At 36.0% G+C, this 72,089-nt stretch overlaps 1 protein-coding gene across 1 annotated transcript; it reads right to left on the bottom strand.

Annotated features, from left to right (window-relative positions):
• Positions 1–18,758: 18,758 nt before the first annotated feature.
• On the bottom strand, positions 18,759–64,349 carry LOC144255061 (pro-neuregulin-3, membrane-bound isoform-like). The gene is given in 8 exon segments (XM_077799097.1): positions 18,759–19,266; positions 19,494–19,565; positions 24,637–24,703; positions 24,706–24,803; positions 28,953–29,080; positions 47,296–47,422; positions 53,524–53,739; positions 64,264–64,349. Coding segments are annotated over 8 exon segments (1,302 nt in total).
• Positions 64,350–72,089: the final 7,740 nt, after the last annotated feature.

Here is a 72,089-nt window from a genome sequence, read left to right as displayed (position 1 = left end):
GCAGGCATAGACCCAGAGGAAGGAGACCACTAGAGGGTTATCCACCCACTATCTCTGCTCAGGACACTGACTGACAACACCTCTGCCACATTTATCCCTAGCAACCAAAACAGCAATCTTGTTGGGGACCTGTTAATACTGTCAGAGGAAATCATAAAATTAATATTGTCTCAGTAGGTATAAGCATCAGCAGATTTTAATCATTTTAAGCTAATAATTTTCTACCCTTCCAGTTCTCATCAATGAAAATAATAACTTAAAATTGACTAGGGATTAAGTTTTCATATTCCAGAAGATTGATGGCTTCTTAAAAATTGAGATGAATTGGTGATGCACAAATATTTATGAGGCCAACTTATGTAAATATCTGAGTATTAAAGTTTATATATACTACTTCTTAAAATGTAAATCTCACTATACCAGTCCTCATATTTTAATGCCTTCATGTTGCTTAGGAGATAGTAGAGATCCCTCATATGGCCAACATGTAGAGCTATCTGTGTTCATCACATGGGTCATATGATCTGAATTAAGATTGTGACTTATTAGTATTGGTAATGGGGATTAATCCTAGGAGCATTTATCTACTGAGCCATGTCCCCAGACCTTTCTCATAATTTGTTTTGAGACAGGGTCTTGCTAAGTTGAACAGGGCCTCACTAAGTTTCTGAGGCTGGTTTTGAACTTGTGATCCTCCTGCTGCAGTCTCCAGAGTCACTGGGATTATAGGCATGCACCTTCATGCCCAGCTATAACTGTCTGCCCTAGCTCCTCTAAAACAGATGTTGCTAAGCCTTTCTAAGTTTAGGTTTTCTTATAAAATAGGAAGAAAAAAAATAGTACCCATTTCACAGTATTGTGAGATTAAATGAGATCAATTAAAATGTGACAAATAGATAAACACTAGAGGGTCTCCCAAACATTTTCAGCTTTTCCGGGAACATGATTGGATTGCCCTTTCTCAGCCACTTCTTGTTAGGTAAGGTCATGTGTTTTATTGCCCAGACCAATAAAACATGAGTGAAGACATATTGTTAACTTCATGTCAGAGGCTTTAGGACAAGGATGCACTTTGTCACATACTTTTTTTTCTGTGATGACTGGCAGTTCCCCACTTGATGGCTTCTCAATCATCACTGGGAAGACCAATGCAAAATAAAGCACTCAACTTACCAGAAACAATGAATCATGAGTGAGAAATGTACCAACTATGCTTGAAACTGTTGAAAATTTGGATACACATTACTATTGTACAACCTGGCCTGTGCACTAGTGCAGAGTGGTTAAAAAGTATCTGTGGTTGTCACAGTTCCCGTCACCATTGCCTCTGTGACCCTCTTCCGCCTGCCTTCTCTTTAACCTCCTTACACTTTTCAGTCTCCCTGATTTCCTCTCCCTGCCTCAGTCATAGTGGTGTTTTCCATTTTCTGGAAAATGATGGTGTTCTATATTTAGGGTTCTGGTGTTAGATTTTTTTCCTTTCATTTTTAACTGCCTAAATGGAACCCAGTTCTCACCCTCTTTTGCCAACACCAACATATTGTTTAGCTTAACACTCTCTTCATGCCCCTTAAGTATTTTCTGACACTTAGGAATTACTGATCTGATGCCTTGTGCAATAAATCATTGCTGATTTTTCCTGGAAAACCATTTCTCTCCGTCTTCCTTTTCTGTTAAAGTGGCACTTACTCCACCATTACTAAAGTTGGGATCCAAGGAGTTATTCATTCTTTCTCTTTCTCACCTCATATCAAACCAGCCTAATGTCTTTAATTCTGTCTCCTGAATGCATCTTTGTCAACTTCTCCCATGTATTCCATGTCCAGATAAGTCAGGCAGGTGTCGTTTCTTTCCCAAATATGAAATAACCCCCTAATTAGTCTATACTTTTCTAACTCTTACCTTTTCTATTCTTTGTGTAAAATTCATAGTAATTTTTTTGTGTGGGGGGTGGGATGGCGGGGTGGCTAACTACATCTGAATGTTTTTCTCCTCAGGCCCTCTTGTGTCTTTCATATGCTCTTGAACTTACTGTTTCTTCAGAACTCTACCATGCTTTCAATCTTGTCTGTTCTTCAGGTTCACTTACCCATTTGCTTGCAGCCTCATTGTCTTCCTCTCTCTTCCCTGAATGGCTGAAGATGTTTTCTAAACTACAAAATTCTGTGTTTGATTATTCCATTACCTGCATTGCCGGCCTGCTCTCATTCTCAACACCACCATGTATGGGATTAAACATGTCCCCCTGAGGAAGGTCTTACTAATCCATCTTAATAAGGGCAAAGCATACTGCCCCTGCTATCATTGCAACCTGTAACTATCCTTCATCACACTTATTAACATACATGTATACACACACAGAGATGTGCTTATTGCTGTATTCATTTTATCTTAGAAACTTACTGTAAGCCATGCAGGTTGGGACCACTTCTATTTTATTAATTTCAAAAATCATCAAGTTTTTGCCAAACACAATTGCTTTGAACAATAGGTGAATAATTATTAAATTCTATTTTTCAATATTACCTTTATTACCCATATCACAACATATCAGCTGTCTTACATGTATTATCATCTCATCCTGTCTGAGAAGCCACCCATGCATTCCAGCACAAAGACTATGACATTAAAAGCATAATTTGAATTTTTATTATAAAGAGAGAATTCCAATTAAAACTTAATCTGAGCATCTGAAACAGAAAAAAAAATATGTAAGCTGCCTTGAGTCATTCTGTGAAATTTAAATTCTGAAAGCCTTTAAAAAGTCCCGTATACTAGAAAAGATATAGATGGTGCAATATCACTGTCAAATGTGTTATGATTTTGGAAAATTAAAGTTATTGTTGAGACCCCTAGGGTCATAAATTATTAACCACAAGATTTTTATAATTGGAAGGGACCCTTAAGATGATTTGAGATAAAGCATGAGAAGACTTCACTGTAAAATGCTAAGGGAATCATTTTCTTTTCCTTACGTGTAACTGTTTGCATATGTCCAGTTCAACAAGCCATCTTGCCTGTTCTTCCAACAGCTTTTCCTTCATCAGGTCTTACCACCCTGACGCTATCTTCTACACTGAAAACAGTCATGTTTTTAAAGAAACCCTGAGCAGAAACTTCTTTTCCTTAAAACCCTCCAATGATGCTTCATTTCACTTAATATCCATCCTTCATATCATCTCTAAGCCCCTACATTACATTGTTTGCCCATTCAGCCTGTACATTTCTCCCACTTTGAGGCTTCATGCTTCTACTTTGATTGTCTCTACCTGGTCTCTGACTGTGTGACTCATTTTCATTATTTGGTCCTAGGTCGGTGTCTCCTCAGAACTGGCTTTTCCACTCAGTCTAAAATAGCTCTCCCGACTTCAGTGACAAACCACATACTCTGTGTTTCCTTAGGTTTTTCAATCACAAGCCAAAATGGCAATAGTTGATTGCTGATTCATTGTCTCCTCTACAGATACATAGCCCATGACAACAAGGACCTTGTCTGTTTTATTTGCTATTGTGTATCCAGCTCTTAAAACATGATCTCACACAAAGGAAACACTTAATATATGACTATGGAAAAAAGTGAAGAGAGGAAGCAAGCATAAGAACATGTTTACATATGGGGGCATATATATGTACAGAGAATTACTTTACACCCTCAGTCAATCTAGCTACTCTGTACAGGAAAAAACTTGATCCTCTCAGGTTTGAGGACATGTCCATGAGCTATCAAGGTGAAGCCACTGCTCTGTCACCACACTAAAAGCATCATGGTTGTTGAGCAGCACAAATTGTTTCCATCATGTCCTATGGGCTCTGATACTTGATGGCTGGCTGCTTTACTCCCTGTGTTCTCTGTAATCAGACTTCACCCAGTCAAAGGGCAGGAATACACATGGCAGCTTCATTTTGGAGAACAGCACTAATTAATGTCTTTTAATTAATGACAAATAGAATTCTAGGAACCAGCTCAGTATCCCATGTGATTTCTTTTTCCAGAAAATTTGAACCTCCTCAAATCCATTCTGGGCTCCTAGGATGTTGAAATTATATAGTTCTGCAGTTTGCCGGAGGCCAAGAGTTTTCATGGATGGTTTGATTCTGGGAATTATCTGTCAAGTATTAAATAAGGGACGGAGGATGCATCAGCTTTCTGAGTTGGAGAGTGACAGCAAAGTTGCCACTTGCCCCTGGGTGTAAAGGAAATGAGAGGGAAATTGTTACAGCAACATGGTGCTACTGAGAAAATATGTCTAATCTCTGGAAAATAGGAGGCCTCAAGGGAGGATATAATAACATCATCCTGCTTCTTGTAGCCTCCTCCACAACAAATAACTGCAATTCAGAGAAGCAGAACAGAAGCTTCAGTTAATGAAACCAAAGAGGCATGCCCAAGACTAAAGGGCAAATCCCCTCAAAGGAACACTATAAAACATCACACTAATTAGTATTGTGAGGATAGGAAGCAGTTATTACTTCCCCAGGAATATTGAAATGAGTTCCCCAAGTTGGACTGTTAAAAATTATATATAACACATTTTCTGAATATAAAAAGTAAAAAAAGCCCATTATAAAAAGTAGAACATATCAAAATTATATAAAATCCTCAACATCTTACTAGGGAGAAATAACCATTGTTAATAGTTTGATGTTTCATTCCAATGGTTTACATGAAGAACTTTTTTCTAAAGCAATCAATTTATTTTAAAGAATGATATTTAATAGTTTGATGCTAGTGCATACTACACTTTGTTCATAATTTGTTTATCTTTGCTGCACTTTTAGTCATCTTTCCATTGTTACTATATTTGTCTTTCTCACTCACAGAGAAAAGATGGGAAAAACATGATATATAAATTTATTTTTACATTACAAAATTATCAGTGTCATTGTGTATCTTTAATTCAATATAAACTAAGAACAATATCCAAAACTGATTCTACCTTATAATGAGAGAACTTTCTATGAAACCCTGTAAAGTATTATGATTTAACCACTTTGACTTACGAAAAACAATACTCACATTCACATTGTGCAGATAATTTTCCTGCTCAAGTCATTTGGCCATAATTCCTCTAATACAAGATCCTCATTGAGGCTTCACATTTTGTCATTTTGTTCTTTGCTACATCCCCAGCTTCTAGAATGACACAAAGCACATACTATACAAGAATTTATACTTGTCAAAATAACTAATTAATATTTGGGTGTTCATTGTTTCATCTGTTGAAACTTTTTGTTTGGGATAGTCTATTTTCTCATTAATGTTGTAAACATTACTCCAATTTCATCATTAACCTTAGGTTTTTAAAAAATATCAATTTTGACACTTATTCCTACCAGTTGGGTTCATTTTGGAGTTTTCCCTTGCTTTGCTTCCATTCCTAGAATGTTCTTGCCTTATTTATATTTCCTCTAGGTTTTCTTTGCTTTGTGTGTGGCTTTATTTAACTTTTACTCTTTTCTGTAACAATTCAATACACCGATATCATAATATATATTATGAGATAGAGACCAAGGTGGCCAATACGATAGTAACATTTTTTGAGGGAGGCAGGTACTGGGGATTGAACTCCAGGGCACTCAACCACTGAGGTAAATCCCCAGCCCTATTTTGTATTTTAGAGACAGGATCTCACAGAGCTGCTTAATGAGGCTGGCTTCTAATTTTCAGTCCTCCTGTCTCAGCCTCTTGAGCTGCTGGGATTACAGGTGTGTGCCATCACACCCTGGCATAGTAATGTTTTTAACAAGAAAATTAAATTTTATTTAAAAATGCTTTTAATTTCTGATTTTTTTCGTTTATAAGTGTATTTCTGAGCTGTTTGATTTCTTTTTATATCTGACCCAATTACCTATAATAAATGCAGCATATCTTGGGTTACATCGTAATTTATTCCTCATTCTCTTCATATGGCTTTATTTTTCCAAAACGGTCCTGACTCTTCTATTTTGCAAAACTATTCCTAGTATGTCTTTTATTTAATGGCATAATATGTATGAATGAAACTGGGGATGTGACAAGTTTAATATGTGGATTTTCCATTAGGAGAAATATTATTTAAATTTTCAGTGATGGTCTTCCATCCTTTGAATGAAGCAGTTGAACAAGGACATGAGCTTTCTTTGCTGAAGCATTTTTGGAAGTTGGAAAACCCATACCTGACAGAGCCGACACCTCTTCAGCCTCTATCTCCTCTAGCATCCTCTCTAGCCCTGGATCACCACCCAGCCTCTCTCTTCCAAGTCACCCTTCTTGCCTCAGATGCCCCCAGGGGAAGGGGCTTACACATCCTGACTGTAAGACAAGCACAGCACATAATACCTCTACCCAATTCTGTCTTTTCAATCTGTGTTTCAGGCATGTACCTGTGGGAGTTTTTGATGTTTTATTGTTCCCAGGTTTGAACTTCTTAAGGATAGATGCCATGGGATCTATGAAAGTTTCTCTGAATTCACTGTCACATGTGTCTCAATGTGAAAAGACATCATCCCTTCTTCATCTGAGAAATGGAACACAGAATTCTGGCAATTCTCTTAAAAGGAACTGCAAAGTTCACATTTTTAGAGGTAGGATGTAACTGCTAATGCTTAAAGAAATGGCTTTAACAATTTTCAGCATGTTCCTTTAGGTGATTTAAGGCTGGTCATAGAAAGTGAAGGCACAAAACAGTTTTCTCAATCTTTTGGCCTTTGTCAAAATTTGGAGAAAGTCTGATGCATTCAAGTCCACGTACATGTATGGATATAGTAATCATCTCTTTCACCATCATTACATAACTGTAAAGTGTATCTATTAATTTCATAATATTATGCATTAAATATGTACTATCATACACATACCATATTGGCATACATTGGTATATGTGTAGTTGTATTTTTAATGTACAAACATGTTTTATGTACAAAACTATTTAGACTATAAAGTCACTTATAATAAGTAATTCTTGGAAAAGAAGTGTTTTGTTATATTCTTATGAATAGTCCCATAACTCAAATTTTCTATTTTAAAGCCATTTTGCTTCCTTTTGTTTTTCCTGAAGTCACATTCCATTCAATTTGTATAGTAATAAGCAAAAAAATTATTGAGAAAGTATTTCCATATTTGTGATTTACATGCTACTTGTTTTTATTCCTCATTTTTATTTCCTAAATTTGCATTTTTATGTTATCTTTTCAGAGAGCTATTAATTCCACTATTTTTCTTATTCCAAATATATCTCTTTTTTTAACATCCTTTATTTGTAAAGTGGGCTATACTACTTTCTCACTTTTTCACTCGAGTTCTTAACACTTTTTATATTCTTAATGTTTTTTTGATTTAAGACTGAGGATATTTCCAATTACATCTTTGGGTGTTTTAAATACTTTGTTGTTTTTTTGTTTTTCAAATTTCCTTTAACTGGATCTTTAATTTCAGATTTTACACTTGTTATTTATAAAAGAATTTTTTTGTTTTTAAATATTAAACACTTTTCTATTTTAAAATTTTGAAATAGATTATATTTTAGGGTATACATAATTGCTGCTTTTTAAAAAAATTATGATAGCAGAATGCATTACAATTCTTATTACACATATAAAGCATAATTTTTCATATCTTTGTATATAGAGTATGTTCATACCAATTCATGCCTTTATACATGCACTTTTTTGCATTACAATTCTTATTACACATATATACCATAATTTTTTATATCTATTTATATATAAAGTATGTTGACACCCAATTTGGGTCTTTATACATGTACTTTGGATAATGATGTCCATCACATTCCACTGCCCTTACTAATCCCCTGCCCTTCCCTTTTCCTCCCACCCCTCTTCCCTATCTAGAATTCATCTAATCCTCCCATGCTCCCCCTACCTACCCCACTATGAATCAGCCTCCTTATATCAGAGAAAACATTCAGCATTTGTTTTTCTGGGATTGGCTAACTTCACTTAGCATTATCTTCTCCAACACCATCCATTTAGCTGCAAATGCCATGATTTTAGTCTCTTTTAATGCTGAGTAAAATTCCATTGTGTATATATGCCACGTTTCTTTTATCCATTCATCCACTTAAGGGCATCTAGGTTGGCTCCACAGTTTAGCTGTTGTGAATTGTGCTGCTATAAACATTGATGTGGCTGTGTCCCTGTAGTATGCTGTCTTTAAGTCCTTTGGATATAGTCTGAGGAGAGGGATAGCTGGGTCAAATGCTGGTTCCATTTCCAGATTTCCAAGGAATCTCCACACTACTTTCCATATTGGCTTCCAATTTGCAGTCCCACCAGCAATGTATGAGGGTACCTTTTTCCCACATCGTCTCCAACACTCATAATAGTTGCCATTCTGACTGGAGTGAGATGTAATCTTAGAGTAGTTTTAATTTGCATTTCTCTGATTGCTAGAGATGGTGAACATTTTTTCATATATTTGTTGATTGATTGTATATTCTCTTCTAAGAAGTGTCTGTTCTGGTCCTTGGCCCATTTGTTGATTGGGTTGTTTTTTTGGTGCCTAGCTTTGTGAGTTCTTTATACTAGATCATACTTTTACATTGACAGTTTTTTTTAAGTAATTGTGTAAGTTTTCAGTTCTTTGTATCTTTTAAACTTTTTTTCTTGACTTACTTCCTTACAGTATTGTGGTCTTTTACTGATTGTTAGCCTTTGGCATTAGCCTTTTACTTCAGTTTTGAGTGTAAATGTTCTTATTTTGATGTCATAGCAGATAATTTGTAAGGTAACACGCTAAAGCAAGTATTGTGAAAGAAGTTGTGACCTCTGTTTATGCACACAAGTGGGTTCATGGTGTTCCTATTGAGATATTTTATGGTCTCTCTGCCTTGTGTATGTAGAATTTTCTCTAGGGCTTATGTCTAACAAGAGTGGGTAGGAAAGGCCAAATAAATCTTCTTTATTCTATTGACCACATACTTGCACAATCTTCCAATTGTAGACTTGATGACTGATAAACATACTTAAAGCACATTTTGGGAACTTGATGCTTTGAAGTGAATAGAAAGTATAGTCACACATGCATCAATACCTTCTTCCCCTGACAGAAGTAATGGGTATAGCCAAGGACTTGGGTGTGGGTTTACTGAACTAGGGTCAGGATGATTCTTACTTAGTCTGAAAGAATCTACTCTGATGGACATATACTCTCAGAAATTTCTCTTGAAAGAAAATGAAAGAGAAAATAAAGAATGCAAGAACTCTATAGAGTGAAATCTAACCTTACAAATTTTTCTCTATGTAATCTTCATCAAGTTCTTAAATTTCTGTGCCTTCATTTCCTTATCTTCAAAATATCCGTATCAACGAATATCTACCTCATAAGATTATTATGAAAATTACATGTTAATGCAGGTAAAACATTTATGCCAAGCTGATGCTTAATTCTTTATAATGATTTCCTTTTATGACAATGTCATGTCTCCTAAGTTCCAGGTTGATAGATTTTTTGAAATACTTTTCTTCCTCCTCATTTTTTTCAACAGTTATTTGGGTATGAACTGAGGTATGAATTCAGTTGGGTATGCAGAGTTTGCTTTAAGGTTTTTTTATTTTTTCTCAACCATCCATGTCAACAAAATATGATAGATTTTGATCAACAAAATCATAAAAAAGGTTACTGTGAAAATCAAAATATATACTGTAGGAGAACTTAATATCTCTGTTCATTTATACTTAGAAATGTGCTAATGCCAAGAAAATATTAATGCATAACAATATACAAAATATTAAATATTGCCATATCAAGATAATAGACATTAAATAAACAATTGAATGATATGTTTAAAAGCCCTTTGAAAATAGAAATTTTCATCCATGTAATGGCTTAGATAACCATTGAATGTGAGTAAAGATGATTTACTAATAAAGGAAATGAGTGTAGGACATATTTAAAGTTAATAAAGCAGGACAAAATATTTTAAATATCGGATGACTTTAATTTTGTAAATAATAATATATAATATTTAATAATATTGGAAGGAAATATAGGCAAATATTAGCAGTGGTTATATCCTTGTGATGATTTTTATTTTTCTTCTTGAATATCTTATATGTAAGCATGTAATATTTTTCTAATTGGAAAACAAAATTAAGCTTCAATATAATTACATTCTAACCACAATGTTTCTATGCAAAGTAAATAAAAACCATCAAAAAGCTCAAGATGTTGGAAAGAATATATGAGCACTGCCAAAAACAATTGAGCAAACATCTCCCATGAATTTACCAAATGGTCAGACTCCTTGACCCAGCCATACCATTTTTTGCAATGTGTAACCAGGAACTTGTATAAAGGAATTAGTCTAATTCATGGAGACTTACAGATTTCTTCACAAACTTTATGAGATTATAGACCTTTGACCCTACCAAAAATGCATGTACCAGCCAAGACAAAATCATTACTTACAATTGCAAGTATATAGATCCTGTGAAACACATTTGTGGATGTGTAGTTTCTGTCCAAAGGAAAAAGTAATGCATATTATAGTGTGAATTGTGGGCTACTTATAGTATAAATAAATTAAAGCAATTTGAATGTCACATAATATAATGTCTAATTAAGTGAAAAATGTAAGAACAAACTGGGATTTATGTACTCTTTTTTTTATAAAGACAATGTATTTCTGTGGGATAGTATGTGTTAAAAATCATAACACAAAATAGATTGAAAATAATATAAAATAATCACATAGATGAGAGAAAACATATTACCCTTGACCTTCTGAGTTTGGCTTATTTTGTTTAACATAATGGTGTAAAGTTTCCTCTATTTTCCTGCAAATGGCATAATTTCATTTTTCTTTATGGCCAAATGAAACTACATAGAGTATGTACACTACATTTTCTTTATCCATTCATCTGTTGATGGATACCTAGGCTGGTTCCATAAACATAAAATATAAAAGTGGGAGGTGGTCACATGAAAAGCAAAGGAAAATCAGTAGAATAGAGAGATGACAAACTGGAGTAGGAGTTGACAGGTCTTGCTGGGGAGGATGTTGGCCAAATTTGTTATATTGTAGGCATGTAAAATATAATGCACCAATAAAAAATGTGGAGAAAAAATACACTTGTGGAAAACAGAAGAAAATATACAAAGACATAATTTCTTATGGTTTTAGCATAATTGAATCAATGGATGATAAATTTTCACACTTCAAAACCATTAATTTTGAAATTAGATTTAAAGAATGATTTTTCTGCCTTTCTTCTACCTGAATTTCTTTTTTCATTGTTGTTTGTTTTGTACTGGGCATTAAACTCAGGGGTGCTCTACCACTGAGTTACATCCATAGCTCTTTTTATTTTAGACAAAGTCTTTCTAATTTGCCAGGCTGGCCTCAAATTTGGAATCCTCTGACTTTAGCCTCTCAAATAGCTGGGATTATAGGTGTACACAACTGTACCTGGCTCTGTATCTTCATTTCCAGGGGAAACGGGAGTCACAGCTTATTGAATAAGCTCATATACCCGTTTTTGAACAAATCCTTTCTTGGATTTGGATCCGAGAAAAAATGGCAAGTTCTTTTGTCTGTGTGTCAAACATTTGAAGAATATGATTGCATCTGTTTCCATAATTGACTCAATAGTTTCCTCTGTGTTTAGCTTAATGAAAAATATTTAATGAAAATTGTCAATGAGAAAACCAGAGGTTAAAAGATAATTCTTTTCACAAGTTTTTTCCATACTAAATACAGATTTTCATAAACTTGTATCAAGTTGGAGAAGATGGCAAAAACAGACACTAATGTGTGGGTTCAATAGGCAAAATTAATACCCAGCAGATAATTTTATGAAAATGATATGTTGAAAGAAGAATCTAATTTACAGAGAAGATATATGAAAAGAATTATGAAAACTATTTGCCTGATATTTTCTTATGTTGGTAGCCTTAGCTTTTATTTGATTTTTTAAAATAAGTTAAAAATACTTGTTAAGTCTTCAAGTAAAATATTTTTAAAAATTTATTATTTAAAGAACTATAATTTGGCTTTATTCTCTTACATAATTGGATGATTTTTCCTCTCTTACAAAATGGAAATTACTGTGGTTAGAAACAATTTCAAGAAGGTTGAAAAGTCTGTTAACATAAGGAAAATTAGCAGGCCCTAGATGATGTCTGTTTATAAGATGATATTGGCTACAGTCATGAACCTTATTATCATTTACATTTGAAAGGTTCCTTGATCCCTCCACTAACACATCTAAAATGTGCAAAGCTACCCCCCCAAAAAAATCACATTGGTCTTTCATTCTAGCTGAAAATTCCATTTAATAAAAGGGAATAAGAGTTATGTGCAATAAGAACACAACCTAAAAGTATCTGAATGTCCAACTCCAACAAAAGCTACTGAGGAGATGCAATAGGGAAATGGTAGTCCAGGTTTGGCTTCATAGATGGAAACTTACCTGATGAAGTCAAGATGCAAATGAATTAAGTGCACATCTCTTCAAACATTGCAGGTATAATGGAAGCAAATCAGACATGTAAATATAGTTCCCATAGCCTTCATTCCCTACAGAGTGGTGTCCAATATTTTGAAATGTATTCTTGGAAGAAGATAAAGGAGATGCACATACATTGCTGGAAACAATTTTTTTTTATCAAAGCACAGATTATTTAGGATATAATGGGACATGCATGTAGTTTATTTCCCATAGCCTTCATATCCCTACAGAGTAGTGGCTGCCATTTTGAAATTGCTTTAGAAGATGATCCAGTACATTTCTTGAAACAAAATTTTCATCAGAGGCAGAAGCTTTTTCTCAGTAAATTTGTTAAAAATGATTATCTGAAAATTTCCTGCTGATCATTTTGTATATTCTTTGTTATATTCTTGATTTAGAATGATTAAAAGTATATTAGAATTAGTTAATTCATTTGTAGGCAATGTGTACAATTGCATATTAGAAAAATAAGTGATTTGAGGGATATCCTTCTAGGTAAACTATGCACAGTGGCCACTGACCAATGGGTGTAATGATTTTTCAGGTGAGGTTTTAGGTTCTCCCACTTGTTTAATTTTGAAAACGATTATTTATTCTCCAGACATTGATTAAGAATAGAACTCAAAATCAGGCTGTGAAAGATAAGCCTTAACCACTGTACTTTCTTGCTATATGCATTTCCTAAGAAATACACCTGAATCCAAGGCCTCCTGTGTCATTACATTTACCATACATTGGGTGCTATGTACTATGTGTAATTTTTAAGCCCTTATTTCCAAAAATATGACATCAACATAGAGAGTAGAATGCTGTATTAGTGGTTCATCAGAACTTCTAAGTACATTAAAAACAAGTATAAAGAGTATGCCCCCTTAATTTGCTTTTTCACTTTACTAGATAGAATCCTTATAATTTAGAAACACACACAATTGAAATTTACTGGCTTTGATTAAAGTATTTTAACATTTCACATTGTTTTATTGAAGACTAAGAAAAAATTCAGACTTTGGGATCTTGACCAAGACAAATTATATATGGAAGAATCAGTGCTTGTCAGGATGACACTGAAAGAGCATATTGATCTGTCAAAAACAACAATTACAATCAAAATTATATTAACAAGTAAACCCTGCATTTTTTTGGTCTGTTTTGCCCTCCAAATTAGGATTACTTTCAATCATAAATGGGAAAGTGTCCCCAGACAAATTATTCATTAATATTTGGAAAGTGTTTTTAAAAAGTTTATGATGCAAATAGTTCAGAATATCAATAATGTTTTATTTGTTCATGAGAATCTATGTACTGCTTCTATGAACAGAGAACATCTTCAAGGTCTCATGCCTTCTTTGGAGAGCCCCTTGCTCTGTCTTTGATAAAAATTGTTTCTTGAAAGAAAAAAAAAAAGCTGAGGCAATTGACCTTATATCCTCAAGCTTTGGAATTGGATATTTTTCTTAGCCATACCTTCTTTATTACCCATCTGAGGTACATTTACCTAAACAATAACCACAACACAATCCCATATATTTCTCCATGGAATTTCAGTGTACCAAGAAAACTTTCAGTTTTTGCTATAGAATGATATACAGTATCCAGCTATTTCTGAGGCTCAGTGAGATAGACTTATAGCCATTAATCTTTTAAAGGGTTGTAATGAAATGATTGGCAAGTTGACTAGTAAAGTCTGGGTTAGAAAGACTGGATAAAAGGGTATTCAATTTGGAAGGGAAATCAAAGATGAACTAGATCATCCACCTTATTTGACAGATAAGGTCATGAAGTTTCTCTTATGTATAGATAAGTTAGAAGCTTTCACAAAGACAACTTTCAATATAAAGATTTTCTAATTCATTTTCAACAATAAGAGGTTGTTTCTTATCACACAATTCTTTCACAGGCAACAATACACCTGCAATCAATACAGGTATTCATGACAAACATCAAAGTACTGAAAGCCGCTCTCTATTTCATCAAGATGGTATCTGGGCACCCTGCTGTTTTTGCTGGGGCGCCTAAAATTGACACTTGGTACTCCCTCCTTGCCCCCACACATGCTCTGTCCTTACTAGAGTTCAGTGGGCACCAGAAGTCAAAGACAGCTATTGAGGCATCCTGAGGAGAAGTTATGGTTAATTTTGTTTAAACAAAAAATACATGAGACCATTAGACACTGTAGAGAGAGCAATCATTTACACCTGTCATTTAATTTTCATTTCTGAGAGAATCTAACAGAGATTTTTATTCTAAAGTCTTGTGAATTTTCCAACCCAGGGGTATTTTTGCTTGTATAAGAAAGGGAAGGAAATGAAAAATGCCTGTGTGATCAAAATATTGCCAAGTTGTCTGATTGTTAAATGCTTTGATTTCATTGGCATTCTATGAGGCAATCAGTTTGCCAAATTAAGCAAAAGACAAAGCTACCAAAGTAATTAAGCACTCTAATATACAGATATATGTTGTGAGTGTGGTCACAGTAGGAAACACATTATTAAGAGAATCATGTAGGTCTTAAGGAAAGAATTTCTTCCTTTACCCTCAGTATTTCTTTAAAAGGGAAAGAAAGAAATGGAAACAAGATAAAGCTTGTTTAAAGGCTTCATTTTCCAGGGCATATTGAGATGCATTTAAAATTGAGAACAGCCTAGAAACCTTGTGCTGATCTTGCCTGAATTTCTGGAGATGAGAGTACAAACACAGTGTAGACGTGCTATTCATTGAAAACACTGTACTGAATTTATACAATTGAATAATAATAAAAAAGTATTCTTATATATAAAATGTTTCCCAGATACCAAAAGATCAAATAAAAATCCCACCCCTCCTACTGTGTTCCTAGGTATACTACATTCTCGTTGAGAAATATTTCATTGCACTTATCTCAGGTTTACAGGGCTGGAATCAAAGGGATCACTACCCCCACCACACACACATACACTTAGGGAGTAATGGTTTCCTTATAGCACCATATGGCAGGATAGCTGTTGAATGATGGCTGCATACATCAAACACATCCTGGTGGAGACCTGGTTACTGGAAGCCTTACCCACGCTTGCCAGTGCCTGTCAAGTTGTAGTTGCCATTCATTCCAGAAGCCAATGGGCATTTTGAAGACTTGCCCTTCTGTTCTCTTTTTGGTAGGTCTGATGTGTTGTCATGATCAAAACAGATTAATTTTGAATTTCTATATAGGCAGCACTCTTCAGAAACCCTTGCTATTGCTACTTAACCTAGAGTATATCATTGGAGATGTGGTAAATTGACAAGCATTTAGTCTTTAACCTATAGCAAGGGAGATATTGGACCAGAGTGTGAAATATGGAATATTTAGTGTTCATAGATAATTGGGAATAAAAATTTATAATTCTCCAACATCATTTTTAGTATTTCTTATTAGCACAAAATTGGTCATATTTTGAACAACAGCATTCTACAATAGTCACTGGCAATTTAGAGTCATAGAAGCTTTATATAAAAAAAAGAAATCAGAAAATGGTTCAAAGTAAAAAATGGTGACAATCACCAGTTATGAATATACAACCTATTTAATTACAAATTTCCAAATATCTATTCACATAATAAAGGCAAGGAAAATGAAGCAAAAATCAAGTCTCTTGTAGAAATAAGCACTTCTCTGTAGGCACACGAGCTTGAAGGGACAAAGTACTCATGGCTCCAAGTATATGCCATGTTAGATTGACTTTCAAAGTCTGATGTTATCACTACTTGTCAACTGATGCTCAAAGATGTGCATATCTAGACGTGGACCCTTTGCACAGGAGCTTCATATTCTCAAAGGAGACAAATGAGAACCAGAAGTAATCATTAATATTCGTGGTTTTATGGAAGATTTTGTCTAGACTATTCTAGGCAGTTACTGTACTTCTAAACTTCATACTGCCAGTGGACTATCTGATACTCATGCTCCTTAGAATGCACAAGGAAGTGGGTTACGTTATAATCACAGAGTATATGGTTCTACCTCATTTTGTAAAATGAGATATTAGAACAAGACTTGAGTCTTACTGACAATATTAATTTTTTCCCAGTGTAAATAATAACTTAATTGAGTCATAGAGTACATACCTACCCTACTGATTAGGTGAATTCTGAATTGATCCTTTGGATAAGCAACAGAGAATATTTTAGAAGAATAAAACAAAAACCAAGAACAAGGTTAATGTCTTCAGACTTGTGAGGCCCTCCAGTCCATTTGATAACTGTGTTAAATTTCAACATAATAGGTATATAGAATATCCAATATGGTATTAAGATCTCTTCCTAAAATTTTCCCAAAGACAAAGTATTTTTAAATGTCAGTGATCTAGACTTTAAAAATTTTTGATTTTTAAAATTCTGACATTACCTCTATTTTCAAAACAACAAAACTTTAATGGGACAACTAATAAGACACATGACCTCTCGTTAAAGTGTGTTTCTACCAAAGTGTTTTCAACATTTGAGACCTCGACTTTCTGCTAAGCAGTTTTGATTTTTTTAAAAAGTGTTCTTTTGCCTAGATGGCTTTATATCTGTTATTAACGAATGTTCACAAAGAGCAATTTTCAATGTATTTGCAACAGAAACAATTTAACCTGAAACACGAATTGTATATTTTCACTAATCAATTCACAGGTAGTTACATTTGCCTTTCCATGGAATGTGATTTATCCACAAAGAAATTTTAACCCAGGTTTTCCCAAACTGCAGTAAAAGAAATCTTTTATATACTTTCAAATACTGTGCCTTTTTATTTAAAACAGTGTAAACATAACAACTCAACACCACCAATAATTGGAAAAAGACTGGGTATGTGAACACTAATTTCTTTGAATGCCCCATGAAAGTAAGAGAAAATAAAACAGACAAATCTTCAGGAGAGGTTTCAGTTCACCTTAGCAGTGGTAAAAAATATTGCTTTATTCCAAATAAACATACCACACAATTTCCTGTTCTTTTGGGGGCTTTTTGTGAACTGAATAGTCTGGGCTTTGTAATTTCAGCGATTTATTCTTTCCATATTAACCACTGAAGCCAATGACTTGGTCCACACATAGTAGACTTGCTATGAAATCAATAGCAATGAGGATGAAGAGAACAAAAATGGTAGCTGTCAACTAGCTTGTGTAAATAATTGAGGTATGATTCAAAATAAACACACATCCTCCATTAATCACTTTGTGATACTGATATTCTCAATAAGCCAATAGTTGCTCCTTTCAAAAGTATTCACATCAGAAAATGGTCTAGACATTGTCAAGAGGTTATAGGACCCCACCATGCAAGTGATCTTGATTTAAGAACTCACTAACTGAACTTTATATTTAATTAATAACTTTCAAGTGAAACAGATCTAAGAGGTTTATTTTTTCTGAATATTAGATTCCCTGATGTTTCAGAACAAATTTTTAGCAAGCTTAATACACACACACACACACACACACACACACACACATGCACACACATATGCACGATGAACATGTGCACACAGCATATGTGCTGGAGGGAGCAAGTCCACACCTCACACGCTCGCTCACACACGTGCACACAGATGCACGCACACACGGAAATGCTTTCAGAGCTTCTAAACAATCTCCAAGAAAAACATTTCTATTAGTATGATTTCAGTGACACGACATGGTGACTTTTTCTTTTTTTGTCTCTAATAATTTCGTACCTCCCTCTGAGTGTTTTTAAATTTCAGAGGAGGATGGCACATGAGAGTAGCTAAGATTGCCCCAATTACTCCCTCCATCACCTGTCTTCCTTTCCATTTCAGTTTTTGTGCCATTCTTCAGCAAATCGAATACAAAACACTATGTGGCTTGATGTGACATAACCTGTGATGAGGGTGATGGGTGAATGGATATTTAGGGGTTGGAACTGGCAAGCCAAAAGGCAAGGGCCACCTGCTCATGGGCACATCCACCCTCAGGATACAGCTTGTCTCTTTGAAACCAAGTTAACTACCAGTGTTTTTTTTTTTTTTTTTCTTGAGGACACTGACACTGTGGACTGAGGGTCTGAATTGCCCACATTTTCTAAAAGCCAAAGAGAACATTGTTAGGACTAACTGAAATTGGATTCAGAATTCTACCCAAAAGCTTTAGTGGTAAGCTTTATCCCTCCTGAAACATTTCTTTCCCTTTAAAAAAATATTTTGTTAAAAAACACTATGATATGAAGGCGATAGACTATTTGGTTTCTTCTAAGTAGATGCTCTTAAATTAATGCATATAAATAATTTGTATTTAATTTCCTCTCTTTCCTGTTGAGCAAAGCATAGAATGCACAGATTCTTACATCTCGAGTCACTTGGTCAATGTGGAGTCTCTTTGTGTTTCATTTCTTAAGACAAATTGTGCCTCACGTTCTGATTTGGCCGTGGGACTCAGGGGGAGAAAGGCTGTGTTTTCGCTTGCACTATCCTCGGTCTCTACGCTGGCCAGTTCGTAGTCTTCTGACTGTCTGGCATCAGTCAGAATTCGGATTTGTTCCTGGACAGTTTCTAGCAATATTTTCACTTCTTGTTGTTCTGCTAAAAGACAATCGCTGACTGGAATACTCACATTGTTGATGTCAGCAGAATAAGAGTTTTTGCACCATTTGATGCTTTTGACTTCAGAAATCCCTGGCATTTGCATGCAGGTTTCTTCTAGACCCACTGAAGGGATGATGGGCACAGAACTGGCCCTTGTGGATGAATATCCCACCAGGTCCTTTTGATCCAAGCTATTAAAATAGGGGTTTGTTTCTCTTGAAGGCAGTTGCATATTTATTGATGCATTTTGTTGGGTTTTTAAACCATTGGATGAATACCTGAGAAAGAAACAAAGTATCACACATCCTGCTTTCTGCTATCTTTAGAGCAATAGTCAATCCACAAAGAACTTTTCACATGCACCACCTCACTGAACTCTCACAGCAACCCCAGAGACACCCAGTTAAACAGAGAAGTAAACTGAAGCTCAGGTCACTGAAGTGACTTGCCCAAGGTCACACAGAAAATAAGTGACAGACTGAGACTCAAACCCAGATCTTCTTTCTTTAAGTCCAGGGGTCTTTCAACACACCACAGCTGTATAGGCAGGTGGGGTATAGTCTTCCTGACCTCTATGCTAGAATACAAAGTAAATGGGGATTGAGCAGCTAAGTGTGGCCTTTCCATAGTGACAAACAGGAAACCCATAATGGCATTATCCTACTCCATCAACTCGACCACCCTCTCAGCCCTGGCTTAGTCCAGTAGACGTGTTGTGGCCACCCTAGTTGGAGGCAAGTGGGAAGCCCCACATCAAGCATAGGTATTGTGGTCCTGAGTTTTATTGCTTTACCACTGATTTTAGGATATATGAATCCAGTTAACAGCATACTACCTTTAAGAACTACCTTGCTAGCCCCTTGCTGAGTCTGAAGTTGGGAAGAGGAGCACACAATTTTTCTGCCTGCCTAGGGATCAATATGAGGTGGCTTCACAGGGGCTCCTACCAGTTGAGCAGCTTTCTTTTGTGTAGTTTCTAGAATTAGGTAATTCAATGGTGCATGGCGACAACTTGTCAAGAATGCCAGCATGCCATTCCAAGTAATTTGAATATGCCAGAATGTGACTAGGTTCACAGATGATGATTTTTTTTTCCTCCTCTGAGCTCTCCAATGCCAGAAAGTAGGAGAGGTATATCACAGATTTATTTTTAAAAATATGTGATTTGGGAACTTTAACAGATTTTATTCTGTTTCTTAGTGGTTTGTCTTGAACATTAGACATGTTGAGTTATATTTTAGTGTTACTCTCCTTATTATACATTTCATTTCCTTGTCTTACATTGTTGTGTAATAAACTCATGTTTATACAAGTAAAGAATAATTGGAAGAGAACATGTTGCATCTAAATAGATGTCCTTCTTGTAAGGTCACAATGGGAGCAATTTCAAGGTATGCCTTTCCGCCAAATTCTAAGCAAAGGTACAGAACAGATTTAGGACTTGTAGTCCAAACTTTTCTTACTGTGCATCAAATAGAGTTGGCAATCACTAAATCTTGATCTAACACAAGAATACAGGAACAAATCTTCAAGTAAATACTCCCTTCATATCCCAGCTAATATCCATTTTCAAATATAATAACAATAGCTAACACTTGCTTGGGGTCACTTTCCTCATTAATTGAAAAAAGGTTCTTTGATTTTATTATTCTTATTCTGTAATTGATAAGCAAACATCCTAAAAGATACTCAAATGAATTTTCTCCAATTCTATCATTAGTAAGATTTAGTAAGAGACAGTAGAAAGAATTAGTCTTATTCTGATTGTTACTATCAAAGCTAGAAACTCTTGCCAAATGGACATCCTGAGGTAACTCGGAATACCTTTATTTATTTATTTGGATTATAGAATCTTTACTCAAGCAAACTGCATAGCTGTGTATAAAGAACTTCTCTGGAAGATCCTACTACTTTCTCTTCAGTGTAATATGACTAAAAATCAGTCTGAAGGTTCTGCTCCATGAATTTCAAGAGTAAGGGGACAAATCTCAGGCTCTTGTAGTTTGTCCTTGGAACCAACCCATTATCATATGACTATATAGATAATCTGCCTATCAGACTCACTAATGAAACAGAGCCAGGAAGTATAACTAAAAAAACTTTTCTCTACATCAAAATCAGCAGGGTATATCAGCAGTTTGGAATCTACTAAGTTGACCGTGATAGCTGCAAATTCCTATGCATAGATATAAACAATATCTGTAAAAGCACCAAATTAATATTGTAGGTGATGTTTTAAACAAGTAAACAATGTGGCACATTTTAGTACAAAGGCAATTAAAACCACACATGAAGAATTCTCCTAATATACCTGAGACCTGAAGGAAGGACTCAGATGAGAAAGAGGAAATGCAGTTTACCACTATGTGATTTCCCAAATTAGCTATTGGACATATGCCTGGCAATAACTGAAGCCTAAAACGTTACCAGAACATGAAGATGGGCTTTAAACAATGAGAACTCTCCAAGACATAATTTAATTTTGGATTAGACAGGATTTAATTCCCCAATGCCATTACATGCACTAAATCTCAGACAAATGGTAGTCTTGTTTTATTTTTCCTCATCAACTAAAACAGGAGGGGGCTGGGAATGTGGATCAGTGATAAAACATGAACTTGGTCTATACCAGGCCTTTGGTTCAAACTTTAGCATCAAAAAAAAAAAGTAATAGTAATTTGAGGGACCATGTTGGAGCAGGGGGTGCAGTACTCTGAGTGTTCTAGCAGAAGTTGAAGTGAGAGCTTAATTTCTAGAAGTGGTCCTGACTTACAAATCAAGTTCTATATTATCTCGAGTCAACCTTTTTCTGGCTTGGTTCATGAGCCTATTGTTCATTGACTTTTACAACAGTTTACACTATCCTTCCTACAATTCCTCAACAAAGAAATCACAGATGCATTTTGTCTGTAAATATTATTCAAAGCATCCTTCTGAAGAAGAAAAATTCCAACAATTAATTTTTTGGTTCCCAGTAATTCAGGGGTCAGGCCAAGGGATCTGCTTGACTAGGTGACTTTAAGACCAAGTTCTAGGGTAGTATGACATTTTATAATGGATTGACTAAATTGAAGAAATCTACTCTTTCCCTGGAACCATACAATTAGGTATTCTATTAACATATCAGCCATGAATGTGGCTTTCTTTACATCCCTTTCCTGGTTTAGTCAGACCAGAATTCAATCTAGGCTCATTCACAAGGGACTATGGATGCCACCCAGAGCTAGCCATTTAAACTCTACTATCCTTACAGTGTTCATGTATAAAATTCCTAAGGTATAACTGAAATGTATCAAGTTGCTAGCTGGCTGTAGAATGAGCGCCATATATGTTGGATCCCACCTACTTTTAGGATATGAATATGACTTTTGTTATTCTATTTCTTCTTTCCTATGGACTATGAGCTTATGATTGAGTTGCTTGGCATAACCCAGTTCAAAGCTCTATGAAAACCTCATCTGTGGCACCCATGGCTCGATCAGAGAAAAAGAGGCCTCAATCATCTCTTCTTAACCTCCACTCTTGCTCCCTGACACACTAAAATAGGTGCTGGGTTCAAGTTGGACTAAAGTTCTTTCCAAGAAAAGAAGCCCACACACTGGGAGGCTAACTAGCAGACAGTGACTTGTTGCTAAACAAGCAGCAGATGTTTGAGGGCTCTTGCAAATTTTTTCACATATCCTGCCCTCTATCCCTGGCTCAGGCCAGATTTAAAGAGGGCCTTTAGCTGTGAAATTCTATTACCAATCCCATTTCTAGTCTAGAGAGACAGTCAGTCCCCTGGGAGTAGAAAATAGCTGTTTTTTAAGAACTGGGAATGAGATTGCTCCCTGAGATTCATTGTGCTGAGCACACAATGACTTATACTTAGAGCCACCATTTATCAACATTGGGTGCAGATCACACACAGGAAAAATACACATGGCCAGATAGCTGTAAAGAATATTCCCAACCAACGGAGACTGAACCAAAACAAAATCACCACTGTGAGTCTCCCAAGAGGTAAAACACACAGCACTGCCTGAATGTGCAGTGGGAATGTCTGAGCCCTGGAAGTTATGTAAACATATGGTCCGGGCCTGGCATAGGCTCGGAGCATCCTCATACTCGGACCATGTGGAGTGAAAGACTGTATGGTCTGGGTTTCCTATCCACTCCCCAAAATCTGTCAAGTTGAATAAGGGAGAAAAAACATTTTCATTCTAACATTCACTCTAAATGGGGAAAAAGTGTAAGAGTGTGTGTGTGTACACACACATATACTTCCGAAAGACATAATGCTTCATAAATACTTTAATAAATCACTAATTACCTGCTATAATAATGCTAAATGCAAGCCACTGTTTCAGAGAGAAGGCCAAGAGAAATGTGTACTACTTCTTGACTTGCATTATACATTTTGGACAACTGGGCTGTTATGTTGAATTTGCAACTGTCACCCTAAATTTGTACCAAATGCATTTTACAGTCCGTTTGGAATTGCTTCAAAATTACAAAATGTAGCCACAGGCTATTTGTGTCCTATCTTTTAGTCTTCTTAAAGAAATCTATTGCAGAACTTTGTCTTACAGGGCACCACTGTATCTATCACATACCCAGAAGGAAAGAGAAAGCTAAGGCTCTGTGCTGGACCTCCCACCTGATTTGATCTTTAGCTTAAACTCCCTGGCCTAGCTCATTCAATATGAACAATTTAGAACCTGACTTTGAGTGAGGGAACTGAGGCCTGCAATTTCTGGAGTAATTTCTGATTCCATTGCTCTTGAAATCAATGATAACATTATGACAATGACAATAAACACCGGTACAACTTCTGTGATTACTATGTGTCAGGTATAAGTTAAGTTACACACATTTTAAAACAAAATCTTACAAGCCCCAGGGGGCTTAAGTTCAAATGAAACTCAAGCTCATATGATAAAAAATTTCTCAAGTTCACATAAGCAGTAAGGGACAAGGGTATGATTTGAATTCTAGTCAGTTTAAATAAGGGCTGCCATGTTTGGTTGAATGGTTGATGCCAACTAGTATGTGATGGCTAAAATTCACTCCACTCACTATGCCTTGAGCCCCTTGAGGGTCTGTGTCCACCAGAGTAAGGGGCGTCTTTGGCACTGTAAGGAGCAGCAGCCATGATGTCGCAAAGCCCATCCTTCCATCCCTGTACCATGAATAATTAAGAGAGATGAGTTTCATAGTTGTGCTGTGACTTTGAACTTGTTCACATTGACCTAAATTCTCCATTTAAGAATGCCAGATGAAAGATTTTACATATTTTATCTATTACATTCATATATTTTATACATATTTATGTTTTATGTAATATAGGTTATTGATTAGGAAATTAAGCATTTTTTTCCAAATTACTGATGGATACTTTATTCCTCCTAAGAAATCTTATTTTTATCAAGCACAAATTTTCAGTTGTTTTAGAAACTATGACATACTGCATAGATCTCTACCCTTATTTTTTAACATTTCCTTATACCTATTTTCCATCATACCTATTCTTTTAAATTGGTTCAAACTTGTGAAACAAAGACAAAAGTAAGTATAAATAGCCAGTTAATGAAGAAATCGGTAACATGTAGCTCAAAGCTATATCGGTCATGACATCTTCCCTAAATTCCATTGCTTTTAAGACGTACCCTTGGCAAGGTATTGTATCCTGGTCTGGGATCCTTGATTCTTCGAGTTGCTGATATGCTGGTCCCACCCACCCAGCCTACTTCTGGGTGAGGGGGGTGTCCTCCTGAAGGCATTCCTATGAAGCATCCCACTCCTTTGCCTTGGACTACAGCAAGAGGAGAGACTCCTGCAGGATTGAAAGCGGGAAAAGAAACCAACAAACCAAAGAGATCATAGCAATAATCTCCAGGCAACTTCTCAAACATTGTATTTGTACCCTGGTTTCTCAAAGTTCTAGGCCATAAGCCATCCATGACGATAGAAATGTGCTTGGTTGAGATCAGGAGTTGCTCAATTCATAGAAACTCAAAGACAAGTTCCTTTCTCTCTGACTTCCCAGTTTAGAGGCCTACTGACTGAAATAATCCCAGCTTTCCTGCCAGAAATAAGAGGTGGGCTTAAATTCTCAAGGTTCATATTCCCACCTACCTTGGTTATATAAGACATAGTAGCTGTGTCTCTGGAATAAAAGAAGCCCTTATTAGATACAAGAATTAAATATAGAAAATTCACAAGGGATTTATGAAGAAATTTTCACTTCTAAATGATAGAATAAACAAACCTGACTTTAATTGGCATTCTTTCCTTAATATCCATGTTAAATTCTCAGTTAAGATTCCCAGATTTTCATTAGTCTTGAGAAACTATTTTTGCATTTGCTCTTAATAAATGTCTGATTAGATATTCCATTTGATGCATATCCAAATAATCATGTTTATAGCTATATGAATGAGGTAGATCAGAGGTCTGAACAATATGAGAACACCATATGTAGTTTACATAAAACAAAAGAACTAGATTGTATAAAAAATATTCAATTGCTAGCCAGGCACAGTGGTATGCTCTTGTAATGCCAGCTACTTGGGAAACTGAGAATCACAAGATTCAGGTCAGCCTGGGCAACTTACACCCTACGTCAAAATACAATTTAAAAAGGGCTAGAGATATCACTTACATGTCTAGCATGTGTGAGACCCTGGATCCTTTCCTCAGTTTGCACCCCCAAAACAGTACTTGCTGATTTGACTCATTACTTATTCCACACAGATTCCCATCTCGACCCCCTGAATTGACCCTACTTAGACTAGTAAGGAGAACTTTGTTCTTTTGTAGGCATTTCATGAGATGCTAATTGTTGAGTTCAAACAATGAATGAACTAAGAATTTTGTGGATCCATGTTACATCTGAAAATATCAATTCAACCATAAACAAAGATGAAAAATATCCACAAAATTTCAATAAGCCTATCAAGTCCTAAAAGGGAGAGGCCCTCCAAAGGAATTTTACCATATCACTAAATTGTTTGGTTTCTGTCATCTTTTCCCATCAATATTACAGTTATTTCTACTTGATAAATATCAACATATGACCAAAATTTTCATTTTTATATTTGAGTGCTAGTAACCACTTTTCTGGTTTTGGCAAGATAACTGAATGAACTATATAGAACTTCTTCAATTTAGGCAGACACCAGATCATAACCAGCAACATGATTATACTTTTATTTTTATATTCTTTGTATGCTGAGTGCTAAAATTCTTCCCAACAAGTGGTGTATAATTAGGTCTCTAAGAAGTTCTCTATTAGAAACTATGGTTCCCCTCCCTACTTCTATCATCCCCTGGGAATTAAAGAGTCTGTCAGGTATGGGAATCTAGGTGCTAGAGTGTACTATGTCTAAGTATAAAATCTCAGGTCTGAACCTTACTAGAAGCATGATACTGGAATTGAGACTAGTATCAGACTTGGAGGGAAATAAATGCTATTTTAATTTCAGCAAAGTAAGGTTTTAGAATTTAGAGTGTATAGCCTATATTTGAAAGGGGGGGAATAGAGACTATTGTCCTTACCACTACTAACAAGGGGAAGCTATTATCTTTCTCTCTTGTTCCCTGGCTCTTCAGTCAGGAGAGTAAGGATAAGATCATCTGGCAGAGTCTGTGGGCCCCAGAAGACAGGTTGCTCAGGCTACCAAGGAAGGAAGGGGAAGAGATGCCACCACCTTACCATTTCCCATTGAGCCAAGAGAAGCCAGGGGACAAAACAGCCTGTAGCTCTTCTGGTACACAGGGATGGGAGTATGGAGCAGCAAAAGGAAGGTATCAGTATTGTGCTTATTTTTTTCATGGGATTAGTGTGGAAGCTAAAATATATGCAAATATTTAATGTGGAGCCTGGCAAATAGTAGATGCTCAAAAGAAAGTTTTTGTCTTGTTGTTCTGCCATTCTCCTAATCACTGAAAGTCCTGGAGTCATGTCACCATAGAAAACCTGTATATGTGCTTTCTTTGAGCAAGTTAGATTGTCAAAATGTGCAATAAGGATGGCATGGTAGATTTCTTTTTAAACAGGTGGGAATTTTTGGACTAAACATTAGAAATAATGGCTTTGTTTCACAAATAAGTTATCCAAATGAGCTATATTTTAGTGCACAAAAAGAAATTAATTATTCATATAGCTTGCTAAACTGTCACAACAGCAAAGTCTACCCATATGAGGAAGTAATCCATCTTAAAAATAATAGTCTGCATCTACTGGTCAACTATTCAGGATGTTATGGAACAGTTTGTGGGATATATAAATCAGTGACCAGATTATCAATCATGAAAATGTTTAAGTCTATTGCATGTTTTACAAAACAAAAACTATGATGTATGAAACTATAATTTACAAAGTTCTAGAGGCACTTTATAAATCACCAGTTGCCTATCTATCAGGACACAATGTATGTCAACAGATACTCCAATGTCATTGTACTGAACAAAAGGACAATGTCTTAATGATGTCCTTATTTAATCTGTGAGTGACTCCTAAAAGCCTGAGTAGAAGCCAATGTTCAGAATAAATATACAAATAAGAACAACAAAGGTATATTTCAGCTCTGATATGATTCTTAAAAATCTCAACTTTATGACAATTCAGTATTACAATGATTCACTAAACTCTCTTACTTGACTGGAAAAATACTCTGCTCTAATCGACAGGGGAAAATACTGTTTGGGTGAAAATATCCATCTTCTAAAAGGCTGGGAATTTTGGACTAAAGTCTATTAAAGTGAAATGCTCTTTCCATGGGGAAGTATTCTGTAAATGAAACAAATGTTATAAACCAAAACTTGAGTTTAAGATACTTAAACCCTCTATTTCAGTTTCATATGGAATGGAAATTTTAAAAAAAATAGTATGTTGATAATTATTGTAAGAATGATTGAAAATTTCTACATAACTGTGGGTACAAACAGGAAAGCCCTTTCCTAAGGTTCATTAAGGAGTGAAGGAAAAGGTTGTTTCCTTTTAAAAAGTGTTTCTGATGGGGTTGTGTGCAAAGTGTTGCTGAGAGATGTGAAAACAAAGGTTGATAACAGTTATCCTTCATTGGTAGTAGTACCTCACTGTTTACTGTCACATTCAAAATTTCAATTTACTACATATATTCTATATTTAAGCTACTGTACCTGTTTTGTTTTTGTAGCAGCATAAAGTTTTAAGTGAAAGTAGAAAACTTGGTAGTGTAGATTGGTAATTGAAAAAAGAAGCTCCAGTCTTTGGACAATTTGTGCAAAGATTGAAGATGTCCATTTTGACACATACCAAAACATACACACATACATACTATCCACTATAACATTATTTCCAACAAACTTCACCACTTGGTTTGAAAGAGATACCTTCCATTTTTTGGAGTACAAGAATCTAGTGTATAAAGCAGAACACTGTGAGCTAGAAGATGCTACAGAATATGTTCACTTTTAGAATGTCATAAAATATATTTGCCTTTCTTTCTCAAAGACCCAATTGCTGTGGTCAGCTTACAAAAGAGTGCCCCTCCACTAATAACACAAGGTTTTAGAGAAGGTTCACCAGGATATCCCCCTGGAAAATTTTCTTTTGTGAGGACCATGTTGGAAGACATGGAGCATCTCACACCAGCTGCCGAGGGAAGAATTAGGCATTAGTTTTGCCAGTAATGATGAGGCAGGCTAGGAAAAAATCATGTTTTAATAGTTTTTCAGAATGCAATTGTTCTGTTCACTGGTCTATGCCAATAGCTCTGATGGGTGATGTTAATGGTTCCTTCAGGCTCTTGTAGGCACAATGTTGCCTGCTAGGGAAGCCAGTGTCTTTAGTTTACCTGCTATGAGCTGCTGGAACATCTCCTCCATAGAGAACTATAGGAGAATCAAGAATAATCCCATGTTGCCATTTTTCGGCATGTGTGTCCAGAGTGTACACTGTGTAAACGAACCCACTCCCACAATAATCAGCTACCAGTACCTGTGGTGTTTAACAGACTGGCTTCCTCTGTCGGGAGAAGGAACCTCAGGGAATGCCTGGGGGCCGCCAAAACTTGACTCCATCATTTTCTCCAGCGCAGTCACAGGATGCCTTTCCGCCTTTGAATACTGCAGGAAATCATATGCATATGGAGGTACATTATGAGAAGAGGGTTGACAACATGAGAGTTAGGCATCAGTATAGTGGAATGCCAGTTTTGCCTGGGTCCTGACCAGGACATCGATAATGACATCCAGTGCATCCCATTTCTCACACACACACACCAGGCTTCTGAGATTAGATAAGTGTCACTGAAGATGAATCAGTCTTATCACTGCACTTCATGGCAACAGTGTCTGGATAGCCAAAAAGCACATACAAGTATATTTTAGTCCATTCAGTTAATCGGATCTCTATTAGCTTTTTTTTTTTTTCATAGATACTGATGTTGTGAACTTTATAATATTTTCAGAATTCTAGAGGAAATTAATTCATATATATTCCTACACACACACACACACTCCACTGTTCTCCTTCACCCTGCTGCCAGATAATTACTTTGAGAATTTCACTCTTTTAGTCCTAGACTCCTGTACCTCACGAGATATAATCTTTAAGTTGTTTTCTGGGAATACTATCTCTGAACCATAAGAAACAAGTTTCAGAAAGGAAAATCATACAATGAGTTTATAATCAAATGTACCTCTGTGCTCTTGAATTTTTTCTTCTGGTTACTTCATTCTTTCTAGGTCTTAATCATACATGATCTTAGATTCTATGTAAACATGACACTCCAGGCAGCCACTACTTGTATCATATGTGTCCTCATGAGATAAAAAAACAACTCCTGGCTATAGTTGAGAACAGACTTAGGATAAAATGGAAATGCTGACTAATTTTATGCACATATAAAATACATATGTACACATATTCAGTGATATTACCAGAATAAAAGAGAAATAATTCACTGATTGAACAAAAACTAATAAGGAGAGTAAATGACAGAGAATGGTAAAATGGAAATAAAAATGATAAATATGCATCATGATTTCCATGATGACAATAACAGGGGAGTTAGATAAATTCGGTCATCTATGTGAAAGCAATAGAGGACAATGACAAATAGGATGAGTGATGACACCCCCCCATATTATAGAAAAGACAATTTATAAAGTAATAATGCCAAATAAGATATAATGCCATGCCAACTTTGTTCTAAAAGAGACAAAGATGGATATTTCACATTAATAGAAGGAAATGTCTAGCATAAGATATTTATAAATTTTTGTCTAAGCAGCTTCAAAAATACAAAGTGAAATTAATAGTGTCACATGAAGAGACTGAGATACACTCAGACGTGTTGAGCATCTTCACTCCTTATTACAGAAGCATGGGAAGCATCTGAATAGAGTTAAAGCATAAACATGCTGTCATAATGGTTATCCATGAAAGTAAATGTTTACACCTGAAGGAGCTACATGGAAATAAAATAATGATGGAAATCCTAGAAACAAAAAATTGGGTGTTGGGCTAAAGACTTCCATTATGAAAGGCTTTCTCAGCTAGTCCTCCAAATCAGAGAACATTAAGCTTTTGATACTTTGACTACATCAAGATTAAATGCACTAAAAAGATTTAATAAACTAAAAGAATCCACATGGCAATGGGCATAAAGGTAATTTCAAACTATGTGGATACATTTATTCATAACCTTAAGGGAAAAAGACAGTTCTTACCAGGGTAAAACACCTCAAAACCCTAAAGAAAACATGTTAAATTTTATTAAGTAGAATAAATGATCATTATCAACTTAAAATGTAAAACCTGGTAAAAAGATTGGTATTCATGTCAGTATTACAATTTTAAGGCTGCACAGAAATCAACTAAAAAACAAGAAAGGCAACTACAAAAACATGAACAAGAATTTTCCAAATAGATGCATGGTATACATTTAGGAAGGTATGTAACTGCACTCTGTATAGTATGACAGTAGAGAAAGTTAAATTTTAAGAATAAAGTGCACAACTGTAATCCCGGCAACTTAGGGAGACCCTTTCTCAAACTACCACATCCCCAGCCCTCTGTTTTAGAGTACCCTGGGTTAAACCACCAGTGCCAAAAAAGAAAAAAAAAAATAAACACACAAAAGAACAACAAAAACAATATCTGGGAAAGGTAGAATTGATGGTAAATTCTAGGGAAACAAATCAACAATGTGTTTTAAAATTTTAAACATCTATTCTGAAATCTAAAATATTACTTCTGGCAATTTTCTCATTTATATATATATATATATATATATATATATATATATATATATATATATATATAAATATATATATATAAATTGATTCTTTGGGTATTAAAAATTCTACTGATATGCCTAAACAAATACACAGCAGAAACAAATGAATACTATGGAGACATTGAAAAGATAAAAACAAGGTACAGAAGAGTATGCAGATGAATCCACTTGTATAAGTGAGGAAAATGCATTACATGGATATACATTGTTGAATATATGTGCATAAATGCACATTTACCTTTGTTTATACACGTTTTATGTACATACACACATTTTTCTGTATGTGTTTCACTCAGGATGTAGATTTTTAAGAAGCAAAATAAACTATTTACTATTAATTGGGTCATATCCTTAAAGAAAAGTATGGTCAGTACCTCATAATATATTTTTCAAAAACGGAGTACATGTATAACGGTGGTCCTATAAGACTAATAGAGCTGAATAAATGCCTATCACTTGGTGATACAGTGTGAACAAACCTGTACTGCAAGCTATGTAAAATTATAGCATGTGTAAGTATACATAATTGATAATGACTGACTAAGAAGTATGGTATAGCAAATATATAAACTAGTCATTATTTTGGAATGTAATCTATATACATACACAAATGTACAAGTATACTGTAAAACTGTATGGCTGCAGCAGCCTCATAAGTCTTGTGTATACCACATCTCTTGATTATATCAAAACGCCATGCTAAGTGATTGACCTACACCAACTAGGTTCATGTAATTATGCTCAAGGATATTTACATAATGATGCATTCCTCATAACATATCCCTATCATTGAGGAACACATGACTGTATATAGCTAATATTTCTGCTGACTTGAGAAAAATGTCAAGTTTATTGTTTTTAAGTTCAAAGCTGTAAGTATAAGTTTCATTTTTAAGTACTTTCAAAAATAAGCCACATAGTGGCAGTAATGACTACATCTTAAACTAGAATCTGAATGCTACAAAATGGACCTGTAGAAACTAGCCAGGCTTTTCTAAAACAGAATAAAGTCATATGAAATGAAAAGAAGATATGGAGATTGCAAAAGGTGATTGTTTTCAGTAATCCCAAATAACGAAAATTCAATAATACCTCTATATGTGCTTTGTTGCTAATTGAGGTTGTGTGTTACAAATGATCCATGGAAACAGTCAGATGTGTTTACTGAAGTGTAAACAACATACTGAATTTTGGATTTCCAAACTCTATAAAAGACATATTAGAGTTTGCTCACTTTTCCCCCAACTTCTAATAAATCTGTTTAGATGACAAATTCAAATACCTTGGTGGTTCAGCCACAAAAAGAGTTACATGATAGAGGAAAATAGTAGAGAAAGGATTCACTGAGAAAAGGAAGTCTGCTCAGCTACTGCAGAGGGAGATCCTGTGGTAACATCAGACTTTTCTAGAGAAGTTGTTAAATCAATGTCTGTAACCCATATCAAAAAGTCCAATTCGGTTTTTAGGTCCTTAGTTAAGTGTCCTGAGAGGGAAGGCTTTATCCAAATCCCACGTAAAAGTCATGAATAGAAACGGCCTCTTACTTATTTTGCTTATTGATAAGTATTTTCTAAAATTCCCTTTAGATTGTTTGTATTGTTATATCACATAATCGTTTTTTACTTATAAAATTCAGAAAAATGTTGGAACAAATTTGTATTTCTCTTTTTTTTTTTTTTTTTTTTTTGGTAACTGCATTTAACCTGAGAATCAGGCTACTGCTGGCATTCCCACCCATGGTTGATTGAGATATGTGGGACTATTAAAGATATAATAAGCTGGCAATCCTCCAAGTTGACATTTCATACATATTGGTTCAAAAATGAATTTAGAGATAGCTTTCAATTTTACTTCTGACAATAACTGAAAGTCATCATTCCTGTCCTAACAATAATACCAGAAGAAAACAACTACAAAAAGAACTGAAAACCAATGACCATTCTGGTATGCATCAGATACTTGAGTTGTAGGGTAAGCCACCACTGAGAGACTCAGGCTACAAATACTCAGAGTCTAAATTGGTAGGATTGCTTGAACTTCATTTTCAACTCTTTCGGACACAGGTCTCACTAAATTGCTGAAGCTTGCCTCAAAATCACAATCCTCCTGCCTCAGCCTTTAGAGTCACTGGGATTGAGTTGCTGGAATCGATGTGGAGATGACAATGAGAGCTAGGATCATTTGGGGGCTGCTGTCTCAGGAAAGGTGCTCTTCTTTCATAGAAGTACACCAGATTGTAACAGAAAACAATAGATCATCATATGCCTCTGCTATTAAAAGGGCAAAGATAACCATTTTGAAACACACGCAGAGCATGCTCCATAACAACTGCCTGCATTTCAACAAAAAAAATAAGGCTTTGCCAAAGCCTATTTCACCTGAGGACAGGGCATCTCCAAATCCCTCCCCCTGACAGACCCATAGCATTCCCCTCTCTCATAACAGGAGGAAAAGGCAAAGAAGTCCTTGTGAAGGACATAGGTCAGGAACACAATCCCATTGAAAGGATAAAATATAATCATAAGATCACAGAAGAGTTCCCTTCCACCCTATCTACAGGACTCCACTACAACTGTAGTGGATTACAGCTGAAAATTTTGCAAAAGCAGACTACTGAGTTCTTAAAGGAACCTAAACATCCAGCAGAGACAAAAACCAAATAAGCAAAACAAGCATCAGAGGAGTTTGAAGCCCCTGGCATCTATGGCTATAGCAAACATTAAACAAAACCCAATATTAGCCAGATTAACATAAAACTTTACACTGAAGGTCTATTTACCTTAGTTCCTACTCCCAAATGTATGTTCATTCCACCTTTTAACAAAACATCATAAGGTGTGCTAAAAGACAAGAAAATACAATGGAAAAGAACCAGAACTCATATCAGAGAGATGATGGTATGATCAAACAAGGAATTTGAACATGAAAAATGTGGTAAGGACTTTACAGGAAGAAAACAGACAACATGGAAGAACAGATGGGTACCATAAGCATAGAAATGGGAAATTTAGTCAATAATCAAAAGCACATGCTAAACCTAAAAAGCACTATAATAAGGGCTGGGGATGTGGCTCAGTAGTAGAATGCTTGTCTAGCATGCACAAGGCACTAGGTTCAATCTCCAGCACCACTGAAACACTTTAATAGAGAAACAGATGTACCATTTGATAGGATTATCAATAGAACCAAAACACACACACAACAATAGTCAAAAGGTATGATCTAGGCACAATTAGAACAACAAAAGGGGAAGAGAGAAAAGGTATTAGGAAAAGAAATTGAAATAATTATGATCAAATTATTTCACTTAATAATGGAAACCACACCATAGTTTAAGGAAGCTTTTAGAACATTAAAACACCACACAGGATAAGTCCCCCAAACCTAATATGATGACATATAGTGTTAAAGAAACTGTGGGGGGGCAGAGTATAAAATCTTACCTATAAAGGAAAAAGGTTAGGAAATACAGTGGGTTTCTAATTAGAAACCTAGCAAACAATATGGCAAAAGACTGAAATATGTTTAAAAAAAAAAGAAAAACTACAAACCTCACTCCTGAAATCATCCTACCAAAAATAAGGTGGTATCCAGGTTGGCTCCATAGTTTAGCTATTGTGAATTGTGCTGCTATAAATATTGATGTGGCTGTGTCCCTGCAGTATGCTGTTTATAAGTCCTTTGGGTATAGTCCGAGGAGTGGGATAGCTGGGTCAAATGGTGGTTCCATTTCCAGATTTCTAAGGAATCTCCATACTGCTTTCCATATTGGCTGCACTGGTTTGCAGTCCCACCAGCAATGTATGAGTGTGCCTTTCCCCCACATCCTTGCCAACACTTATTGTTGTTTGTCTTCATAATAGCTTCAGTTCTGACTGGAGTGAGATGATATCTTATTTTTGATTTGCATTTCTCTGATTGCTAGAGATGATGAGCATTTTTTCATATATTTGTCAATTGATTGTATATACACTTCTACAAAGTGTCTGTTCAGGTCCTTAGCCCATTTGTTGATTGGGTTATTTGTGTTTTTTTTTTTTTTGTTTGTTTGGTTTTTTTTTTTTTTTTGGTGTATAGCTTTTTGAGTTATTTATATATCCTAGAGATTAGTGCTCTATCTGATGTGTAAGGGGTAAAAATTTGCTCCCAGGATGTGGACTATTTTCACCTCACAGATTTCTTCTTTTGTGGAGAAGAAACTTTTTAGTTTGATTCCATCATATTGATTGAATCTCAGTTTCAATTCTGGTGCTATAGGAGTCTTATTAAGGGAGTTGGGGCCTAATCCCACATGATGAAGATTAGGGCCTACTTTTCTTCTACTAGACACAGAGTGTCTGGTCTAATTCCAGGCCTTTGATCCATTTTGAGTTGAGTGCATGGTGAGAGATAGGGGTTTGATTTCATTTTGTTGCTTATGGATTTCCAGTTTTCCCAGCACCATTTGTTGAAGAAGCTATCTTTTCTCCAGTGCATGTTTTTAGCACCTTTGTCTAATATAAGATAATTGTAATTTTATAGGTTAGTCTCTGTGTCCTCTATTCTTATCATTGGTCTACCAGTCTGTTTTGGTGCCAATGCCAGGCTGTTTTTGTTACTATTGCTCTGTAGTATAGTTTAAGGTCTGGTAGAGAGATGCCACCTGCTTCACTCGTCCTGCTAAGGAATGCTTTAGCTATTCTAGGTCTCCTATTTGTCCAGATGAATTTCATGATTGCTTTTCTGTTTCTATGAGGGACGCCATTGAGAGCCAACCTAGATGCCCTTCAGTGGATGAATGGATTAAAAAAAGTGGCACATGTACACAATGGAATTTTACCCAGCAGTTGGAAAGATAATGCTAAGCGCCAAGTGAAGTTAGTTAATCCCAAAAAACAAATGCTAAATGTTTTCTCTGTTATAAGGAGGCTGACTCATAGTGGGGTAGGGAGGAGGAGCATGGGAGGATTAGATAAATTCTAGATAGGGAAAGGGAGGGGGCAGGGGATTAGCAAGGGCACTGGAATGTGATGGACACCATTATCCAAAGTACATAGACAAAGACTCAAAGTGGGTGTCAACATACTCTCTATATAAACAGATATAAAACATTGTGCTGTATATGTGTAATAAGAATTGTAGTGCAAAAAAAAGGTACATGTACAAAGGCATGAATTGGCATGAACATACTCTGTATACAAAGATATGAAAAATCATACTCTATATGTGTAATGCATTCTGCTCTCATATATTTAAAAAAAATTAAAAAAATAAAATCAATAAAACTAAAAAGGGCCAATAAGGTTAGTTTCAACTTTTACAGTCAAATGAAAACAGAAAATTCATCATAAGCAGACCTGGCCTGCAATAAATATTACAAGAAATTTTGCAGGGAGAATGAAAATCATGTAGGTCAGTAACATAGATCTACAGAAAGGAAGAAAAAGTGTCAGAAAAATAATAAATGAAAGTAAAGATTTCATTTGTCTTAATAGATAACTCATTGTTAATATTAATTTGAATAAATATTTTTCTCTTATGTGATTCTCACAAAGTAATGATTGACAAATTTTTAAAGTATTGGAATGCTCTGTTTTAAAGTATGTGTAGTAGTTACAAATTAGTAAAATGTTATTTGAAAGTGAACTTGGATTAATTGTAAATATGTATTGCTACTTCTTGAAGAGCCACTAAAAAATAACTAAAAAGTAGTATAGATGATATGGAGAGAAGTGAGGGAAATGAATAATAAAATGTTTAAAACTGAAAGGAAGAAATAAGCAAAGAAAATGGGAAAAAATACAAACCAGTTACAAATGTGGCAGGTATTAATTTAAAAATATCCACAATAACTTGAAATATGATTGATCTATAGACACCAATTAAACAAAGATGTGAGCATAGAGTTTTGTAAAAATGACATTGTGTTCATGAGAAACACTTTAAAGACACATGATAAAAGTAAAGGGTTAACACTGATCCAAAATAAACTGAAGCAGCTATATTTTGAAATAGAATTATCAGGTAAAAGGATTAAAGAAATATCATTCATGAATGAAAAATGGTTTCAATTCTCCAAGAATATAAAACACTTAGGTTCCTAACAACAGAGTAATAAAAGACAAAAAGGGAAACTGAAAGAATAACAAGGAGGAAAAAAACCTATTTAATTTAGAGTATCAAACTACTACTTTTTTTTTCTTTTTCTCTTTTTATTTATTTATTTATCGTTTTGGTACTATGGATTGAACTCGGGGCACTTGACCACTGAGGCTGGCTTTGAACTCTCAACCCCCCTGCCTCAGCCTCTGAAGCCACTAGTATTACAGGCATGCAATATCACACCCAGCTATTCAAACTTCTATCATTAATTCACAGATCTGTCAGGCAGAATAATTAATACAAATGTCAGTGACCTGAATAGTACTTTCAATCAAGTTGACATGATTGGTTTGTGGATTGTTTTTTCCAATAAAGTAAATGACACACACTTCTCAAACTAATATGGAACATTAACCAAGATAAAGTATGCCTTATGATATTTAAAATGAATTGTAAAAAGCATACTTTCAGAGTTCATTGGAATTAAACTAGGAATTAATACAATAAATGGGATAATCCCCAAATATTTGGAGATTAAACAATATACTTGTAAATAACAAAAGTGTCAAATGTTAAGACTCAACAGAAATCTTTTTCTTTTAAATAGAGAGAATTTTTCAATATTTATTTTTTAGTTCTCAGCAGACACAACATCTTTATTTTATTTTTATGTGGTGCTGAGGATTGAACCCAGCACATGCCAGGTGAGCACACTACCACTTTAGCCACATCCCCAGCCCTCAACAGAAATCTTAATGTCTAAATTAAAATACAACTTATAGGGGACTGGGATAGTGGCATAGCACTTGCCTAGAATATGTGAAGCACTGGTTTCAATTCTTAGTACCACATATAAATAAATAAGGTCCATTTGACAACTAAAGAAACTTTAATACAACTTATCAAAGTTTGCAGGAGGTAATAATAGCAGTGAGTAGAGAAAATTTATAATTAAATTTTTCAAAATGATGAAAGATATAGAATCAATAAATTTCCATCTTAGAAAACTAGAAAATGAAGAAACAATTAAGGCCTAAAACAAGTAGAAGAGAAATAAATGAAAAGAGGAAAATAATACAGAAAAATCACCAAAAGCAAAGACGATTCTTTAGAAATTGATCAACATTATTGATCTTTTCATTCAGACTAACTCAAGAGAAAAGAGGATACAAATTACCATTAACAGGAAGAATAGTTGAAATGGACCAATTTATTGAAAGGCATAAACTAGCAAAATTCATACAGGGGATGGAGGTAACCTTAATAGTCCTAGATCTATTAAAGAATTATAGCAATTAACAGAACATCATTTGGAGTGGTGGGGACCTCTGGAAATAATTCAGATTCCCCCAAGGAAATCTGAGATCTCACAAAGGTGAGGTGGGGGTCAGGGATGCTGCCCTAAGCAGCTTTGGAAATGAGTAGCATTTGTAAGGCAAAAGGACCACACACAAGCACTATCGAGCAAACTCATAGAACATGGCATTACAGCACAATATTCTGAGTCTGTAACTGAGCAATTAGGTAAATGGATGGTGGATAGTAAGAGTCAGTCTTTCCATAGTGGAGTGGGAATTCATAGATAAGCAGTGGGTGGAGGCTAGGATGATCTTTGTAGTAATTGATTAGTATTGTGTGGAGACATCAGCATGAACTCAGGTGTAAAAAAAAATTTAGAGATTATTACAAGACTTATAGAGGGGTTTATGTATGTGAGAGAGACAGCCAGAGACAGATCTTTGATCCATCTGTTAAGAGGGACCAGAAACAAGGCCTTTCCAATAGCAATGAGCTTTTCTGACTCTGAGACCTTGTTTCCAACAGCATTCTGCAATGGAAGGAATGCTACTGGAGAAATGAATGATTCTAAGATTGGGACAGGTAATATACCAAATGAGCTTGGAACATCCTTTAGTGCTTGAAAACAACGAAAAAACATTACCCTCCCAAACTGATATGGAATTCTTAGCCTATACCAAAATGATATGGGTAATTGAGAGATTTGTCAAAGCTAGAATAACTTGATCACAAAAGTTATTATTATTGAATTCCTTGGATTATAAATCAAAGTATAAAATAAGTATCCATGAGTTCATACTGATATAAACAAATGACTTGATAAATTTTAAAAGTGGAGGAGAAGAAACAAGCCCTTTGCAGTATTATACAAATAACTTTTGTAGATATTCCACTATCAGGAAGAAAGATTATAATTCCCCATCCCTTAAATGTGGGATATGCATACTGGCTTCCTTCCAAAAGGTCCCTGGCAAAGGCCCCTGGCAAAGGCAGAGTGAAGAAAGGACTATCCTTAGAATGAGAAACATGATGAATACTGCCTCTGGCAGACGATGAGGCTAACATCAATGGTGATAATCATAACGATCATATATACTTTTGATATGATATGATGAAATGACACCTGTTATCTTTCTCTGAAAATCCCATAACCCCAATAAAAGCATGAGAACAACACCAATAGGGGAGCATCCTATAAAATACTTGACCAGTACTACTCAAAACTGTCAAGGTCATCAAAACAAAAAAACCTGGCAAATTGTTGCAGTCAAGAAGAGCCTAAGGAGATGGAACTAAATGTAATGTAGGGTCCTGCACGGAAAACTGAGGAAGCAATTAGGAAAAAATCTTAAGATATTTGAGTCCAATCATGGATTTTAGTTAAAATTAAGCAAAATCAATGCAGTGTTATTAACAAATGCACCACACTCATGTATCATGTTAATAAGGGAAACTAAGTACACAGTATTTGGGAACTCTTTGTAGTATCTTCTCAATTTTTCTATAAATCACACTACTCTGAACATAAAAGCTACTTAACCCATTAAGTCCCAGGTTTTCCATTCTATGACTATATAACAAAATTGATACAAGTGCATTAAAATAGGTTGGGAATCATAATATAGAGCTTATATATTCTTTATAGTTTTTTTTGTTCTTAATTATAAACAGGGCACTAGCACAATATAGTATCTTTCGCATATACAAGCCATCCTATAAATAGGGCACTGGGCAACTATAATATGTGGGACCCTGGGACAAAGTAGGAACACAAAATAGATGTTTTTTTAAAGCATAAGACAGTCTAGAGACTAGTCTCCCTATAGTTTCCGGAGTAACTCAACTGTACACTCTCAAGGCATATTTCCTAGTCAGCAAAACAGTTCATCTGTACCAACCCTCCTTACAAATAAGCTTAACTAACCAGGATCACAACCTTTGGATATTTATTCTCTGAACTGTATTACAATTTCTTCCAAAATATGTGTACTTCCATCCCTTGGAGGAGTTACTGTCTGCCCTATTTTATCCATCACATCATATGTGCAGTGAAGCTTAATGCTTAGGTCAGTTGGCCATCCGACCCTACGTTTTAACATCCTAATCCTGCAAAGTTAGGCAGTTGACCCCATGTTCTTCCCTTCACCCAGATCTGAATATTTTTTGGCACGCATTTTTTAGTAATATCTTCTTAGGTATAATACTCAAAATGTCATATTAGTAGTAAATAATGAGATATAACAATATTTCATTCACCAGTCCTCTCAGCATAAACCTAAGTAATTTCCTTTCAAGATGCGTTGAAGGTTTTGGCCAACATTGTTATTTCTTGAGGAACTCCTCATTGTACTCAACCTCCCTGAAATCCCTGATACCACCCTGTGGAGGTGCTCCTGGGTGGTACGGAGGCTGCCCACTGTTTCCTGCTCTCCTGCCTTGCTTCTAACACACTGTTGGTGGTGCACCAGAATCAATAGAATAAGCTCATGTTGACAGAAGAGCAATGACATTGTTGTTTCCAGGTCTGGCACAGGCACACAGTGGGAGTCACAAGGTTAAATGAAGCAGGGCCTGTGTTGGAAAGCAATGTTGACAGAACTGGTAATCACCTGTTCTGAAATCCCAGGCAATAAAGGCAGGAGAGGGTACAGTTTCAAACAGTTTTAAGTGTATGTCACTCTGCATTGTTCTTAGCTCATCTCTACCTGTGTCTAAAAGTTCATTATGGTCAGTCCAACTATGAGCCCAGAGGGTGGAGGAAAATTGAATGGTTATGACATGTTTTCCTGAAGAATTTCAACTAGCTTTTGAATGCAAGTAATTAAAAGCAACTTGACCATGATTGCTGTTTTTGAGAATTTTTGCACCATGTACCAGAGTTAAGAATTCTAATAACTGCAGTCAAGCTGTAACACGTTTCTTCTATAGCAAAGTAATATAACTACAGACCTCCTCTAGGGACAAGAAGCAGCAGGCTCAACTTTCCCCTGTCCCTAACCAGATGCCCCCTTCAGCTAGGGGGACTGAGCATGTGCCGCTGTCTCTTAGATCTTTGCTATTCCTCTGTCATATTGATTCTCTCTGATATTTACTGTAGGCCTTGGCACATGTGAGAGTACATGTTTGCCTTTGGGATTATACAATTAGTGTCTAACAATAAACTCCTTGAAAGCAAGAACATTTCATCTGTTATGAGAATTTTGAATTGTGATAATTCATTATGTCCCTGATCCTTACTAGGCACTGTCTGATACCAGTTACTTCATTTCTGCATTAACCTATTAATTCAAATATAAATATATATTGAATAAGGGAGTTAGAATTTAATATTTATTCAAACAAGACATCAGGTTTTAGATTAGAACTATTTAAAAATTAACTTCAATTAATACTACAAAGAAATTACCTTTTTTGATATCAGCTCTGCAGATAATTCGATAAAATTCAATTCACTCTCACCAAGGAATTCAAATGTCCACAGTATTAGGTGGCATTCAGATCTCTTTTATTGAATTGAGAGGTTATTTTTCATTCTGTTAGAGTATTTTGACTTAGACTATATACATTATAAAATAGTAGTACTTATATCTACTACTAGCCTGTGAGCATCTTGAGGTCAGCAATAATCTCTGTATTTTAAGCTTTCCATGTATTGCCCAACATATAAAAGTATTCAGTAAATATTACTGAATAAATGTATTCCTCTCTACCAATTGTTAAGGATGTGCTGGGCATTTTTGTCCAGTATTTATTACCTTGCAGTTCTTTCTCAGTGAACATGACCCCCTATAAACAAACCTATCTTCCCTTCTCTTTCATACCAGAGATTGAACCCAGAGGTGCTTTACCACTGACCTGTATCCTCAGTCCTTTTTATTATTTATTTAGAGACAGGGTCTTGCTCAGTGGCTAAGGCCAGCCTTCAACTTGGTAATCCCCCTGCTTCAGCCTTCTGAGTAGTTGGGATTACAGGTATATGTCACCACACCTAGCTAAACCTATATTTCTTCAAGATGATTACTGGATCAAAAGGTAGGAAGGATATATAAATTTTTCCCTTACTTTGTGATTATATGTATTTTTCCTGATTTTAAGAGAAGAACAGCTCATCTCTCTTTTGATGACTTCACTTTCTGATCCCTGAACCAGACTGAGAAGTTTCACTTAGTTCTTTCTCACTCCAGGACTCAATACAGAAGGTTAGTTCATCTCTTTGGGTCACAAAGACTTTAACTGCAAATGAAGGTAGGGGCTAGATGTTTATAAGGCACTACAGGATAATCTACCCTCATTCTTCTGTCAAGCGCTTCCAGAAAATCATGTTGCTTCAATTGACTAGGTGTTTCACATCTTGTTAAATGACTATAAAGTGAAACCCTTCACCATTAATGTTTAATGAACATAAGGGAATGCCAGACACAATTCATTTGTTAAACACCACCATTTGCAAAGAATTTTAAGTAGTTAACCTGGTCTTGGAGATAAAAGACAGATTTGCCTGATATGGTAATCAGGTAGGAATTTTTTTTTTTTTCTGGGAAGGATGATTATGTACCTAGATACCTGTCATCCTCCTTTGTAGAGGAAATGAATGCTCACAGTAGGAAGACCGGTGATGGACCTGGGTGTTCAGAATTTCTTAATAGAAAAGGAAAGTTGCATTTGAACAGAGATTCTGAACTTTCTAGCCACTTTTGCTATTTTTGAAAGGATAATTTTCTGTTATGGAGTGGCCATGCATTATAGGGCAATTATCAGTAGCCCTGATCTGTAACCACTAGGTTCTAGTAGTATTCTTTCCCCAGATAGTTACAGCCAAAGTATTTTTCAGTCTTTGCCAAATGTGCAATGGTGGTAGGAGCAAATTTCCCCCTGGTGAGAGCTAATGAATTTATAGGTCTGGGTTTATCTTTGACCTACTCACTAGTCTTCTGATAGAAGTAACTGTCTAAGCTCCATTTCCTCCTCCTAGATATTATAAGTTAAACATTCACTGTGAGAAGGAAATGAGACAATATATTTGTTATTTAGTATGATACTGTGTTTGCGCTCAGCACATGTGTTTTGCTGTTACCATGACTGTCATTTATCTTTTTGTTATTATTGACATGGGTATTTCCTCATAGCTCTTACCAGAAGAAAATAGTATAAAAACCTACAAAACAAAAATGCATTTGAAATTCCCTTTGATAGACATCCAATGTTCTTAGTCACATGACTGCTTTCCCTAAGACTACCCATAATATGCCTCCTGGTCTTCAACTGCAGATTCCCTACATATTTCTCTTCGTATATTTTAAGGATAGCATTAAAGAAAAGCTAATGTTCTTAAAATATTTGGTTCCTAATTAATAGACTTAATATCTATTCTCCATCACTATTTTGTCTCAAAACTTACAGCATGGAAAATTGCAGTCAAATTGATATTTGCTTCCTGGAATAAAATTGTGAGCAAAGGGTATCAGCATGTAATTCACCAAAGAGGAAATTTGACTAGAAATATGTGGACAGAGATTATGCTTCACTCTCAAAGAAATGCAAATTTCAAAGAATGCCATTTCCTACTATTAAATTAGCAAAGGAAATGTTGATAGAGATATAACAAAACCAGCAGTGACCCACATTGCCTTCTAGCACTGAAACTGACATGCTTTTGGGGAAGAAACTTATCACAATCTGGTCTTGTTAAGGAGACTTGCTCAGGTAGCCCTTGAGCCTATGCTGGCAATATGCAGAATGCAATGTCTCTATGCATATATCTCTTCAATGCACCTTGATCTCATTTTGTTGGCATACTTAAATGCCTTCTCTTCATACATATTTTCTTCCTGGAGTCCCAATTCCTGCTTAGCAATTCATCCTGATAATTTCTTGGGATAATCTTAGATGATCAAAACACTTCTGTCTCTGAGACATAGAGGGGAATGAAGTCCCAAAATATTCATCTTTGAAATAAGGATTATTTTGGGTTAAGGTCATAGAGACCCAGAATAGGTAGTAAAAGCTCTCCAAATAGGCTTTTTTTTTTTTTTTGGTAAAGGAAATTTCCTTTACCAAAAAAGAGAAAAAAATCACTTAAGCCTTCATATGAATGCTTAATTACAACTCTTATATTCCATATTTTTCCTGGTCACTGTTCCATAACTTGCTTCCCCAACCTGGAAGTTGGAAATACCTCTTTTCCTTTAGCCTAAGCTGGTATATAAGCCTAAATTACAAATACCCCTTTGAGTTATCCATTTCTGGGTATTCTATATTACACTCCTAATGCCCATGTTAACACACCTCTGCTTTTCTCTTGTTAATCTGCCTTTTGCTATAGAGTTCAGCAGAGAACCTAGAAGAATAGAAGTTAAAAAATGTTTTTCCCCCTATCCTCTTCTTAGGCAACAATGGTATGAATACAAAAAGACACCATCCTCACACTTGAGCCCTGAGGATATAATCTAGTTGAGACTCTTCCCATTTTGTGTGTCCATACACAACATAGGGCTCTGTGGGCTGGAGAGGAAATAAAATCATATTCACCCAACATCTTCTAGAGTGTTGGAAACCTGCAACTAATCACTTCCTTCTTGTAATTCCAATGAAATGAGGGCAGGAGAGAGGATGCAAATGAAGATTTTAGCATTGGTGAAAAGAGCCTGGATGTCTACCAGGATGGGGATGGATGAGAGGGGTTGTGAAGTGTTCACTCATGGACCATTAATGAAATCATCCCAATTCAGTTTGTGGCAATCATGCAGGAGACAAAAGATGCTATCAGCACTTATTAGATAAAAAAGAAGAGTCACAACCAAACTCTGTTAAATACATGGCTATGGACAAAGACTCTTCTTGACCTGACTTGCTTCAATCAGGCCTCACCTTTACGCTATAAAAACTGTATCCCCTCAACACAAGTGCTTTCATACCCCTATTTCTCCACCCCACACTAAAAGACCTGAACAAACACTGACTTAGTTTCCGACAGCTCAAGGCTGCATCCCTAGAATGACCATAGCCCCCCTTCAAGTGCCTGCTGAAAAACAAAGCAATATCAAACTCAAGGCCCACACCTGAAGATAATGCTGAGTTCCTATCTAAAACATTTACAGGAAGCTTTATGGTTATAAATGTCTCTTACACCTCAGGAAGTATCTTTCATAAGCACCTACAAAACATTCCTTTGAAATATCCTCATCAGGAAGGACGGGGGCTCTGCCCCCAAGTCTTCCTGGGAACATGGTATCCTGATTTCAGTAATTGCCGGCCAGAAGACACCACTGCCCAACTGCACATACACACTGACCCACCCTGAGCACTTTGTTTCTTCCCTACCTCTAAGCCCTCACTTGTCCCCCTTTCTGCTCTCATTCTCCCTTTAAAAGGCCAAGTCACCTTGTATATACCGAATATGTGCACAATGGGCCCCCTTCCCCATCACTGTGGTACATTACTGATTAAAACCCATCCCTGTTGCTGTCACATGTGTCCAGACTTGTTTATCTTTGATGGGACTAGTTGCTAAGGAACTGAACCCCTCCATCACTGTGGTTGTTTGAGGTGCTTGGATTATACTCATTAGAAATCATTAGCAAAGTGTTCTCTGAAAAGAACAAGCCCTGCCCATTCCCACGAATAAAAGTTTAACAAAACTTTGCTGGCAAGCAATTCTGATTTATGAATCCCACATTAAACCATCTAAGTACATCTGTTAGGCACATCATAATGGTGACTCTTTGGGTAATGATTTCTTAGAATCACAAGTGATGTATGAATTCTTAGCAATTTAAGTGTTTGAAGGGGCCTGAATGTGTCCTGGGTGATTGCCTATTATACTCAAATCCTAGTTTTATAGTATGGCCTTTGTTCCTTTGTTCCATGCCTCATAATCTGGAATCACAATCTTATGTGTGAACAAAGCATTGCTACCCATAGGAGGAATATTTCAGCATGTATTAGATAGTGTTTTTAATTTGTGTGTTTTGCAATATATCTTAGAAGAGATTAAAACTACCTTTCAAAAGTGTACAGGAAAAGAGTTTGCCTTTAAGTTTTGGTGTCTGTACATCCTGGTGTTAGAAGAATTGACTCTAGGACTGAGTCTCATGTTTCTCATTCCTCTGACCCCCTTAACTTGGAGCTGCTTGAATATAGTATGCATTTGTTGAGTTCCATGGCTTTATTCTTTTTTATTTCTTTACCTCTTGGTTTTTTGACTATCTGATGAACCTTTCATGCCTTTTGAAATCCTGCTAGAGTCTGACCTTGTTGAGGGGCAGCTCCAGGTCTGCCTCCTCTAGGTCCTCCCTCCAGCCTTGCTGTAGCATCCACCATAGCAGTGCAAATTCTTACATAGTTCTGGTGGTGGTTCTAGTTCCCGCATGGCACCAAACATTATTTCTGGCATAAAGTAACAATTCAGTTGTTTGATGGGACAAACTTTTTTTGCTACTAGAGATTAATTTATATTATAGATAAAAATCAAGAGCTAAGATTAACTTCTATTTCTTCTGATATGTGCATATATACATACCTACGTGCATGCAAATGAAAGATGATTTAAGTAAACTATAAAGTACTGAAAAAAGTGAGTATAATTATAGGTTCCCTTTTCCCTATGGATGGGGATGCTGAGGTGGGCTGTAGGAAGGGACGTGCAGGCACATCACTTACATTTTGCAGCTGGACATGGCTTTTCACCAAGCTCTCTGATTTTACCATTGTGCTGGATGCTTTAAGACTGTAGTTTTTACCATTTTGTGACTCCTTCAGCTGCTCTTGGATTTGTTTAGCTTGTTTCCTGCAGGTATAAATATGTTATCAGAATTTGCATACGTTTATGGAATCTTAAATTTTGATGTTCATTCATTCCCCATATCTTTGACATTTGCCAAAGCTAGATGAGCTCAGTTAACAAAGACAGCCCTTCTCTTGTTTTCAACTCCACCAAGAAATACTTCCAACTTAGAGCAAACTTGGTATTATGCATTATGATCCTGAGATTCATAAGCAAAAATGGTGCTTAGGAACGTGATGTGTTGTCCTGGCCTCCATAAATGCATGAGTTTCCTTATCCTCAGTGCTCACTTTTAAATAATTGGAAATGCTATGGATAAGTGACTAAAGGAAAAATATGAGGCTTGACTCTGGAGGCCATATGTTTTTGCTAAGATATATGCATAGCCTATATGCATGGCTTGCATACAAAAATGTGTATATTTTCTGTCTTGTACATTTATTATTACCTACAGCCTAAATAATAGTTAATTTTTAAGGAACTAACTACTGGTTTCATTTTAACTACAGGTACCAGTTAATTCATTTTCCACAATAATTCTATGTGATGAGAGGATAACATTATCTCCATTTAACAGATAGGTAAATAAAGGCACAAAGAAGTTAAATCATTTGCCCAGGGTCACAGAGAGTAGGTGGTAGAGCATAGCCTTCAACCAAACCACCATTAAGATATTTACATATCCTCAGCTTCTAAGCAGGGATGCTGAGATTGCTGTAGGTTTTTGGACTCAGAAATAAAGTGATCCTGCATGTACATGTGGAAGGACTGTTGTTTGGTTCATTCGGTGTCTATTCCAGAGGAGTGGAACAAACTCTTGCCTGATTAGCTGCAATCTTCCAGAAGGTTCATAGCAGTTATCTATTAGTGTCAGACTTAGTACCCCTGAAAACAACTTTGCAGAATCATCTCCCTGAAGTTTGCCTCTCTCCTGAGTTCTCTGTCAAGGAGACTGGTTGCAAGACACATCTTACCATGAATGTCTCTGTTCTGCTACTACAGGGACTGGGATCTGAAACTGAGCTCTTATCCACCAGCTTGCCACCCTAATAATTATCTAAATGTCTCTGAGCTTTCCTTTCTTCATGTGCAACTGGAGTTCATAAGAGCTACCTTTTCTTCCATGTATATGGTGGCAGCTGAATGTGAGAGGGTATACAAAGTGTTCATATCTTTTTCTTTTCATTGTGCAGTTAGTTTAGTCTTGGGGGCAGATGCTGTCGAGGAATGAGAACATTGCCCAGAGATAAAATATTGTACTAATTGAATCTTTCACAAGTAAGTCACTTATCTTTTCTAAAGAATTTGGAGGTTATGAGCATCATTTACCCTTTTTAATTTACACTGCCAATGTGTTGGTAGCTGTTTAAATTTTTATCTTTTCAATTATTTGGGGGGCTTTTATCTCCAACACTCCTGGTTGCTTTAATCCAGGTGTAATCATCTGTCTGCAGACCATCCGCCAATCTGCAGCCCATTGTTTAAAATGAGCTTATAATATGAGCATTTAAGAAGCACACTGTGGCCACAAAATCCTCTCAGGGATTCATTCAAGAAGAATACAGAAAATCTGGAAGTGCCAGCCCACTAAATCACCAAGCAGCAGTAAAAGCCTGGTTGTCATAAAGCAAGGACTCAGTGTCTCTACTGTCTTAATTCTTAGGAGAGTACCTATCTTTTCAGTAATCTCCTGATTCAGAGCCTGATATAAAACACCCCATGGATCTTTCATGGATCTTTCTACAATGTGCCTTCCTTTACTACTTCTCACTCAGGTGCTGACTTGGCAATTTTCCAAGATAGGAGTTCTTTCATTTCAGAGCCAGCATCTCCTCCCACCCCCAATTCCTCTCCACTCAAAAACACATACTTGTCCCCCCCCTTTCATCTTCCCTTCAGAAAATGGGAATAGAGGAAATGAGCAGCAGCTGAGTGCAATACCAACAGCTCTCTCATGACAACAGTTGCTCTGGGAAAGAGGAGGTATTTGTGCCTTGTATCTTGGAATGCCAATAGCCCAGCCAGATCAGTATTGAGACTTTGCTAAGTTTCTCTAACCTAATGCATTAGAAAGAGATGAAACACGTGTTGGGAAACAGAAGACATCACAAGCCTATTGATAGACATTATTTGCAACATCATGGCTAAATTCCTAAGGAAGCAGACCCTGGAGTGGAGATAGTATGTGGGACTCTACATACTATCTTTGGTATGTGCAGCTGTGAAAGTGAAAAGGGGGGAAGAAGACAGGATGGGGCAAAAGGAGAAGCTAGAATGTGATGCAGTCTCCATGGAAACCTTAGCCAACCCCCCAGGAGCTCTAGAGTTGACTTGGTCTTATACCCCGAATTTGAAGCAAAGGTGTGGTCTTGTGAGCCCTACACTGATGTGTCCTCAGAGGTGGGTTATCTCAGAACAGGGCATGTGACCAAGAAAGGCAGCTCAGGGTCTGAGGTCAAATAGCATATCAGAACATCCTGATGATGCAAAATCTCTTACTGAATAGGTGATAAGCTATAGGAAGAGGCATGTTGCTACTGGTAATACCTTTCCTAATTTTTCCTATTGTTTTCCCAGTTTTGATTACCATCCATTTCAGGTTTTTCTGTCAGAAACTTTTTCTCTCCTACCCCAAATTTAAGTTAGTTATTTCCAAATTCTACTAAAAACTCCTATAGCTGACTTCATCCTTCTTACCTAAGTAAGCTGAAGTAAAGAGAGAACCCTTAAGAATTGATAGTTTCCATCTGAATCATATTGGCCATACTTAAATTAATTAATAGTTGCATTAAATACATATGGGCTCACTATGCATAATGAGAATTCTTTCTACTCTTTTGGCATTGTGGCATTTGATTAATTCCATCAGAAAAATCCTCCAAATTCAAGAAGACATGCTTCATTTCTAGCTCATCATGTTAGCTACCTTCAAAGTTTCAGACATGTTGCTGTAATATTTCTTTTGATGGGGCTGTGCTATGCCACATAATGAGGAAAGGACAAGAGTGGCAAAATCTGAGTGATTATGCAAGGTATAGCATAAACAACTCTGAGAATGAGCTTTGTGGTAAGTCCCAACTCTCACTGGCCAGGATGCTACATCCCAGTTTACCAATGGACTTATTTGGGTACCAGTGATAGGCCACTGAATACTGGAATACTTGTGGGCCATAAACTGGAGTCAAAAGAAAGTATCTCATGTAAATAACCATATTTTATGCATGAAAGCAAAGGCTGATCAAGTCGGTGGGTGCCTATTCTGTTTTAGCAAAACATTCTGAAATGTAAACACAAATCCAAGAATTCACAAAAGAAGCCTTTTGCCAGGGTTTTACAAAAATCAGTATTGTTTTCAGCAGTGTGGACTAAGTGGTTGGGGTGGGGCAAGGCATTTCTGTCAAAAATAAAGGAAGACTATGCCAGAAATTATAAGAGAAGGAAATATAAACTCTAGGTCTCTAATGAGAAATGGCATTCCAGTTGGAAAGGTATCACTATTATCATTATATTTTTTCAAAAAATGTGTCCTGGGTGAGCAGACAGAAGGAAAATATTCCAATGAGTACTCCTCCACCCACTTGGTCCTCTGAGATTCCCATGAAGAACCTGGCATTGAATGGTGTTTCCAATAAATTCCCTGAATCCTCGCTGAGCCCAAGGAATAGATGATGGTCTCAGAGACTACTGGAGGCCCAGAGAGTGAGACTGACAGCCCTAAAGACAGAAGTTCTTTAGTTATCCAGCTGTTCTCCATTCTTGTGATTACCATAATCAGTCTTGTACTTAAATGTGGTACAACTACAAATTATACTCTAAAAATAAGTGATTAACTGCTTCTTAATAGTAATTTGCTTATTGTTAAATACACTATTTCTTGCTCATCTGCAGTTCTTACCAGGAGACCCTTCTAACACTCTGCTGGGTGTGATTATCTTTCACATCCTCTGGTGTATGCTCTTAACTTTGTAGCAACATAGTCTGTAAGTCCTGGAGTGGAAAACTATAGGTGTTAAAAATACTGAGCCATTGTGGAGTATTTAATCTTTCAAACACTGTGCTCTGACCTGTATAGCATTATCCCATTCAGTCTTTAACGTGCTTCTGTAAGGTAGATGTTGTTTTGGTGCATATTTCACCTAAAAGGAAACTGAGGCTAAGAAACTCCCACTGTGGCTGATTGGTGTAAAAGCCTGACCACTACAGCCTTGTGACCTCCCTAAAGTGCTAGAGACTCCACCAGAGAGGGAAATCCTAAGTTGCTCTGAGGAGTTTCATCATTTGGAGGACTTTATAAGCCAATATGGCACAGTAATTTAAAATAGGTTTTGTCAATTACACTTTTGAAAGTGTAATTGACAAAACCTATTTTAAATTACTGCGATTCAGAGCCCTGTATCTGCAGTTTTCTACCTTGCTGTTTTGAAAAGTTGATATTTCAAAATAAATTTTAATGGTATCTGCTATATTGGATTTGAAATGTCTCCCAAAAGCTTATGGAGTAAAGGGTTGTCTCCTAACTGATGCTATTAGGAGAGGTGGGGCCTTTTGGAAGGTCTAATGGTCATTGATGCAATGCCCTCAGAGAGGAGAGTGGGACTCCACTCCTTCCTGTTTTTCTCTTCCAACGTTCAGCTATAAGAGAAACAGACCTCCTCTGCCACATGTTCCTACCATGATGTATTGCCTCAGGACCAAAAGCAGTGATGGGTAATTTAATCATGGATTGTAAACTACAAAACTGTGAGCCAAAATAATGTTTCCTCTTCATAAGGTGATTCTATCAGGTATTTTGTTAGAGTAATGAAAAGCTGATGAATACTGTATTTTCCAGGTCGATAAAAAGCGCCACTCAGATTGTTTTGACAACTGTGATATAAAGTGTGAAAAGCTCAGTGTGCCTGACAAAGAGTTCTAACTTTCCAGTTCAGGAAGTTATAATTGTCATAGCCATCATATCTCTTAGGCACATCTTGGCTAATAAAATATAGTGTTCTGGATGAGGCCATGGAATAAGGAAAAAGATAGTAGGTAAACAAACAAAAATCTACAAATATCTGAAAGTATGGATTTTCTATCAATATTATTCCATAAATTATGACAGATGTACCATATATCAATAATAGAGGAAACTGGGTCTAGGCTGTATAGGAATTCTGTGTACTATTTTTATAGCAATCCTGAAATTATTTTAAAATAATGTTTACCGAGTTTGTCATTTATTTTTAAGAGGTAATTATTTTGTTTTTAATTAACATACACAACATGCTGACAGGTATTATATATTTTATCTGGAAACTTATTCATTTTTAGAAGAGCAAATGGTTAGAAAAATATAGTTCCTATGAAAAGCAATTTCATGTTGGCTTAGATTCCAGACAAGCTGTAGGAGTAAAATCTGAGCCAACTTTTGAAGGCTCAAGAATTGAAAAGGCTAATGTTTTTATCTGCATTTCTTATTTAGGGAAATGATGTAATCTGAACTTAAAATAACTATCAGTTAATTTGGAAAAAATACATACACAAACACTTTTGTGTGTATATGGATGTATTTTATTCTCCTTTATTAGTCAAAAGTAAGTACCTTCACTTGCCAAAGGTCAAGTGTCTTGGCAAATGAACTTCAGGGCAAATTCAACATATTTGTGTCAACTGGTGAGCTAATAAACTTTTTTTTTTTTAGGATTCTTCATATTTGCCTAAAACCTTTATGAGTATCAGGTAAAAATAGCAGGAGAGATTTTTTTTTCTGTAGTTTCTTTCAGGAAAGGCTAGGTAATGGTTGATAATGTTTAGTGTCACAGCAGTAACTCCCCTGTTTCGAAGTCAGTACTTTAGTGACAGGCAGACACTAAGCCTTTAATTCAGGCAGGTAATCAACTAGTACAAATGATTGCTATGTGCAAAGATAACACCCACTCCCCATACAGACATACACACCCAGTTCACATGCTCCTTGCAGTCTACTAAGAGGTCTGAGTCATTTGCAGATGGTTAATGAACCCATTTGCACAGGATCCCTCTGCTTGGAGCAGAGACTGAGAACATAAAGAAAGACAAAGTGCTCTGAGAAATAACCTTTTAACACTTGAGAGAAATGGTCTTACTTGCTTTTGAAGTAGAATGCTGCACAGAACATGCCCACGATGACAATTCCAAAGATGATACATGAAATTGACAGCACCTGCCTTTGATAAACTTCTTCACTCTCTGTGAATGTGAAAAACAGAATTAGAATGGATGCTAGGAGGGCACAGCAGCAACAATCTCCATCTTTGTCCTCCCAAACTGGTAAGATACTTTCAAAGCCAACGTTTTTGTTCCTGTCATGAATAGGAAAAAACATGAAGAAGTTATTTTGATTCAATTTCTTTGCCAAGTTCTATAGGATAAATGGTTGCTATTTTTTCTTTTCCTGCATCTACATGGCTAAATCATAACTCATACATCAATATCAGAATCATAAATTTCATTATCAAAAGACATTCCATGGCTTTAGGACATATGATTTTGAAACTGTGGTAGGGTCCATAATAATGAGCTGGAAAAATAAATATATATCCATTTGAATTTTCCTGTGCCCCCGTTGGCTTCCAAGATAAAGATGTCCCTGGATGGTTTTCTGAGTCTGATTGGTTCTTGGCTGTCTGCCTCCCATTCATGTTTCTGCTACGATGATTGACATCACTCAGGAAAGAGAATTTCCATATGCCAGCAAGTAGTATATCATGCACTCTGTGACCTCATCAATACCAGGGTTCTAGCACAATACAACTCAGCCTCTGTTACCTAGGTTGTAGCTTGTCATCACACAAAAAATGAAAATTTAAAAACAAAACATTTTACCTTGCAGCCACAATTACTTTATACTCCCAGATTCATTTCAAAATTATATCTAGGGAAATAGTTCTTCCATCTCACCAAGAGTTTTGGGTCCATGCAGACCCCAGCACTATTCAAACATCAGGCACATCCTTCCATGCTCACATTGTCTGTACATGTCATAAGAAAAATGAAGCCACTTTTCTAACACAAAATTAACTGCATCTGTACCCATTTCTCTTTCTGAACATAAAATACTAGTTCTCCTTGAATTATTCAAACTCTCAACTTTGAAGACTGAATTCTCAGAATATGGACCATCTATGTCAGAATCACAGAGGGAGATTTGTATTTTGTTACTAAAAACAACTATGGCATCTTTGACCTTGAATTATGGAAATCATTTAAGTGAACATTTTAGGTGTTTCTCCTTCATATTAAAGTTATTCAGGTATAGCACATGCCTTATTTTTAGGAAAGGAATATATTCAAATTATGATGTCATCATTGTGATGCAAAAATTCTTAACAAAAATTTAGGAAATAAAATCCAGCAAGATATTAAAAAGTTCAGTCCTTCACAACTAACTAGAGTTTATGCAAGGAATACAAGTTGTTTCTGTATTTTAAAATTATTATTTTTTTTACCATTTGATAGGTTAAAATTTATTAATTTGGAAGTTTATGAAAAACTTTAATAAAATCTTATTTTTTATTTAAGCTCAAATACTAGACATAGAAGGCACTCAGCATGATAAAAAAAAGCTTTAAAAATATACATAATTGTGAAAAGTGAACATTCTGTTCCTAAGAGCAGGGACAAAGAATAGTACACCCTTGAAAAGAAGTTGGAAGGGTGGATAGTTAGTCAAAGCAATAAGGAAAGTAGAATTAAATCATTTCAGTTGAGAAAGTTTGATGATCCTGTTGTTTGTAAAGACCTTTTTTTCATCTATGCAGATGGAATCTACAGAAGTGTTAGGAAGCTGAGTACAAAGTTTCAGGATTAAAACATTAAAGTCATATCTGTTTAATAGTGACACGTTAGAAATTGAAACAAAACTATCACACTAGAATTCAAAATTAAAATACATAGTGATAAATTTGATAAAAACATACACAAGTCCTATTAGCTAAAAGATTTGAAATATTACTCGGGGAATTAAAAAAAAAAAAAACCTAAACAGTCATGTTAATGGACTAAAAGACTCAATTCATCACCTTGGAGAAAATTGATATCTTGAGTACAATCCTATTAAAAATCCCAGAAGGCATTTTGTCATTGTCATTCAAATTGCCCAGCTGATTCTAAATATTATATAGAAATAAAGAATTATGGTGGTTGAAACAGCTTTTCTGAAGTCGAGAACAAAGTTATTGTACTTTAGTCCAAGAATTACGATAAAGCTATGTAATCAAAGCTATATGATATTGTCATAATTCTAGACAAAACAGACAAGAGAGTCCAGAAATTATTCAAACAGATTATTTTTTGCGACTTTCAACAAGTCATTTTTTTTATAGTGAAAGGATATTTTTAAAATGTTACATTATAATAGTAGAGCCATAGTCAGAAAAATGGACATTAACCCTAATCTCACACAAATATAAACTCAATGAAAAACAAACCTAAATTTTAACGATGAAATCAGAACTACAGGAGGGACTCTTAGTAATTTGGATTCAGAAATAATTTCTTACCTAAAATATAAAAGACAAAGTATGATATGTTTATAAATCAGTGGTGTGGACTTCAACATCATTTACATTTGTTCTTCAAAGATTTCATTAACATACAGGCACAGTCTGAGAAAAATATTTGCAAAGTACTTTGCCAACAATAGAGCTGTATCTATACAAATCTCTTACTACTCGATAAGATGATGATGATAAGCAACCCAATTTAAAAGTGAGAAAAAAATTTCAATATTTAACATGTTTTTATGTCCTTTGGACCAAATATGTCAAAAGCTATGGGGAATAATAAATAAGACAAACCTCTCTAAATGCACAGCACTTACCTACATAAGGACACAATTGCAATATTATAGGAAAAGGATGAGAGTAACTTCAGGTCAGAAGACAAAAAATGAGAAGATCTGAATAGACATTTTCCCAAAGATATAGAGATAGCAAATAAGTACCTAAAATGATACCCAAAGTAGTAATTATGGAGTTTCAAATTAAATCATATTGTTATAGATGAAATCACTACTAATATAAAAGGCTTATCACAGTGTTGACAAGGATATGGAACAATGAGCACTCTAGAGCATTCCTATACTTTTGATGGAAATGTAAAATGATGTACCAATTTAAAAAATAGCTACTCAGAAAATTACACACCTACCTTATGATTTAGTCATTGCATTCCTAGGTATTTAATGTTAATAATTTCATAATTATTAATGTTTTAGTTCATTATTATATTAATAAGCATAATTACATATCCAAATATTCATAATAACTTTAATAGCCAAAAACTGGAAATAAGCCAAGTTCCTATTAACAGAGTACTGAATTAACAAATTGTAGTACATCCATACAGTGGAAAATAGCTAAGCAATAAAAAGAAACATTGATATAAGCAACAATATAGATGAAGCCCAGAATTATTATGATGAATGAAATAAATCAGGAAAAACAAGCCCATGTTGGATAAATCCAATTACACAAAATTTTAGAAAGTGGTAACTATTCTATGAACAAAGTATGAATGTGATATCTGGGGTCAGGTGTGGGGAAGAGATAACAGAGTGACATGAGGAAGTTTTGCAGACTCACACTTATGGTTCAGTGTCTTAATTACACTGTTCATCTCATAGGTTAATGGTTATGCCAGATTGTACCAAATTACACAAGCAATGTGAACTTTTTAATAAATTAAATCGTGTATATATACATATACACATATTTATTCATGAATGCGTATTATATTTTTGAAGACTTGTATTGGCTCCTTATTAGACTGACAATACTATCCCAAACCTTTTACAGTATCTAAAAAGACTTCAGTATGATACCACCTACCTTTTTTTTTCCTGACATGTCTAATATTTTAACTCTTTTCAGTCATGATACATGCAATTTTATTTTTCCTTCTGGAATATTATTCTCTTCTAAGTGCCACTACTCCTTTGACCCCACAGTAAATGTCATTAGCCCCTAAATTAGTGCACTATATAGTAAGCTCCACTGGTTCAGGGGACTGCATTTTTCACTGATTAATTAATTGGCTCACCACTGTTTTCCCAGCACCTTGTACCAAAGTCACATCACTGGCATGCTAAAACTTGTTACCTGAGTAAATCAGATATTTAACATCCTCACAGGGATTCTCTGATTAAAGTAGGGTGAGAGTTGATCTAACTCAAGCTAAAAGTTTAAGAGTTAGAATCGTTGCCTTTACCACCAAGTCTTCCAAGGCTGCACACACAACCTCTTTTCTGAATTGAGCACCTGCCACTGACTCCACCCATTTTAAAATCCAGCCCAGGTTCCTCCTTTGGGGGATCCTTTCCATCCAACTTTGGCCTCCTCACTGTGACTCTGTGCTCCCAAAGTCCTCTTCACAGGACAAAGCTCCATTAAAAAAAATGGTGAAATCATTTGTCTGCAGGCTTCAGTAGATACTGGAGCATGATATACCAAAAGCAGTTATTCTCACTGTTCATGTTCATCTTGGATGGGCATACTGCTCTCAACATCCTGCATACCCACACTGATGTGCTTGCAAGTTTTATGTTTTGGCCTTGTTTTATTTAGTGCTGATTCCAATCTACAGCTAACAAAAAACAAGTTGTAGGTTGAGTAATGGACACAGAATTCCCCAAACCAGGACTTTCAGAGGTTCTTCCAAGATGTACCCAGAAGCTTCCAGAGTCAGTAGAAAAGAGCCAATTATTTGTAATGTTCCTCTACCAGCAAACTGGACTGCAGAAAGTCATTGGGAATTAGGCAAATGGGTACCAGACCTAGAAAACCTGGATCAAAATCTACACAGCTCAAATTCCAGGACCTGTTTTCTTTCTCTGAAACCTTGTACTGTAGCCTCTCTTTAAATAAGATTGCACATTTTCTACTACTTTATCCTGTTGAAATGTATTGCAATCTAGTGTTTCAGAAATGTTCTCTCAAGTTTACTTCATGTTTTCTGATATTCCAGCCTGAATAAAAACTCAGAAATGTGGATAATGCCTTATTTCTATTAGGCTTTATTTCCATGTTCAGTGTAAGAAGAGGCAATCATGGGGCCACAGCAATAATGAGTGAATATTTTAAATTTGGAAAGGTTCACATCAGAGGCTTACAAAATATATCATCAAGTCCTTGTTTGAACACTGACATCTTAAAAAAAATCCTCCTTTCTACCCCATATGTATAAGCTCATTAAATTTTCCAATTGAACCTGGAATCAAATAAATAGCTATGCCAATTCCCAAGCCGTCCATTTTATTTAATTGTTGTGAGTTGATGACTACAGTGGAATAATCATGAATTGCATGTGACAACTTTCCCCACCCTGTTTCTACCACTAAAAAGGATTTTGAAGATGACAATAGTATCTATTAAAATGAGAACAAAAATAAGACTAAAATGAATAATTGATTTCCATGTAAAATCTATGTGGTATGTTTCTTCCTATTTGAAGCTAGTCAAAAGCAGCCTGGGGAAATGCAAAAAAAAAAAATCAATTCTGAGTTTAAATCAAGAGTGAAATTAAAAGCACAAAGACTGCAAGTGAATTTACAGACCCAGGTGTAGCTAAGGTGATGGACTAATGTGTTTGATTCATGAAGTGTTACCCAAGAACTCCAAGGCAACGAAGGGCTAGGAGGCTGGCAGTATTGTATTTCACTTCTGGCCAATTTTTAAAAATTATCTTAGAATACTGGGGTTTGAACCCAGGGCCTTGCATAAGCATGGCAAATGCTCTACTCTATCCCTTTTTATTTTGTGACAGGGTCTTTTTAAGTTTCCTAGGATGGCCTCAAACTTGTGATCCTCCCAACTTAACCTCCCAAATAGCTGGGATTAAAGTTGAGCACTACACAGCCCTTTTACCACTTTTCATATGAGTGAGCACAGTACATTCCTTTACTTCTATAACCTCAATTTCCTCATCTGATTAAAGCAATGGTTATATATATAATGAATTGTCCAAAATAAATGGTTTACTATCTGCTATATATACACTTTAAGAAAAAAAAATCTTTCCCCCTGAAACCTGTAGTATTTGGCTTATAAAACACACTTGCTAACTGTATGATGGATGAAATCTTGCATAGGAATCCACCTGTCCTTTTAAACACTTTATTTTAGTAATAATTTCTTAAGGTAGCATCATAGATTTACTATAATTTTCTGGGCTCTGGGTCCAAAAAGAGCTTAACAGTAAGATAAAATGCCTAGTGAGCTTGTTCATGAGCAAGTGAAAAGTCTGTGAATTGGAATCCTATAACAGAAAATGTAAGGGATCTAGAATCAGGGAGATCTAAATTTAAATTTGAGTTTTACCATTTCTTATCATTTAAAATTTTGTCTGGTCATTTAACTTCTTTGTACTTTAATTTCTCACTTACCAAATAGGAATGCTAGTACCCTTGTTTAAGGACCTCTGGTATTTCCCATCATAGCATTACACTGATTAACCTGTAGAAACTGTTCAATAAATACTTTTCCTTAATAAACTTCTAGAATATAGGAGGAAACACATTCTAAAGTATATCTCAAAGATAAAGCTTCATATTTTTAGCCTTTTTGATAATATCCAACACCACCTAACAGAAAAATTTAGTGAAAGATAAAGCTTAAGTTAAAAGTAGAAAAATAACCACAAAAGTGAAACTTTGGGGAAATATTTCAAGTCTACTTGTGACAATAGGCATTGGTTAATCATATAGTAGATAAACTCTTTCCTATAGGAACCCCCCCCCCACACCAACCTGGTCTAGGGATGCCCTCTGACCTCAGGAAGGAGGCATTTTCTCTTTATCCAATCTCCAAAGATAAAGTCTTTATTTTTTTCTCTAAACAAGAGTATACAGAAGATATTAAATGATCAAATTACTCTTACTGTCCTTCCTTTTAAGATAAATTGATTATTCTTTTAAAATATATATACTTTTAGTGCCAACTGTGTATGCAGACACTAGGTTTGATGCTAGGAATGAAAAGAATAAATAGGCATAGATGCTCCTGGATGAGCTTCGTTATTGTTTAGAGTACACAGCCCTTAATTAAGTCAATACAATAGTAAATATGAAAATCTGACTATAGAACATGTTAGAAGGAGGAAGTATAAAGTGCTTTAGAGGCACATCATATGGGGCATCCACCTCTTCACAGAGTCCAGAGATAGAAAATGTAAGAGTCACTTAGACAAAAGTTTTAGGATATTGAGAATTGTCCAAAAAAGGAAATAACTTATACAAAAGCCCTGAGGTAAACTAGAAAGTGGTATGCATGTTCAGGAAACTGGAGCACAAGCAGCTTAGCAGAACAACAAAGGGATAATGAGGGACATTAATGTCAGCTCAGGTGAGGAATGATGGGTGTTTTAACAGTAGTCAGTTTTGCAGACAGAAATAAACAGAGGTGAACCTTAGGGTGAAAACACTCAAAGGACTTCATGGTGATGCTCCTAATGGGGGATGACAAACTCAGAATGAGACTTATTGAATTTAACCATATAAAAGATCCAAGGAGAGATGTCTAGCGGACATTTGTATATGTAGAACCATGCTAAGAAGAGGATGTCACCTGTAAAAGTACAGTGTAAGCTACTCTCCCCAGTGCTGCCTTATCCTCTACCACTTCAGCCTGGATTTAGGATCTATAATTTCAGCCTTACTCCAGAAACTGGCAAATACCTTACTTGCAATCTGAGTCTAGGATTGCGTTCATTATAGGAAGATTGCGAAGAATGGGCCGTTTCATACCTAAGGCAGAGTAGCCATTAAATATTAGACTGAACTATACATATCTGGCATTTGGTGGAGTGACAGGGGCAATAAGTTAACGAATATTAGCAATTAGATTTGGTTCTAATGTGTGTTACTATTCTACGGGATGTTAACATTTTTTTTGCATTCTGTATTTACAAACCCAGATGTGGTCATTTTTGAGGGCAAGATCAATCTTCAGTTAAATAAAAATCAGAAAAGTGTTTCCTCTGAGTCTCCCAGCTCTTCCATGGAGTATTTCCTTTGCTATTATACAAAGCACTTTCTCCCCTTTGTTTGCATTAATATATTTCACTTTATAATGGATCAAATGAGAGAAGGTAACATGGAGAAATTTCAAAAAAACAACATTAGTACAATTCTTTTGACAGGTGGCCTGGCTTGGGACTCTCCTTTTCCCTCAGGCCATAGTATACAGGGGGCCTTGTGGTTGGCTGTTGAGTACACCTGGGTTTAAACAGTGGCAATTACCATTTTTTTCCCTGAATCATGTTCCTCCCGAATAAAATGGAGAAAGTACTACATACCTCACATATTTGTTTAGGCATTAAATAGGTGAGCACAAAGTATATAGACTAAAATGCAGCATATAATTGATGCACAAAATGACAGGTGGTGGTTGTTTTCTCCTAAAGCCAGTATTTAAGTGAAAACAAAATAAACCTTTTCGATTACTCCACTCCCTTAAGCAAAACCAGCCTTAGCCAGAAGCATTCATTGACTTGCTGACTCTGGATCTTTCGGCCTGTACCCTGAGATTTGAATTTAAGGAATTTATCCTTAGGCCACTTTCTTTATTCATTGCAGTTCTCAACTGGTGGATTGGAATTTGCTGCCCACATGTTTTGGAGGATATAATGGAAACAGTCTTCCTTGGAGCATAGGCTCTTTCACCCTTTCCATCACACATGTCCTTTAAAAAGGAAATTGTGCATCTTGTCCCCAGAGACACAGAATTGGAAAACGTGCTGGCTTGCATGATGTCTACTAACTAGGCAGCTAGTGTTCACATTCCAACGCACAATGCAGCTTCATGAGAATTCTTGTGGAAACTGAAGCAGTCTTTAGAATTTTAGAAGACTTTCTGCAAGTCTTGGTAAACTGTGGCAATGGAACAAAATGGTCCCAAAAGAAAATCACAGCTGTAGTTCTATGACACCATTTCCCTGTGGAGATAACCATATTGAAAATTAAAAAAAAAAAATGTGTGTTCATGATGGACAGGAAATGATCCAGAAGGTGTCTCTAAATCTGATCCCCCCTCCAGGTATGTGGGCTAAGATTTTATACCTCTTGAGAATATCTCCCTTTTACCACTAATTCTGTCTGTAAGTATAACTTACATAAATCAAGAAATGTAGGGTTTATACACATACATAAACACGCACCTATAAGTCATATACAGGAACAATAGCTTTTCAAGCTGCACATAACTGTATACTCAGCATATGCAAATCAGACTCCATGTGGTGCCCTCAGGTGACAAATGCAAGTGTGGTTTCTCTAATCATTCATTCTAAAAATCAACCTCACAATACCACTGGGGCTCCTTCTTACTCAAGAATTCATTATCTAAGGCCCTGTAGTTCTGAGTCTACACAGGAAAACAATATTTACTAATGAACTCACAAATTGTTAAATGAGTCTTCACCCCAGCATTCATCCCTGTATAATTCCATCATTTAGTTCAACCTGTCAAGTCAACCTCATAATTTGTGGAGGCTGAACTTTTTGTGCTCATTTTAACTGGATTAAATTTAAATGGATTTATTATAATATTAATTATCCTTAGATACAGGGTCTCCTGAATTTTGTATTTCAATATCAACAAATGCTGAGGATAGAATAAAATATTAGGAGCTAACAGGAAACTGCAAACACATTTCAAACAGGAAAGAGAATTAAAGGAAGGAAAACAATATCTAGGATGCTCAGAAACTGGGATTTATATTTTTTACTTAGACAAAAATTAAAGAGTAAAATGGTCTGATAGATACATTAAAATTATTTCAAGAGAAAAAAAAGATCTGAAGGAAAGTTAAAGGAATTCTCTCCATGAACAGTGTGGGACACAGAGAATATATGATAAGAGCACAAGGAAGACAAAATCAGATCCCTGAGCCTTGCTTCCAGACCGAGAATGCTTCTTGGGGTGGGGTGGGGGGTTCCTTTTCAACCTTCCAAGTACAGAGAAGCTGAGATGATCAAGAGATGCTGGCATGCACCATGTCTTTAACTTTTCATTTCTACCTGAAATTCTCTCCCCTTTTCTACTTCCAGAGTCCCCACCATTACAGATTGAATTGTGTCCTGCAAAAGATGTCGAAGCATTAACCACAGTGCCTGTGCATATGACTTCAGTTGGAGAGGATCTGGATGGTCTAAATGCTGGAGTCCCTCCCCCAGTTCATGGGTTGAAATCTAATTCCTAGTAGGAGAGTAATAAGAGGTGGGAAGTGACCAAGTCATCAGAGTCCACGCTCATTAGTGGGATCAGTGCCCTTATAAAAGAGGCTGGAGGAATCAACCTTGAATCTTCAGCTGAGTGACAACACAGCAAAAAGGTCATGATCTACAAAGCAGAGAGCAGGGCTTCACCAACATCCAATCTGATGGCTCCTAATCTTGGATTTCCCATCCTCCAGGAAGGTGAGACATAAATTTCTGTTTATAAATTATTCAATCAAGTTAAGTGGTTCAAATGGACTAATATAGGTTATTTGCAGATCATGAAAAAAGGCCTATTGAAGTGGATTGTAATCCAATATTATTGTGTCTTTTTTCAAAAGGGGAAATATAGGAGTTGGGAAGGGGGAATATCATGGAATGATGAAGGTGGAGATCAGCATGATCACTCTGTCAGAGAACACCAAGGATTGCCAGCAATTCACGAGAACGTCTAAGGAGGCATGGAACAGATTCCCCTTAGAGCCCTCAGGAAGAACTTATCGTTTTGCCAGCACCTGGTTTTTGGACCTCTAATCCTCAGAACCCTAATTCAATTGAATTAACTTGTTTAAGTCACCAGTTTTTTTAGGCCCTAGCAAACTAATATACCCACTTGTCGGGAGCTACCCTGGATGCAGATGCCTTTAAGTCCTGGAACTGGTTCTGAGCAATGATTGCATTCTGCAGTGACTTGGGCATTACCTCTGCTTGGAAAATGATGTGTGGCTCCAGGAATAGGCATCACCAGCTAGGGTTGAGTTACACTCACTCACCTGTTACTTTGCAATCTTAACCCTTTGCCCTTTGGGGGATAGAATGTTCCATGGAGCCTCCCCTTGTGTGTCCCCTACATAAGAATAAAAAATTCCATGGCTCTCTATTTTTCCATGGAACCCTAAGGTCAGAGAGCAGTTTCGGCTTTTGAAAAGGAACTTCTGTGTGTTTGCATGCTTTCTTTGCCATTTTCTTAAATTATTGGAATACTCAGATTAGTGAACCCAGGATAGGTCGCCAGCTAGAATAGATGGTGATACCCACTGATTCATAAAAACTGGTAAATACTATAGGTCTAAAAATTCTTCTCCTGCTTTCTTTTGTACATTTTTCATAACCGCATTATCTTTTACCAAAAATGTACATGTCTTTTTTTCCATGAATCCAAGATTAAAAGCTCCTGAAGGGCAAGGTGATAGACTTATCACCTTCACTCCTGGAATGCAGTTCTGGTATCTGGCTCTGCATGAGGTGGATCCTCTATATCCTTTGGTAAACTGAGCAGCTCATGGGCTGAATGCATGATGACATTTTCCAGTGGGTCTTCTCTCTAGTGGGCCAACATAATGAGGCAACAATAATTTTGATGGGGAGGAGTTCCATTTATGCAAGAGATTCACTCAGTTGCTCTTTGCAGTTAACTATGGAAAGGTAATTTTTAAAATATTTTGAAATAGTGTATTAATTACAATAAAATGTTGACATTCAAAATTATATTTTATGTTCATGCAAAGTGCTTTTAGATGGGCATTATCCATTAAATTTGATATTTCAGGGGAAATAACAGTTTAAATTCATAAACGCATTTATACTCAACCTGTAATTTCCTCTGCTTCTCCCTCCACTCCCCACCGAATAAAAACCTTGCCCATAATAAACCTTGTCTCCTTCCCTCCTTTCCCAAGCAGAACAGCTCTGGCTGACTACAGATAAATGAACGCTATAAAACAGTTTGAAAAAAATCTATGAAAAGCTCTGGTTCCTCTCATTGGTATGTCTAACATTCACTGTCTTTCCAAGTACTATTTCTTTCACAAATAAATTATAAGAAGCAAACTGAATCAAAATAAATCTATCAGTGAGTTCTCAATCCTAAGGTAAAACCAATCTGTGGCTTCACTTTTAAAAGGTCTGAGAACTCCATTTGTCCTCAACCTATAATAACTGTCCCCCAATCCTGACCTTCAACCCCAACTTTCATCATTTAGTATTCACTGTCTATTGGCAAAGGCACATTCTTACAGCAAGACTTGTGACTTGTAATGACAAAATTCCATTTTCTTGGCAATGGGGCGAATCTGACCCTGAGGCTTATAGGAATATTGTAGTATTTGACTGATTTTAAGAGAGTGGGAGCCTCATGCACTGAAATCCTCTCAACCCAAAGGAACACTCAGACCTCTCTGGATTGGTGTAATGGATCTCTATGTACCTTAGCCAGGTAAGATGTAAGTAAAAAGAAACTCCAACTCCTTTGTCCTAAAGATCAGTGGTGACCTTGTGAGATTAATTAATGTCATTAGCAAAGTCCGGTCCTTGCAAAAAGCCTGTGTTTATTTGTTCTTTTCAGGCTCATGTGGAATTATTCTAGGGGCAGTGGTCCTGAGGCAGGTGTAATCAGAGTCCAGGTACCTGCTCTCTAGGTAGTGCTTTACTTCTCTGGCTATAGTCATACAAAGACAATTGACCAAAAATGGACCATGCAACAGAGTGATAGTAGTTCCATGAAATCAAAATAGAGCTGAGAAAGTTCTATTGCAGATGACATAGCTTCATAACATCAAGGTACCAGGCATTGTCACATGTTCTTGTGATGCAGGTATGAACAAATCTGGTGCAATCAAGTCATGTAAAAGCAGAGCACATGCAAGGATATATAGTGCCTAGTACTTTATAATGATAATAAAAACTATGTTACTGGTTGAGTTTACCAAGTTATATTCTTTGTTTTTATTATCTTTATTTTAGATTGCATTGTCTTCTACTTATGTTTACCATAAAACAGTGTGCTATGTTATCCTAGGAGGAGTCTATACATCTCATATTTACTACCTCTCTTAACCACATTAAGGGGCTGGTTGACTTACACTATCATGTTTGTGTCTGTATGCTCAATGATGCTTTTCTCACAACAATGCAATCCTCACAGCATGGGCCCACTGTATCTAAAATAGAATCAGTTCAATAAGGAATCATCTTCAAAATATTAATGAACCATTTTACATTCCTTTTATTTTTTCCTTAAGACTTTGAAATCAGTATACATTTTATATCACAGCTCCTCTCAGGATAGCCATGTTTGAAGTACTTATGTGTCCCATGTTGTAGGCCACCACTATGGACAGTGAAGATGGGGAATCAGCACAGATCCGTTTCCATGCTCCGACTGTGACTAGTAATGTGACTCTAGGCAATTTTATTATCGGTGACTCAATTTTAAATGTAAAAATGTGGCCATGATCATAATCTCCTGAGTCACTGGAATAGTAAATGAGAAGCTTCGTATAATGTATTTACTTAACACAATGACTGGTTCACTGAATATCTTCTTAAAATATGTTTTTTATATTTTATGATACTATTGTTTTTTTATGAAAATATAACAAATTCATTTAAAACTTTTATAATAAAACTTATGTCCAAAGCATAGAAAGCAAATAACAATCTCTGTATGTAACATTAAATTATTAGATAAACAATTTAAAAACCATTCATTTTTTTCTAGTCAGTTATACATGACAGTAGAATGCTCTTCAATTCATTGTACACAAAGTGGGGTCACACCATTTGTGCAATCATACACATACTTAGGAAAGATGGTGGAATGAGACAGACATTACCGTATCCCCAAGCCCCTCCATCCTAGCCAACCCTATATAGTCTTCTCAGAGAAAGGGGAGGTCTAGTAGACAAACACTGATTTTTTTTTTCTGTGAAAGAAGCAGCCAGCAGGAAATCTTAATTTATAAATATGAATGAGAAATCCTGACTCAATATGTCTATGAACGAAAGATTAATGATATATTTTTAGAGTGGACTAATATTAACAAATAGTTATCTAGGATAAACCATAAAAAGTCTGATACCTTTTACAGGGCCTTGCTGATTTCTGACATGTAATACATTTCCCCAATCCAAATTTCCTCCATTCCTACCATTATGGAATAGCATCCACTTTTAAGATTCTATTGCTATAACATTGTATAATAATGTCAATATAATAAACTACATAGTATATATTATAATGGTATAATAATAATACTATTATTTCAATGTATCATTACAGTTTGTTAAGAAAATCCATAGCAAAAGTTGTATATAGATATAACATTTAAACCACTTGAGAACAAGAAATTTCCAAGATCTCCTGGGCCTAAGGAAAATGAAGAGTTCAAATGAGCACTACAGTCAAGGTCCTCAATTTCAGGTGCAGATACACACTGAAGTTCCTTAAATAATGATGACAATACTAAAGTTTCTTTATCAATATCAATGCTGATAATAACTAATCCATTTTAAATTGTTTATTGAAGAGTTTATTATAAAGATGTAGACAAACTATAGTTGGAAATAAAACAGTAGGGATCCTGGATGATCCCTCACATTAGATACATGAATGCCCTGTGCCTGCACTGTATGGGCTGCATCTTTATTTACTGCTAAGAGCCACAGCCAAGTAATATGATGCATGGCATTTTTGGTTGAAAAGTGATGCCAGCTAGCCATTGAGATGATATGATTATGTTAAGATTTGCATTCATATGGATATTGGACTCCTGCTGTTCACCTCAGCCTGCACTCCTGGAGAGTTCCCATTGGTTGGGGAAGTGCAGTAGGAGGGAATTCCGGGGAAGGAACTTCCTCTGGGGTTCTGGGAGAATGCAGCATGTGTGGATTGGCAATCTTCCAGGGGGCGTAGGGGGCATTGGCGGCAGTTTCAAAAATAAAGTTTGTTCCTGCTTGAGTGGCTCGTGATTTTGTGCCCAGCCAGACTGCGGCAATTTACCAATTGGCTTCCTCTACTCTTTTGTTGTTGGTTTCCCTAGAAATGTAGCTTGCTCATGGTCTTGACCTCTATTCCTTTACTTCATTTAAGGATGACCTTTCACTTTTTGCCCCTATTGTTAAACAGCCCAGATTTTATTTTTTTTAAAAAATTAAAATCCTGCCCTTTAAAATAAATTTCATATCAAAGTATGACAACTATAAAAATAAATAATTCATAAACTTACTACATGAGGCTTTTTTTCCAAAATAAACATGGACAGGTGGGCCACACTAAGAAAGGGAACATAATCAGCACGCCAGAAGGAGCCAGTATACATTTTCCTAACCACTGAATGTAGCCACTCTCCTGACTTTTAACAGCAAAGACTGTTTGTGCCTGTTTTTAAATTTTATATATACATGGACCATTATATGTTTTCTTAGTCCTAGTTTTTGTTGTTCAGTATTATGTTAATGAGATTCGATCATGTTGCTGCATGTTGCTATGTTTCATTTATTTCTGTTTTAAAATTGGTTAAATATCATGGGCATTCTAAAATGTCAGTTCTCTTAAGCCTACCTCATTATTTTAAGTGGCTAAATGGTATTCTGTCTTATGATTAAGTCACGTGGTCATTTATATCATTTCCAATTTTGCAGAATTATAATGATTGCTATGATGCAGTAACTACACTTTATATAGAATATGGACCAATGGTAAATATCATGTGGAATCACAGAGGAAAGCAAGAAAACTAATAAAAGAAATAAAATTTCTATGGATAATAGATATCTGTTGGGGATGTTGTCTTTCCTCATTCTGTGATTTGGAGTTTCCCTGCCTAACAGATCTCCAAGGTCTCTTGACCCTTCATGAATCTTGGCAATAAGCCCCTCCATCCCAGCCAATCCTATACAAAAATCACCAGTCTTCTCAAAGAAAGGGGAGGTCAAGTTAACAAACACTGATTTATTCTGTGAAAGAAGAAGCCAGCAGGAAATCTTAATTTATAAATACGAATGAGAAATCTTGACTCAATAAACTATGAACAAAAGATTAATGATATATTTTTAGAGTGGACTAATATTAACAAATAGTTGTCTAGGATGAACCATAAAAAGTACCTATAAAAAGTCTGATCCCTTTTACAGGGCCATGCTGATTTCTGACATCTAATACTAGGTCTTGTGTACACACAAAAAAAATCATAAGCTCTAATGTTAGAGTAGGGACTGTGATTCTTTTGTCATTTAAAAATTATGTAACTTCAAAGTCTCATCCCCTTTACCTAATTAAAGGCTCCATGAGGTTTATGCCACAATTTAAAAGGAATTGACTTAGGACTCAAACTCATGCCCTCATTTCAAATTGCCATGAAGTTGTTCTTTTCCCAATCTACTTTTACCCCACTCCTGAGAAAGCTGAAAGAGAGACCACCCATTCTCCCTCTTGCACAAAGAGGACATAGAACACAGAACCTCCATTCAAGCCCAAACTTTGCAAAAATGGAAACATAAACCAAGAAACCATTTAGTTGGAAGAAAAACAGAAGTAGCAGCAGTTTTAACAGTAATCTTGGCCCACATAGAGCTCAAAAATCAAATGAAAGAGGCAAAGTAGGTTTAAAATTACAGTGAGATGAGTTTCCAAATAGAAATAGAAGCAAGGAGATAAAAACTTCCACTATTTAATATTTAATGATCCTGTGGCAGCATTGTGAGGAACATGTAATTAACTTCTTTCTGTCCATGTTCCAAGGACAGAAAATCTCAAGAGACTTTCCCAAGGTTGTACAGTCAGATGCTAAAAGGGATGAAAAAGAAACCAATCCAATTGTGTCCGATTCCAAAGTTGAAGCATATCTTGCTTCATTATCTCCTTCATTATAATTTATTTAAAGTCTTGAAGCAATTTCAATTAAGTGGAAAGCACCTCAAAAACAAGTTTCACCTTTTTTTTTTAAATCAAGGCATGGATACACATGTAATTAAAGTTATGTGATACTGGAAGGACACAGGCATAACTCTTAATCTGAACAAAAATTGAACAATATTGCCATTATAGGAGCAGAGAGAACAAAGCAGTTGGTAGAGGGATGGGTGCCTGTTCTCCCCCCCACCCCTTCTACCTGGAAAGTCCTCCCTGCCTCTCATCCATCAAGTTAGAAGCATATCATTTAAACCCATGAACTTCCATGACAATGACAACTCCCTTGCTTGGAACTTCCATAGCATATACTTCTAGAGAACCCAGGTGGGGGTTCCCCATATCAATGATCACACTGTTACAATCACCTGGTTCTTTATTTTCACTTTAATCTAGTTCCTTGGGAATTTTGCTGTTTTGTTCCCATACTCTATAAAATAAAATGTAGAAGAAGGAACATAGTGGGAATGCACCCAGACTATGCTTTGACTTGTCATAGACCATAGAGACATCTGAGAAATCGGGACTAGGTGTTCCTGAACCTGCACACAAGATACCCAATATAGTCCATGGGGGGTTCAGTTAAGGCAGACTGACTACCCTGTCACTGGGTTCTAATCCAGACAGTTTTACTACTATTGCCAACCACAGGAGTATCATGTCATAACCTACTCTATTATCAAAAGATTATCAGGGATATTGCAAAGAAGTTGCTACAAAAGGGGGAACTGCGAAAGAAAATGGTAAGCAGGATCTGACAACGGTGCTGAAGAAATATCTAGAGAGCTCTCTTCCTTTTCTCAGTGTCCCCTGTGTACACGCTATTACCTTAAGAAAAGTTCAGAGTGACATTCCTGAATGAATCCAGCATTGACTAAGAAACTAAAACTACAGGGAAGCTCATGTCCCCAGAAAGAGATGCACAGAAATTCTGGTTTCCCTGTTGTTGCCATGGGCTAGGGCAGCAGAGACATGGGGGTCACCCTGAACTGCAACATATCAAAATCTTTCTTTGTCTTACACAAAGGTTCATTTTTGTCAGAATCAAATATTCCATTGATCACTTATGACAGGTAGAAAACATGCAGTAGCCAAGGAAGAAACCTGCAAAGAAAGAACAATTGTGGGAAGACTCTGAATAAGTATCTCACAGTTGGAATAAAATTCATCCAAGTAAACAAGCCCAGGGGCGCTCTTTGCAGACCTACCATTTGGGAAGAGAAATTGGATACCTGGGGATTGTTTTAATATTTGCTTTCTGAAAGGTAAAATGGTACTAGCATCCCCCAGGTATAGAAATGACAGCCTAGTTTTGGTGAAAATGACTCAAAAAACAACTTTATTTAGGAGAGAACAACAGAGTTAAGATATTGTCAAAACAGAATGTGTTCTGAGCGCTGGCCACCTCCCACCCTTAAAGCTATCTTTCCAGCATCTTAGGGGGTTGGCACAAGAGGGTATTATCATTTTGATTTTCAGCAAAATGTCTGTGCTTAAGCAGGTATGAATGCTTTGTGTGACAGAAGTGCCATTCTCCTCATTTCTAGGAGAAAACATTCCATTTTGTAATGCTAGAATTTTCCCCCAGATGCAATCCTTTGTTGATGATTTGGAGGCATCAGTTCTCCTTTGGGCAATTCATATTTTGTCTCCACTTAAGAGACCCTGAGTGATTTCCCAACAGAGGAACCCCCATGCAATTCTGTGAAGTAGGCATCCTTAGGATCAGAGAGCTGAGCAGTATGGACAAC

The sequence above is a fragment of the Urocitellus parryii genome, chromosome 5 (genome assembly GCF_045843805.1).
Source record: "Urocitellus parryii isolate mUroPar1 chromosome 5, mUroPar1.hap1, whole genome shotgun sequence".
NCBI classification, from domain to species: domain Eukaryota; kingdom Metazoa; phylum Chordata; class Mammalia; order Rodentia; family Sciuridae; genus Urocitellus; species Urocitellus parryii.
This window is presented reverse-complemented; position numbering and strand designations above follow the sequence as displayed.